Genomic DNA, 72,089 nt, shown 5'->3' with positions numbered 1-72,089 from the left:
GAAGATATGCTTGAGATTAACCTGTAATCCCAGCACTTTGGGAGGCCAAGATGGGTGGATCACCTGAGGTCAGGAGTTCAAGACCAGCCTGCCCAACATGGTGAAACCCCGTCTCTACTAAAAATACAAAAATTAGCCAGGCATGGTGGTGAATGCCTGTAATCCCAGCTACTCGGGAGGTCGAGGAGGGAGAATCACTTGAACTTGGGAGGTGGAGGTTGTAGTGAGCCGAGATCACGTCACTGCACTCCAGCCTGGGCAACAGAGCGAAAAAACAAATGAAAAAGTTAACCTAGTAGCAACATTAGAAAAATTGAAGAAGAGAATGGAGTTAGAATATTTAATAGTTTATTATAGTAATCTAGGGAGAAAGTTATGTATTTAAATCCTGAATTAAAGAGAAAATAATACACAGAAAAGGGAAAATATAGGAATATATCTACAAATATATGTATTTGTAGAGATAATATAAGTTTTACACATTTTGCCTAAAATAACAGTATCTTTGTGTGTGTACTTTTTATTATCTTTCATTCTATTTTTTGTTGTTTGGGGAGAGCTGAAATTTTACAAGATTATAAAACATCAGCTTTGACCACTGTAAGAGTGATTCGCTTCTTACTTATCAAGTTCGTCTATTATTGGAACAAAATAAGTAAGACAAATAAGAATCAGTTACCTTTACAATCTAAGAGTCCATATTACAAACACATGAAGTTTTCACAAGGATTTGAACAAAGACCCTGCCCTCATAAATTTTTGCCAAAAATATAATAAAGTGAATTATAAGAATTTGCCTAATGTAAATCTTTTTCTTGACTTTAACTGTTAAATTAATAATAGTTGATATCATATTGCCTATAAATTATATGACATAAACAGTAGATGTTCAGCAAGTCATTTCTATTTAAACCTAATTATGGGGGAAATAATATTATGATGACAACACTTCAATACTGTCTCTACCTACACTTAATAAGTTTCCTTGGTTTGCTTTGCATTTTTAGGTAGTGTCTATGTTATTTCTTCTTTTATAACTAGTTGGATAATAATATAATGCCTGTTGAAGGTAAATATTTAAGAGCAATTAGAAAGTTATTTGTCTGTTAGGAATTCTGACCCTTTTCCCCAGATCTGACACTAGAAAATATGCTTCACATTTCTAATTTCTGATGTTGAAATAGAAGTTGCAGAAATTGTAGAAGCTGGAGAAGTTGGAGAAATTGAAGAATTGAAATTCTCATCTGTATGTGTATTTCTATATGCACTATTGCCATTCTTTTAATGTATGTGCAGTATAAATGTACATGGAAAATATTTCTACTAAATTTTGCATGATATATTTGCAGGGGATACTGTAGGCATGTTTCCAGATGCCCTTGAATTCTGTATACTACTGTGCACTGTCACCTTAGCCAATGATTGATTAGTTACTGCTGGAGTAGAAAAACCCAGCTCCCTTGACTGAGATGGGAACAATTCTGAGGCACAATTTATAAAGCTCCCCTGTGGGATACACCTTTAATGACCCCACCTGGGAGTTCTCCGATATGGTACCCTCCTTAGCTTCTTTTTCTTCCTTGCCCAGCATCCCACAGTTCCTTGACACTCTTTCCTGGGAGCACTAAATAATCTCTTGTACATGAATCCTCTTCTTAGACCCTAATTTTGGGGAACTCAACCTAAGGCACTGTAATCTAAAAAACAAACGGGAACTAGTATAAAGCTTACTGAAAACACTTTGTCATTTTCTTCCAAGAGAACAAGCCATGGATATAACAATAGCAACTAGACCACTGGAGAAATACATGAATAGCCACAGATTCAATAAAGAACTCTAAAATGTACCTTTCCAAAATATTTTTACATCAAACTTAAGAAGAAATTTAATATTACGTTATTTACCCTTTCATAACAGTAATAGCTGCCATTTGTTGAATTATTAGCTATGATTGTCATTGTTCTTGTGTTTTTGCATCTTGTGCCATTTAGTCTTCACAACAACCCTATGACGGAGGAATTTTCTTTATTTTTCACACGAGTGGGGTGTAGCTCTGAGATCATACAGTTTAGCAAGTAGCTGAACCGGGATTTAAACCCAGGTATAATCTGGCATTAAAACTTATAATCTTTCTACTTTATCTCTGTGTTGTTCTTCTGTAAGAACATCCTGAAATACAGTAGGTGCCTATGTTCATTGACTTACTGTTGATTTTCCTCTGTCATTGACGGGAAACTATGAGGCAGTATTTATCCAATGACTTTCATCAAAGAACTTACCCTTTGCAAATACAGCCATAGTATTTCAATTACTTCAAAGGGTTAAGATAAGTTTTCTCAAATCTTGTATTTTAAGGACCCCAGTATTTGTCTGGTTTTGGTTATGTCATGAAGATGCCCATTAACGAAGTCATCAACAACTCGCTCGACCAGCTAGTGCAGAAAAAACAGCAATATACCATTAAAGCACCAAGCCTAGAAAGGGATATTGTACTCAATACCCTATGGTTCACATATAACTACTTAGATTGTTCAGATAATAACCCTGGCCAACTATTTTTCTGTGGTGGTCATTTCTGGCTTCTGAAGACTGATCAACTTATTACATTCCTATTACCAAATGCTATCAGGAAGCACATTCAGTTGTAATCTATCGTTTATCTGTAACAACTGTGAGAAAAATCAACAACATCCAAGCAAGGGTGGCACAAGAAGCTAGAGCCATTTTGCTCTTTGTGGTCAGACACAACAACATGTAATTCATCTCAGTCTTTGACACTGAAAGCAGTATAACTCAAATGGATGGCATTGTGCGTGGCTGGCCTTACAAAATAAAAATACCGGATATCTTCACATCCTGTAAGCACTTCCTTTAACCCTATGGAAGCAAATGCTTTTCATCCATGGAATAGTTCTACACTTAATGCATACATTGAGTGTTTTCTGTGTGTTTTACCTTAGTAACTATTTGGGTGATAAGACACAACTTGAGAATGAATGCTAATGAAGTTGAATGAAGGAAAGATTTGTTGAAGACAAGAAAGCTGAATGTTTCATCTGTATCTGTTGATTACTTTGGGAGCATCAGAGGTTATTAATTTCCAACTATTTCTATAAACATGAAAAGGAATTGGATGCCATTATGTGTTGAATTTTGTCCCCCAAAAATATGTTGAGGCCTAACCCCAAAAACTTACCAATGTGGCCTTATTTGGAAATAGGGTCTTTGCAGATGATCAAGGTAAGATACGATCATTAAAGCAGGCCCTAATCCAATATGATTATGCCCTTCTAAAGAGGAGAAATTTGCACACAGAGACAGACTGTACATGGCAGAATGCCATGAGAAGATGAAGGTAGAGACCAGGGTGATGCATCTGTAAGCCAAGGAACACCAAATAAGGAACACTAAATACTGACAGCAAACCCCCAGAAGTTAGGAAAGAGATATTGAACAGATTCTCCCACAGAGATCTCCAAAGGAAACAACCCTGCTGAAACTTTGATCTCAGACTTGTAGCCTCCAAAACTGTGAAACAATAAATTTCTGTTGTTAAGCCACCCAGATCTTGGTATTTTCTTATGCCTCCCCTGGGAAACTGATATAGATGTAAAACATAAAATTTAATTATTCTAATGCCTATGTACTCATCAGGATCTTGTCAATTGAAAGTGGCAGAAAACTAAGAAGCTTGACTTTTCCAGGGTTCTAAGTTAGTATTCTCTCCATTCTTTAGGCTGCTTCCTTCTGTATTGGCTCCATTCTCAGAAAGGTGTTTCACTGCACATGGCCAGATGACTGCCAGCACTTCCTGCTAGACATTCTGTCTTTTCAGCAATACCAACTTTTCCTCCCTAATTTTAACCAAAGTTCCAAGACTATGTCTCACTGACTTGTCTCCATTACTATGTGGTGTTTGGGAGACGACTAATCCAAGACTCTACATCCAGGGGTAAAATCAACATGGCCTGAACCACGTGGACTGAAAGAAGGAAAGACATGAATAGTTGCCAGGATAAAAATCAGTGTGTTACTTTCCAGAACCGGGAGGAATTGGGAATGGGTAGGAAAAAAGCAAAACTGAGCAATTGTCCATTACCTTATAACTCACCACTCCACTAGTTTAATATGAAACCACAGGAAATTCTTCTCTATTAAAAAGATAATGTGTCTGGGTCCAAATTTATTAATTACATTAATTTCCATTTCTTCTATCTCTACTCACATTATCTCACTACTGGACTCTCTTAATTGGTATTGCAGCTACATACTCTTCTCCAGATTAAGTTGTAGAAGGTAAATATTGTCAAGCCTGAAAGCCTGGCATTCTCATTAATACTGTTTAGTAGGTCTTCAGTCCAGCATGTAAGACCCTACTCACCATCTCAACTTCATTTTCTAACAATACTATATGCAAATCATCCATAGTGTAGTCAAGATGTCCTCATAGTTATGACACACACTGTGCAAATCTCTAACTTTCACCACTTTGATTGTCAAAACTATCTTTTCCTTTCTTTATTTTTCCAGACTTATTCTCACTTCAAGGCCCAGTGTACTTCCCAGCCTTCCCATAAGACTCCTCCTGAATGCCACTGGAATGGGTAATGGTCCTCTGAAATTCTAAGCCACTTATTGCCTTTACACTATTTGATCCTCAACCTATCCAACTATGTATCATTAAGTATGCCTTTATGTGTATATCTTATCTCTTCTAGTTTCAAAATTATCTCATTGCAGACTTATTATATAAACAGTTATTACCCCCAAAAAAATAGTTGGCAATAATGATCTCAACAATGGTTATCCATTTTTCAAGATAATTGTCTGAAATTTAAAGATACTTATAAGAAAGTGGTAATCTTTTTGTACCATGCTTATGAGATATATATGTCAGCATGATTATCTCAATGTATTAGAAGAGAATAGATTGAGGTAAATTAAATGGCTTCCTTAAAATTACCCCAATTGTTCAATGTAAGATGGTCATTCAAGAGATAGAGCCTAAATACAAACCCAGTTTTTCTAACTTCAAGCTCAGTACTTATTCATTCACCATTTACAATACATTATTGAGTGTTTAATATGAAGGATGCAAGGATGAAAATAGAGTCAATACCCTCAAGAAGCTCAAGATGTTATGTAAGTCACAAATACATAAGTAAATATCATAAATATGCTTCCAGTATACCACTCAATTTCTCTGACATATAAAGAGTTTTTATTAATCACAGTATGGATTAAATAATACACAGGGAAGTACTACGTATTTTGTCTTCCTGTATTACATAACCCTTAGTGCACACTCAAATTGAGTGAACATGGAACTACTCGAGAGAACAAAAGGTTTGGGTAATTCCCAGACAAAGACTTAACAGGCCTGCCTAGAATACTGAGATGCAATTCATTTAATCCATGAGGTGAGATGGATAGTGCTAGGAAAAATGTAAATTTGAAGAATTAACTTTTAAAACATTTAATTCAATACTTCTTAACACTTACACTAGAGACCTTAGTATATACATAGAAAGAGAGAATGCACCTTCTACTTCCAGCCAAAATTTTCTACCCTTGTAAGAGCTTAGGCGTAGCTTATCAACCTGAAAGAGCAATTATTTTTCTTGTACAAGTATGGTGTGTTATATAAGCAGGAAGTGCTTAATAGTTGTCATATTTTCCTACCTGCTTGCTGTACTGTACTCTGCTGAAAAGCAGAGAAAGTGTTCAAAAATAACTTATGTTTAAAGACTGCTTCCTATAACCAAATTTAATTCTTTTCTTGGCTCTTAGTGTATTTTTCAGTCTACATTGATATAAAGACTTCATCTCCTAGGCACTGAAAAAATCAGTATAGGAATGTTCGAATAGCAGTTAAAGTACTGCAGTTTTGTTGCTGACAATAGCACCAGTGTATTCCAGTGAACTATGTCTCATTCTCTGCAAATGAATGAACAGTATATAATTTAAAAAATTGTTCTCATTTATTAACTAGTCGGGGGAAACGCTGTACCACTTGTGCACATACCATCCTCTTCCATTAGTGAAAATTAAATGAAGGTTATACCCAGGGTTTGTAAGCGAGGATTGACAAAGCAGCTGGGAGAGATGAGGGAGTTTGTGCAATCGAGACTGAGAGACATTAGCTGATCAAATACTGGTTTCCTTCCCTTTGCATCATTCCCACCTTTGTTACTATTCTTTCAAGATGGTAACTAAGTTCTCACCAAACTCACTGAACTCACCTTATGCCTTTTTTTTTCCACTTTATCTACTATATGCTTATGAGAAAATCCACAAATCTAGCAAAATATCTTATAATATATACATGATTATACTTGGGTATGTGATGATCAAGATGGTGTTGTGTGTCTGGCTTTTTTCAGGACTCTTTCTCCTCTCTTTTAGCTCATCGTTTGAAAATAGTACTTAAGCATTACTTTTAAAATATATATTTTTATTTTATACTTTTATATTGTGCTTTTCCGTAGTTTTGGGAGAAAGGAATGAAAAAAAAAAAAAAAGCTAGTGCCACCAAAAAGGATAAAGATGGAGAAAGCCATAATCCTTCTCCTAATGGATATGCTGTAATCAACAGAAATGTTATGTGGAGCTAGTGTTTCTATTTCTTTACATTTATAGAAAGGTTCAAGACAACTGCTTTTTCATTATCAATTTTAAGTTGCAAACAAACAGATTACAAACTGTGGGGAGACCATTACCGTCTGGGAGAATTCACGTTTCTCATGTAGGGGTGAAATAAGAACTACATCCTGAGGTTTTTTGGAAAGAAGCCACTTGTCTTTCCCAGGGGTCTGGTGGGGTTTCCTGAGCTTTTTACTGGCAACACTCAAGTGTTGTTTATGGGACCATGCCAAGACGCCATGGGATTGAGATACTCTCATTTAGCTGGCAGGCGGGTCTGGCTCTCTCCTTGGTGCTGGCTGCTTCCAAGGAGCTTGCTTCTCTGGGCTTTGTTTTTAGCAAGACACAGAGAAAAGGGGTTATCCTGCAAAGTCCTTAATGGATTTACATCCCCAAATGAGCACTTGGCTTTGTTATCCCAAATTGACTCACCTCCCTATGAAGTTTTTCCAAATTGTCACTGCCTTATAACACCTACATTTTACTTTTTCCTTGGCACTTAGCAGGTTTTGTATGGCTTTGAAATTCATATTGTGGGGGGGCAGAGCAAGATGGCCGAATAGGAACAGCTCCAGTCTCCAACTCCCAGCGCGAGCGACACAGAAGACCGGTGATTTCTGCATTTTCAACTGAGGTACTGGGTTCATCTCACCAGGGAGTGCCCGACGATCAGTGCTGGTCAGCTGCTGCAGCCCGACCAGCGAGAGCTGAAGCAGGGCGAGGCATCGCCTCACCTGGGAAGCGCAAGGCGAAAGGGAATCCCTTTTCCTAGCCAGGGGAACTGAGACACACAACACCTGGAAAATCGGGTAACTCCCACCCCAATACTGCCCTTTAAGGAAACGGGCACACCAGGAGATTATATCCCACACCTGGCCGGGAGGGTCCCACGCCCACGGAGCCTCCCTCATTGCTAGCACAGCAGTCTGTGATCTACTGGCAAGGCAGCAGCCAGGCTGGGGGAGGGGCGCCCGCCATTGCTGAGGCTTAAGTAGGTAAACAAAGCTGCTGGGAAGCTCGAACTGGGTGGAGCTCACAGCAGCTCAAGGAAACCTGCCTGTCTCGGTAGACTCCACCTCTGGGGACAGGGCACAGCTAAACAACAACAAAAACAACAACAACAAAAAAGCAGCAGAAACCTCTGCAGACGCAAACGACTCTGTCTGACAGCTTTGAAGAGAGCAGTGGATCTCCCAACACGGAGGTTGAGATCTGAGAAGGGACAGACTCCCTGCTCAAGTGGGTCCCTGACCCCTGAGTAGCCTAACTGGGAGACATCCCCCACTAGGGGCAGTCTGACACCCCACACCTCACAGGGTGGAGTAAACCCCTGAGAGGAAGCTTCCAAAGCAAGAATCAGACAGGTACACTCGCTGTTCAGAAATATTCTATCTTCTGCAGCCTCTGCTGCTGATACCCAGGCAAACAGGGACTGGAGTGGACCTCAAGCAATCTCCAACAGACCTACAGCTGAGGGTCCTTACTGTTAGAAGGAAAACTATCAAAGAGGAAGGACACCTACACCAAAACCCCATCAGTACATCACCATCATCAAAGACCAGAGGCAGATAAAACCAAAAGATGGGGAAAAAGCAGGGCAGAAAAGATGGAAATTCAAAATAAGAGCACATCTCCCCCGGCAAAGGAGCGCAGCTCATCGCCAGCAACGGATCAAAGCTGGACGGAGAATGACTTTGACGAGATGAGAGAAGAAGGCTTCAGTCCATCAAACTTCTCAGAGCTAAAGGAGGAATTACGTACCCAGCGCAAAGAAACTAAAAATCTTGAAAAAAAAGTGGAAGAATTGATGGCTAGAGTAATTAATGCAGAGAAGGTCATAAATGAAATGAAAGAGATGAAAACCATGACACGAGAAATACATGACAAATGCACAAGCTTCAGTAACTGACTCGATCAACTGGAAGAAAGAGTATCAGCGATTGAGGATTAAATGAATGAAATGAAGCGAGAAGAGAAACCAAAAGAACAAAGAAGAAAAAGAAATGAACAAAGCCTGCAAGAAGTATGGGATTATGTAAAAAGACCAAATCTACGTCTGATTGGGGTGCCTGAAAGTGAGGGGTAAAATGGAACCAAGTTGGAAAACACTCTTCAGGATATCATCCAGGAGAACTTCCCCAACCTAGTAGGGCAGGCCAACATTCAAATCCAGGAAATATAGAGAACGCCACAAAGATACTCCTCGAGAAGAGCAACTCCAAGACACATAATTGCCAGATTCACCAAAGTTGAAATGAAGGAAAAAATCTTAAGGGCAGCCAGAGAGAAAGGTCAGGTTACCCACAAAGGGAAGCCCATCAGACTAACAGCAGATCTCTCGGCAGAAACTCTACAAGCCAGAAGAGAGTGGGGGCCAATATTCAACATTCTTAAAGAAAAGAATTTTAAACCCAGAATTTCATATCCAGCCAAACTAAGTTTCATAAGTGAAGGAGAAATAAAATCCATTTACAGATAAGCAAATGCTTAGAGATTTTGTCACCACTAGGCCTGCCTTACAAGAGACCCTGAAGGAAGCACTAAACATGAAAAGGAACAACCGGTACCAGCCATTGCAAAAACATGCCAAAATGTAAAGACCTTGAGGCTAGGAAGAAACTGCATCAACTAACGAGCAAAATAACCACTTAATATCATAATGGCAGGATTAAGTTCACACATAACAATATTAACCTTAAATGTAAATGGACTAAATGCTCCAATTAAAAGACACAGACTGGCAAATTGGATAAAGAGTCAAGACCCATCAGTCTGCTGTATTCAGGAGACCCATCTCACACGCAGAGACATACATAGGCTCAAAATAAAGGGATGGAGGAAGATTTACCAAGCAAATGGAGAACAAAAAAAAGCAGGGGTTGCAATACTAGTCTCTGATAAAACAGACTTTAAACCATCAAAGATCAAAAGAGACAAAGAAGGCCATTACATAATGGTAAAGGGATCAATTCAACAGGAAGAGCTAACTATCCTAAATATATATGCACCCAATACAGGAGCACCCAGATTCATAAAGCAAGTCCTTAGAGACTTACAAAGAGACTTAGACTCCCATACAATAATAATGGGAGACTTCAACACTCCACTGTCAACATTAGACAGATCAACGAGACAGAAAGTTAACAAGGATATCCAGGAATTGAACTCATCTCTGCAGCAAGCAGACCTAATAGACATCTATAGAACTCTCCACCCCAAATCAACAGAATATACATTCTTCTCAGCACCACATCGTACTTACTCCAAAATTGACCACGTAATTGGAAGTAAAGCACTCCTCAGCAAATGTACAAGAACAGAAATTATAACAAACTGTCTCTCAGACCACAGTGCAATCAAACTAGAACTCAGGACTAAGAAACTCAATCAAAACCGCTCAACTACATGGAAACTGAACAACCTGCTCCTGAATGACTACTGGGTACATAACGAAATGAAGGCAGAAATAAAGATGTTCTTTGAAACCAATGAGAACAAAGATACATCATACCAGAATCTCTGGGACACATTGAAAGCAGTGTGTAGAGGGAAATTTATAGCACTAAATGCCCACAAGAGAAAGCAGGAAAGATCTAAAATTGACACTCTAACATCGCAATTAAAAGAACTAGAGAAGCAAGAGCAAACATATTCGAAAGCTAGCAGAAGGCAAGAAATAACTAAGATCAGAGCAGAACTGAAGGAGATAGAGACACAAAAAACCCTCCAAAAAAATCAGTGAATCCAGGAGTTGGTTTTTTGAAAAGATCAACGAAATTGACAGACCACTAGCAAGACTAATAAAGAAGAAAAGAGAGAAGAATCAAATCGACGCAATTAAAAATGATAAAGGGGATATCACCACCGACCCCACAGAAATACAAACTACCATCAGAGAATACTATAAACACCTCTACGCAAATAAACTGGAAAATCTAGAAGAAATGGATAATTTCCTGGACACTTACACTCTTCCAAGACTAAACCAGGAAGAAGTTGAATCCCTGAATAGACCAATAGCAGGCTCTGAAATTGAGGCAATAATTAATAGCCTACCAACCAAAAAAAGTCCAGGACCAGATGGATTCACAGCTGAATTCTACCAGAGGTACAAGGAGGAGTTGGTACCATTCCTTCTGAAACTATTCCAATCAATAGAAAAAGAGGGAATCCTCCCTAACTCATTTTATGAGGCCAACATCATACTGATACCAAAGACTGGCAGAGACACAACAAAAAAAGAGAATTTTAGACCAATATCCCTGATGAACATCGATGCAAAAATCCTCAATAAAATACTGGCAAACCGGATTCAGCAACACATCAAAAAGCTTATCCACCATGATCAAGTGGGCTTCATCCCTGGGATGCAAGGCTGGTTCAACATTTGCAAATCAATAAACATAATCCAGCATATAAACAGAACCAAAGACAAGAACCACATGATTATCTCAATAGATGCAGAAAAGGCTTTTGACAAAATTCAACAGCCCTTCATGCTAAAAACGCTCAATAAATTCGGTATTGATGGAACGTACCTCAAAATAATAAGAGCTATTTATGACAAACCCACAGCCAATATCATACTGAATGGGCAAAAACTGGAAAAATTCCCTTTGAAAACTGGCACAAGACAGGGATGCCCTCTCTCACCACTCCTATTCAACATATTGTTGGAAGTTCTGGCTAGGGCAATTAGGCAAGAGAAAGAAATCAAGGGTATTCAGTTAGGAAAAGAAGAAGTCAAATTGTCCCTCTTTGCAGATGACATGATTGTATATTTAGAAAACCCCTTTGTCTCAGCCCAAAATCTCCTTAAGCTGATAAGCAACTTCAGCAAAGTCTCAGGATACAAAATTAATGTGCAAAAATCACAAGCATTCTTATACACCAGTAACAGACAAACACAGAGCCAAATCATGAATGAACTTCCATTCACAATTGCTTCAAAGAGAATAAAATACCTAGGAATCCAACTTACAAGGGATGTAAAGGACCTCTTCAAGGAGAACTACAAACCACTGCTCAGTGAAATAAAAGAGGACGCAAACAAATGGAAGAACATACCATGCTCATGGATAGGAAGAATCAATATCGTGAAAATGGCCTTACTGCCCAAGGTAATTTATAGATTCAATGCCATCCCCATCAAGCTACCAATGAGTTTCTTCACAGAATTGGAAAAAACTGCTTTAAAATTCATATGGAACCAAAAAAGAGCCCGCATCTCCAAGACAATCCTAAGTCAAAAGAACAAAGCTGGAGGCATCACGCTACCTGACTTCAAACTATACTACAAGGCTACAGTAACCAAAACAGCATGGTACTGGTACCAAAACAGAGATATAGACCAATGGAACAGAACAGAGTCCTCAGAAATAATACCACACATCTACAGCCATCTGATCTTTGACAAACCTGACAAAAACAAGAAATGGGGAAAGGATTCCCTATTTAATAAATGGTGCTGGGAAAATTGGCTAGCCATAAGTAGAAAGCTGAAACTGGATCCTTTCCTTACTCCTTATATGAAAATTAATTCAAGATGGATTCGAGACTTAAATGTTAGACCTAATACCATAAAAATCCTAGAGGAAAACCTAGGTAGTACCATTCAGGACATAGGCATGGGCAAAGACTTCATGTCTAAAACACCAAAAGCAACGGCAGCAAAAGCCAAAATTGACAAATGGGATCTCATTAAACTAAAGAGCTTCTGCACAGCAAAAGAAACTACCATCAGAGCGAACAGGCAACCTACAGAATGGGAGAAAATTTTTGCAATCTACTCATCTGACAAAGGGCTAATATCCAGAACCTACAAAGAACTCAAACAAATTTACAAGAAAAAAACAAACAACCCCATCAAAAAGTGGGCAAAGGATATGAACAGACATTTCTCAAAAGAAGACATTCATACAGCCAACAGACACATGAAAAAATGCTCATCATCACTGGCCATCAGAGAAATGCAAATCAAAACCACAATGAGATACCATCTCACACCAGTTAGAATGGCGATCATTAAAAAGTCAGGAAACAACAGGTGTTGGAGAGGATGTGGAGAAATAGAAACACTTTTACACTGTTGGTGGGATTGTAAACTAGTTCAACCATTATGGAAAACAGTATGGCGATTCCTCAAGGATCTAGAACTAGATGTACCATATGACCCAGCCATCCCATTACTGTGTATATACCCAAAATATTATAAATTATGCTGCTATAAAGATACATGCAGACTTATGTTTATTGCGGCACTATTCACAATAGCAAAGACTTGGAACCAACCCAAATGTCCATCAGTGACAGATTGGATTAAGAAAATGTGGCACATATACACCATGGAATACTATGCAGCCATAAAAAAGGATGAGTTTGTGTCCTTTGTAGGGACATGGATGCAGCTGGAAACCATCATTCTTAGCAAACTATCACAAGAACAGAAAACCAAACACCGCATGTTCTCACTCATAGGTGGGAACTGAACAATGAGATCACTTGGACTCAGGAAGGGGAACATCACACACCGGGGCCTATCATGGGGAGGGGGGAGGGGGGAGGGATTGCATTGGGAGTTATACCTGATGTAAATGACGAGTTGATGGGTGCTGACGAGTTGATGGGTGCAGCACAGCAACATGGCACAAGTATACATATGTAACAAACCTGCACGTTATGCACATGTACCCTAGAACTTAAAGTATAATAATAATAATAATAATAGAAGAAATTCATATTGTGATTTGGTTTCTACTGAGTCTATAAGCCACTTTAGAGCAAGCACCTGAAAATTCTCTTATCCCAACAGTGCCTAAGTTGTAATAAGTTCTTGAAAATATTGTTTGATGATAGGAGTGTTTTCCTGTCTTCTTCCCTGCAAGTGATGCATAGAGTTTTTAAATTATAAGATCCTGTCATATCTAGACAATGTTTAAGATAATAGATTTACATATGTGGCCCACAGTTGGCAAGTATATTATTTTTATATTTCTCTTCCTTTTCTAATAATTGCACAAAACCCCCTGTTGTTCTCTGCCTCTCTGTCTCCTCTCTCTGTCTCTTTCTCTCTCTCACACACACACACACATACACACACAAATGGATACAAGATCACAGTTTCACTCCCAAACACACTCCCGCCTTTCAATGGGATCCTAACATTAGAGGTCAAGAGCATAGAATCTGAAGCTAAACTGCCTCAGATCCTATACTAGCTCCCGTAATTAATACCTACATGACAGTGAAAAATGTCACATGAGTATGCGAGGCCGGGCACGGTGGCTCATGCCTGTAATCCCAGCACTTTGAGAGGCTGAGGCGGGTGGATCACCTGAGGTCAGGAGTTCGAGACCAGCCTGGCCAACATGATGACGCTCCATCTCTACTAAAGATACAAAAATTAGCAGGGCATGGTGGCAGGCACCTGTAATCCCAGCTCCTTGGTTGGCAGGAGTATTGCTTGAACCCGGAGGAGGAGGTTGCAGTGAGCAGAGATCACACCATTGCACTCCAGCCTGGACGACAAGAGTGAAACTCCATCTAAAAAACAGAAAAGAAAAGGAAAATGTCATGTCATGTGTATCTCTGTGCCTCAGTTTTTGATTGAGAAAATGAGGATAAAAATAGAAAGTAACCTCATATTTTGAGTTAATCACATAAAGCCTTTAAAAGAATGTCTGGCTCATAATTAGTATATTAATATTTTTCATTGTTACTACTTTGGGGAATGGTTTAGCAAAAGCGTTAGTCGTCTCAGCAGTCATCAGTTCAGACTTACAAAACATGCAATCTCAACTCATGAGGGAAGTGGCAGTGGTAGCAGAAGCAAGAACCTAACTAGAAAAGCTAGATCCTCTTCTTAATTGAGGGAGTCCAAATCACCAACCTTTACTTCTTTAATGGAAAAGATGTTGGCCAATAAAAAGCAACTAATTTAACTAAATAAGTGTCTTTGGGCTGCGAAGAGCTTTATAAATCCTTACGTTTTTGATGTATAACTTGCACAACCTAAATTTTATGTAACTTTGCACAATAACTCCTGAAATTTTATGTTTGGAAAATCTAAGGAGAGGATCTGATGTTCGATACATAAGAATAGAAATGAGTCACAGCAGGATAATGTTAAAAGAAAAGACAATTATTAGGTACAATAGCTTGGTTCTAAAATGATGTTTTCTGTAGCTTCATATTTGTACTATTTCTAGGTTACTCTCATAAAAGGCCTGCCGGTGAATAAAATAGGTCATCTATTGCTCCATATTTAAAATGATTTCAGAAGTGCATAAAGTGATGGCTAAAAGTGGAGTTCCAGACTTGAAGATCACAGCCAATTTTGTTTGTTTGTTTTGCTTTGTCACCCAGGCTGGCATGCAGTGGTGCAATCATAGCTCACTGCAATCTCAAACTCCTGGGCTCAGAAGATCCTCCTGCCTCAGCCTCCCAGGTAGCTCGGACTACAGGTGCACGCCACCATGGCTGGCTAAATTTTTTTTTTTATTTTAGTAGAGACAGGGTCTCCCTATGTTGCCCAGGCTGGTCTTGAACTCTGGTCTCAAGTGATCCTCCTGTCTCAGCCTCCCAAAGACCTGGGATTGCAGGTGTGAGCAACTGCAACTGGTCCAAAAGAGACTTTAGGGCTTAGCTTCAATGAAGCCAAGTGTTTGGCAGTGGTAACTCTGTCTTACTTGAAGGATCCCCAAAATATTGTCTATTAATGGGGAATTTTTTTTTTTTTACCTGAAACTGTGGAATAAGCCCTAAAGCATGGCTTCCAAGGTTATCTAATAACTGACACCTCTTATAAGTTGGTGAACCTGGTCTAGAGCATGCTCCACCATTTGTCCTGGCACGGATGTATACTGGACTACTTCAATTTTACATAAATAAGGGTAAACCTAGAAGTAGAAAGTTATGTTCACAATAAACTTTGCCTAGAAATCATTCCAGCTACTTATGCTACATTTTTTAAAAATCCCAAAACTTTGTGGCTTAAAGCAACATCAATCATTTATTTTGCTCATGAGTCTGCAATTAGGGCAGGACTTGGTAAGGTGGCTTATCTCTATGAGCACCAGCCGAAATGGCTTGATTGGGACTTAAGGATCCATTTCCAAAATGCACATGGTTGGCAAGTTGCAGTTGGCGGTTAGCTGGGAATTCAGCCAGGGCTGCAGACTGAGGGTTTTCCTCATAGCATTGAAAGCCAAGCTTCAAGAAGAAAGGTTTAAGCAGCTTGGTCAGAGGGTATACGGCTTCTTATGAGCTTGCCCTATTATATTGCATTAGTAACTAGGAAAGTCATTAAGACCAGCTCACATTCAAAGGGAGGGGAGTTAGGCTCTATCTTTACTATCCTGCAGAAGTTATCATGCCGAAATCTCTATGTATAAGTGAGGCTATTTATGATCTCTCTCTTATATACAGTAATGCATCCTTTATTGACAGGGATACACTCTGAGAAATGGACTATTAGGCAACTTTGTCGTTGGGCAAATATCATAGAGTGTATTTACACAAAACTAGATGGTATAGCCTAGTATACTTCTAGGCTATATGATATAGCCTGTTGTTTATAGACTGCAAACCTGTTCAGCATGTTTCTCTACTGAATTTTGTAGGCAATTGTAACACAATGGTATTTGTGTATCTAAACATAGCTACACAAAGCAAAGCAAAGGTACAATAAAAATATGGTTAAAAAGGATTACAAATGATACACCTGCATAGGGCAGCTCCACTATCATTTTATTGGACCACTGTCATGTATTTGGTCTATCACTGGTCAAAATGTTGCTATGCTATATATGACTATATCTTAATTGTGATTTTCTTATGTTTCTTTTAGGCAAGTGAATCTTGTTTGATATACCAAAGAGGTTCATTTTTCTGGTTCTTTTTCTGGTCAGTCTTTTTTTTTCTATTGACATTTAGTGATAACATCATCTGCATATTTTCACATATGTAAGAAATTGAAATGGCCCCTGAAGAAACTGGATCTCTTAATTTGTTTCTTGCACTTTAATTGTAGATTACAGTTATATTTCCTTAATGAGATTGTGAGCTCTTTGATACCAGGGACAATGCCTTGCTTCTCTTATCTCCAGCACCTATCAGAATATGTGGCACATCCGAGCGAATGCTATTATTTGAATGTAAGGAAACTAAAATGATGTTGTTAAGAAATATAGGATAAAACTCACCAGCTTCACACACACACAAAAATACCACACGTACCTGGCATCTTCAGGAAGATGAAGAGCACCTGAAAAGTTGTGCTCTACAAAGAAAGAAGAATCATCTCACTTAGCAGCCACTCCATTCTCCTCAGTATGTTGAAAATAGTATCACATTATAGGTGGTGTATGATATGAAAAGGCCAGGAATCCTGATAATCTGTTGGGTGAACAAAACCTATCAGCAGCATTTTGATGAAGGAAATGATATGCTAGCACAAGAGAGAACTGACTTGATCCGGCAGTGACTCAATTTATTTTCAAAGGAAGACTTTTTATCATGTGCATCAGAGCTTTAATCTTTTGCTTGTCACTTGATGATCTGCTCAGAAAACTTCAAATTTATGAATCAAAATGACCATAAGCTTTCTTGGGACTGTCTATTTTCCTGAAATGATCATTTAGTTCAATAAAGATGTATTTAATGCCATTTGATGTGCCAGAAACCATGTTCATGGTGCTGCCTGAAACACTGCCAATCTAATTATTCAGCTTTTTTCACTTAGTAATGTGCATTTATGTTTCTTAGATCTCTTTTCATGGCTTGATTATCTCATTTCTTTTTAGCACTGAATAATACTCCATTGTCTGCTTGTAGCAAGGTTTATTTATCCACTCAACTACTGAAAGACAACTTTGTTGCTTCCAAGTTTTTGGCAATTTTAAATAAAGCTGCTATAAATATTTGTATACAGAGTTTGGTGTAGACGTAAGTTCTCAACTCATTTGGGTAGATAACCAAAGATCACAATTGATGAATCATATGGTTAGTTCCATAAGACACTGTCAAACTTTTCCACAGTGACTATATCATTTTGCATTTCCATCAGCAGTGAAGGAGAGTTCCTGTTCCATCCTCGTTAGCATTTAATGTTGTCAAAGTTTGAAATTTTAATCATTCAAATAAGTGTGGAGTAGTGTCTCACTGTCATGTTAATATGCAATTCCCTAATGACATATGCTTTTGCACATCTTTTCATATGCTTACTTGCTATCTGGATTATCTTCTTTGTTTAGATGTCTATCAAGACCTTTGGCCCATTTTAAAAATTAGATTGTTCACTTTCTTAGTTTTGAGTTTTAAAAGTTCCTTTTTTATTTTGGCTAACAGTCTTTTATCAGATGTGTCTTTTGCAAATATTTTCTTTTAGTCCATGACTTTTCATACTTGCTTGTCTTTCCCAGGGCAGGGATTTTTAATTTTAATGAAGTCCCACTTATGAATTATTTCATTGATGAATAGTGTCTTTGGTGTTGTATCTAAACAGTCATTGTCATATTCAAGGTCACGTAGGTTTTCTCCCATGTTGTCTCCTAGGAATTTTACAGCTCTGATTTTACATTTTGGTTTATGAACTGTTTTGAGTTAATTTCTGTGAAGGGTGTGAGGTCTAGATTTATTGTTTTACATGTGGATGCCCAGTCATTTCAGTACCATTTGTTGAAAATACTATCTATTCCACTTTATTGCCTTTGTTCTTTTGTCAAAGATCAGTTGACTATATTTATGTGGGTCTATTTCCGGACTCTCTATTCTGTGCCATTGATCTACTTGTCTGTTCTTTTGCCAATATCACACTCTCTTGATTGCCGTAGTTTTATATTATTGGAGCTGTGTATTGTCAGCCCTCTGATTTTATTATTCTTCAATATTGAGTTGGCTATTCTGGGGCAGTATTTCCACATAAATTTTAGAATCAGATTGTTGATATCTACAAAATTACTTTCCTAGATTTTGATTGAGATTATGTTGTATTTATATATCAAGTTGGGAAGAACTGGTATCTTGACAATACTGGGTCTTCCTATCTATGAACATGGAATATCTTTCCTTTTAGTTCTTTGATATTTTTAATGAACTTTTAGTTTTACAAGCCTTATACATATTTAATTAGGTTTATATCTAAGTGTTTTATTTTGGAGATATTACTATAAATGTTAATGTGTTTTTAATTTCAAATTCTACCTATTCATTGCTGGTATATAAGAAAAAAATTGACTTTAACCTTGTATACTGAAATGTTGCTAAAATTGCTTATCAGTTCTAGGAGGGATTTTTCTTGTTGACTCTTTTGAATTTTCTATATACAATCATGTTATCTGCAAACAAAGACAGCTTGATTTCTTCCTTTTAAATTTTTAAAAATCTTGTCTCACTGCATTATCTAGGACGTACATTATGATGTTAAAAAGCAGTGGTGGGAGAGGATATCTTTGCCGTATTCCTGCTCTTGGAGAGAAAACTTCAAATTTTTCACCATTAAGTGTGTTAGCTGTAGGTTTCTTATAAATGTTGTTTTTACAAGTGGAGGCTATGCCCCTCTACTCCTAGTTTACTGAGAATTTTTAATCATAAATGGGTACTGGTGCTTGTGACGTGTTTGTTCTGCATCTATTTATATCTTCATATGATTTTGTTTTCTATTGTCTGTTAATATAATAATTATATTAATTGATTTTTGAAATGTTCAAATAGACTTACATTTATGCAATAAATCCCACTTGATCATGTTGTATAATTCCTTTTTTTTTTACATTGTTGGATTTGATTTGCTTATAATTTGTTGAGAATTTTTGCAGCTATGTTCATGAGAGGTGTTGGTCTATAGTTTTCTTTTGTTGTGATGTAGTCGTTTGAGTTTGATATAGGGGAGTGCTGAGCTCATAGAATGAGATAGGAAGTCTTTCCTTGCTTATATCTTCTGAAAGAGATTTTAGAGAATTGGTTTAATTTCTTCCTTGAATATTTGGTAGTTTTCACCAGTGAACCCATCTTGGTGCTTGCATTTTGGAAGATAGTTAACTGTTGATTAAATTCCTTTAACAAATATATTCAGGTCTATTTAGATTGTCTATTTATTCTTGTGTGAGTTTTGGCAAGTTGTATCTTTCAAAAACTTGATCCATTTCACCTAGATTATCAAATTTGTGGGCATGGGCTTTGTTCATAATATGCCTTTATTATCCTTTTAATGTCCGTAGGATCTGTATGTCTCCTCTTTCATTTCTGATATTATTAATTTGTGTCTTCTCGTTTTTTTCCTTAGTTATTCTGGCTATAAATTTGCTAATTTCATTGATCTTTTCAAAGAAGCAGCTATTAGTCTTACTGATTTTCTGTATTAATTTCCTGTTTTACATTTTATTGATTTGTGCTCTAATTTTTAAAATTATTTCTTTCTTCTGCTTACTTTGAATTTAATTTGCTTCTCTTTTTCTAGTTTTCCTAAGGTGAAAGTTTAGATTATTAATTTTAGAACTTTCTTTAATGTATGCATTTCATGCTATAAATTTTCCTGTAAGCACTGCTTTTCCCACATTCCACAAATACTGATAATTTGTGTTTTCATTTATTTTTACTTTCCCCTGAGATTTCTTTTATGACCCACATGTTACTTAGAAGTCTGTTGTTTAATCTTCAAGAATTTTGGAATTTTCCAACTATCTTTCTATTATCGAATTGTAATTTAACTTTACTGTGGTCTGAGAGCAGATATTGTAGGTTTTCTATTCTTTTACATTTGTTAAAGCATGTTTTATGACCCAGAAAATTGTCTGTCTTGGTAAATGTTCCCTATGAGTTTGAGAAGAATGTGTGTTCTACTGTTGTTTGATAATGTGGTCTATAGATGTCAATTATATCAGTTGGTTGTTAGTACTTTTGAGTTCAACTATGTCCTTAATGATTCCTTTGCCAGCCAGATAGGGTTTTTTGTTTGTTTGTTTTGAGACGGAGTCTCGCTCTGTTGCCCAGGCTGGAGTACAGTGGTGCAATCTCAGCTCACTGAAACCTCTGCCTCCCAGGTTCAAGCGATTCTCCCACCTCAGCCTCCCGAGTAGTTGGGACTACAGGTGTGTGCCACTACACCCGGCTAATTTTTTGTATTTTTTTTTAATAGAGTCAGGGTTTCACCGTGTTAGCCAGGATGGTCTAGATCTCCTGACCTTGTGATCTGCCCTCCTCGGCCTCCCCCAGATAGGGGTCTTAAAGTCTCCAACTATAATAATGGATTAATCTATTTCTCCATGCAGTTCTCACATTTTTTTGTCTCATATATGTTGATGCTGTATGTTAGGCACCTACACGTTAAGGATTGTTTTATCTTCTTGAAGTATTGACCCCTTTAGCCTTATATAATGGCTTTTTTATCCTTGATAACTTTCCATGAAGTTAGTTTTCTAAAGTTAATAGTTAATATAGCTATGACTTTATTTTTATTAGTATTATCATTATATATATATCCTTTTACCTTTAATCTATATGTATCTTTATATTTAAAGTGGATTTCTTATAGACAACATACAGTTGGGTCTTGTTTGTTTGGTTTTTTTTTTTTTAATCTACTCTGACAATCTCTGTCATTTAATTGGCTTATTCAGGCCTTTGTTGTTTAAAGAGATTATTGATATAGTTGGACTAATATCAACCATATTTGTTACTGTTTTCTATTTGTTGCCCTTGTTCTTTTCTCCTATATTTGTCATTTACACTTTTTCTGACTTTTGCTTTTTTTTTTTTTTTTTCCCCAGAGAGGGCCTCACTCTCTCGCCTAGACTGGAGTACAGTGGCATGATCACAGCTCACTGCAGTCTTGAACTCCTGGGCTCAAGTGATCCTTCCACTTCAGCCTCCCAAGTAGCTGGGACTACAGGCGTACACCACCACACCTGGCTAAGTTTTTAAATTTTTTGTAGAGACAGGTTCTCTGTTGGTTTCCCAGGCTCTTCTGTTATTTTAATTGAACATTTCATATGATTTTATTTTCTCTTCTTTCTTAGTATATAAATTGTCCCCTTTTAAAAAACTTTTTAGTGACTTCCCTATCACATTTATAACTAATACATGTCCAGTTTCAAATAACACTATACTACTTCATGAGTTGTTCAAGTAACCTATAATAATAAAATATTCTACATTTATCACTCTTATCTCTTGTATCTTTGCTGGTATTTATTTCACTTGAATATATATGTTATATATTACATACATGTTTGCATGCATAATCAAATACAGTGTTATATTTGAAGCAAACTGTTTTCTGTTAGATTAGTTAAGAAAAATAAAAGTTTTCATTTATTTTCACTTATTCATTCTTTGGTGATCTTCCTTTCTTCACATAGATACAAGTTTCTGACATATCATTTTCCTTCTCTTTGAATAAGTCTGTTTAATATTTCTTCCAAGGCAGCTCTACTGGCAAAAAATTCCCTCAATCTTTGTCTGACATAATCCTTATTTCTCTTTCACTTTTAAAGAGTAATTTTTCAGAGTACCTAACTTTAGGTTGGTAGTTTTCTCTCTCACCACGTTAAATGTTGCATTGCATTCTCTTCTTACTTGCATGGTTTCTGCATAGTCAGATATAATTCTTATCTTTGTTTCTCTTTAGTTAAGGTATTTTTCTCCCTGACTTCTTTCAGGTTTTTTTTTTAAATTTATCTTTGATTTTTCTAAAGCTTGAATATAATAAGTCTAGGTGGTTGAGGTTTTTTGCTCTTTGGATTTTGTTTTGTTTTTTGTTTGTTTGATTTATCCTGCTTTGTGTTCTCTGAGTTTCCTGCATCTGTGTTTGGTGCCTGACATTAAACTGGGGAAAGTCTCAGTCATTATTCCTTCAAATATTGTTTCCGTTCCTTTCTCGTTTTCTCTCATTACATCATTTGTAGTTGTTCCACAGTTCCTGTTTCCATTCATGTTCCATTCAGCTCATATTCTGTTCTTGTTTTTTCACTTTGCCTTTCAGTTTTGGAGGTTTCTATTGTCATATCCTTTAGCTCAGAGATTCTTCCCTCAGCCATGTCCAATATACTAATGAGCCCATCAAAGGCATTCTTCATCTTGTTACATTTTTATTCTATCTCTAGCATTTTGTTTTCTTTTTGTAATTTCAACTTTTATTTTAGATACAAGGAATATGTGTATAGGCGATCCTTTCTTAGAATTTCCATCTCTCTGCTGACATTATCTATGTGTTCTTGCATGTTGTCTACTTTTTCCATTAAAGCCCTTAGCATATTTAATCATAGCTTTTCTAAAAAATATCCTGGTCCAATAATTCCTATATGACTGCCATATCTGACTCAGATTCTGATGCTTTTTCAGTTTCTTCTATGTGTTTATAATGCGTTATAATCTTTTGCCAAAGGTGGGCACGAAGTACTGGTTAAAAGGAACTGCAGCAAATGGCCTTTAGTAATTTAGTGGTAAGATGTCAGGGAAGGAGACGCAATCTATAGTCCTAAGATTCGGTCTCAGCTTTTTTGTGGAGCCTGTACCCCTTCTCAGTCTTCATCTTGCTTCAGGTGGGACATGCCTAGTGGGGGCTGGCTGGAAGTTGGATTTCCCTGCCCTATGTTAGGCTCTGATAAAATAGTTTCTCCTGAGGACAGGGCTTGTTAAGAAGAACAGGATGCTCTGATGTATTTCAAAGTGGTTTCTTTTCTACTCCCCATGCCAGAAGCACAAGGGAATTTTTCTCTGCTCTTCACTGTGAGGACCTGATAGAGCTCCTGGAAATACAACTCACAAAGTTTCTCTCTCTCTCTCTCTCTCTCTCTCTCTCACACACACACACACACACACACACACACACAGTCTCTAGTGTTTTTATCTCTTAGATTTGTCTACACGGAGCCTCCAGGGTAATTTTTCAATTACACTTCAGGTTTTCCTATCCCAGCTTTGGTTCCTGTGGAAGATTCTACTCATGGCCTTCTGCTGTGGAAAGTTGTGATTCTCTGCAGCCACCTTTCTGTTTCTTCCATTTTAAGGGTAACAGTTCACCCTGTGTCCTCACTTCCCTGACAGATCTAAGACGAGTTGTTAATTTTTCAGTTTGTTCAGCTTTCTGCTTCTTGTTAGGACGAGGTTGTGACTCCTAAGCTCCTCACAGCCTGAACTACAAGCCAGAAGTCCTGATTCATTACATCTATAATGACAAATATCTGAATTCCAACAAAAGAACCAGGCACTTAGATACTTTGACAGCAATAGCTATTGAAATACAAGTTTTAAGTAAATTCTGGTCTTTGAATACCATCGGTTTAATAAATGTTTGAAGGATATATTGGGAAGAATTTAGGCAACCTTTTCACCTGGAGAATACATGAATATCTTACAAAGGTAGACATTCAATTAGAAGAGACAGAAAAAAAAATAAAATAAAAAGAAAAAAAAAGAAAATTGTGACTTCTGTACCGACTGATGCCAACACCATCATTTCTTTTATTTCATAAAGCTAATGTTTGAGTCTTTCCCCATGGTTTTCATCTCTATGAAAAAAGTACTATTGATACCTTAACTCTAACATGAAGAATATGTACATGGATGCTTGTACTTCTAACCACCGGGAACAGAATGTGTTATCTTTTAGGGAAAAGCTGTTTTATTGTTGCAGTCGTTGTGACTGGTATTGAATCCTTGGGAGCAGGCAGCATGTGGCACAGCTTGACCTTTCAGATCAGGCAGATTAAGAACATTATATTTTCCACCCAGTCAATGCAGGGCCTATGGTTAATGATTACTTAGAGCCTAAATCCCACAGCTGATTTTCTGTCATTTGGAAATGATCAGAGCCCATGTCCAGCAAAATCTGGCAGTGACATTTTTGGCAAGCTCTTTCAACAGCAGATGCTTTCAGGAAAGACAGAGGGCAAATGGGGATGTGGGGAGGAAAATCCAATATTTCATGTAAAATTTATTTTGCGTCTAGTTCAATCATGCACCTTCATTCTTTCAAAGTGATGTGTTGATACTGGTGACTTTTAGCATGGTAATAAATTACATGTCATTATTAGGATAAAATGGCATTGTCTGCTTGCTTATTCTAATTTCATAACTGCACATTCTCTTTCTATTGAAAAATAGCATTCATTGTGAGAAGAACACTAAAATAACTTCAACACTTCAAGCAACAACTTTTTCATTAACATTCATCATAATAAGTTTCATACGTCACTAAAAAGAGAAACCTGAAAGGCCTATCTTTATTAATATAGAGAAGAGAAGTGAGAGAAGTAGAATCAAGGTGAGGAGTCATATAAACAAAATAAAGTGAATTTCCTTCCAATAGCAGTGTCTGGTAAATATTCCCTCCCACTGTTCATTGTTTTTGTTCTTATTCTGGCTTCCCCCCCCCCCTTATCCTTCTTTAAATTCAAACTGTAAATTCTGGTATAGAGTAGACAGCACTGTATGTCTACTAGACAAAGGGCCTGGGCTGAGTTGGGGTTGACTAATGTTTCTAGCCTGCAAGATTTTCCTTATGGCTCTCATTAGGCACTACACCTTGTGCCACAAAAAGCCAAAAATAGGCCTTGGTGACTATGTTTCCCTATATGTAGAGTGTGATCCAAAAATGCAATGCATACAAGTAGATCTCTGATCAAAACTGCAAAAGAGCCAGAGTTAACTTTTGGTCCTGCTAATGCTATTTTTCTGAACTTTGCCTTTGTATTTTTCATTCAATCACACAGGGCCCTGATAGTGGCCTATTTACAGCTATACAAATCTACTATTTTCACCTGACAACACTCTTAACAAGTACTCCATTCTCCAAAACTAAATATCTGCCACTCATCCAACTCATCGACAGTCTAAATTCTGATTATTCTGAGTTCTGTTATTGTCAACAATATGTTTATTATATTCTATGATTATACTCCTATACATCAGACTATGAATGACTGATAGATAAAACTTTCTTAAAGTATCCACATGTAAGAGAAGTACCTATTGATCCTTTTGTAGTTCATAAACAGGATGATTGGGTTTTCACATTTATTGTGAGATGTGCTTTCCTCCAACCTTGTTATGATGTTGATCCATCTGATGTGAACTTAGGGGAAAAAAGAAGTATCTATTGGCATAAATTATTATTGATCAATAAAATTGCTAAATTGGAAGATAAATAGTACACGGATCAAACACTTGATAATTCTTCTCTTTCGCCTGCTATATGTGATATAAGCAGCTGTATTAAAGTTGCCTAAAAATGTGAAAATAGACAGTAGAAGGCAATAGAAACTTCCATAATTGACATGCGGCTTCCCTCAGGTCCAAGGGAACTGCTTCACTTGTCATCTCCCAGTAAGTGGGAAGAGAAGGAAAATACATAGATTATTTGACTCTCATCACACTGACCAGACATAGTAACATGGCCACACAAATTACAAAGGAGGCTGGGAAATATACTTTCTAGCTAAAAAAACATATTACTAAATGAAACTGCCACATTTTAAAAGAGTATGACCATTACATTATCAAAGAATAGGAGAGTGGTTAGTGTTAGACAAAGGCACTGGCACACTAACTGGTAAAATGAATAGAGAATTTGGTCCAGAAGACAGTACCATAAGGTGGATTTGATGTTGCTTAAACAGTAGTACCTGTGAAGCTCTGATTCATATATTGATTGCAACCTTCCATGGTTATTTCTTGAAGTAAGCCCAAGAAAGGCTTTACTTGGGTACTACCTCATGTACCACAAAAAGCAAAGATAGAAAATATGTTCCCATCAATTTTGTGGATGACACAAGTGTGAGCAGGGAAGGGCCTTCACAAGATAAGAGAAGTGAAATTACAGAAAATCTGGGCAGATTAAAATCGTAAGCTGAAATTTAAATATATTAAATGGAAAGTGACTTTAAGCTCAAAAGTACTGTGCAAGTATAAAATGACTTAGCAGCTCACATACTAAGGATATAGATTCCCTTAAGAATAAATCCAATAAGCATTAGCACTGAGGCATAGCTCTCCCAAGAGCTAAATCCATTTAAATAAGGCAAGTCATCCTTCTACTAAATGTTGCATCTCACCACGTCTGTGTGGTTGTCATTGGGATAAATGCCACATTTGAAGGGGTCTGCAACAATATGGAGTACATAAATATAAGGGCAGTTATTTCATATGTGAAATGATTGAAAGAACTATAAATATTTTCCTTGAGGAAGACAAGGCTTATAAGGGACAATGAATGATAAAAATCTTCACATATTTGAAGAATTGTCAACAGAGTGTAAAGCCCTCTAGGGCCAAACTGGGACAATTGGGTTATACAGAGATAGATTTTAAACTTAGTATAGAGATGCCATTTCCAACAATTAGACTATTTTAAAAATGGTTTGTCGTTGAAAGGAGGAAAGTCTCTAATCTGTATTATTTCATGATCTCCAAGGTTTCTTCCACCTCAGAGATTCTATACAATCATTATGCATTTGTGAACAAAGTGTTTCCCTCAGCTTCTCATATGCATAAACTCACAGGCATGTATACAAACATGCATAAGAACAATCCATTAGGAATGAGATAAATAGTACTGATATGATTGCCTAGTGGGGTGTACTGTCCAACTACTCCCAGCACCAATCTTTCACCTTTGCCATGACTTTGTCTTCTCTTAGGGTTTGGTTAAAACATAACTATGGCTGTTGAAATGTATGTGTCTAGCACAACACAGAATACACAAGGCCCCTAGATAAAGGAGACTTTTCCATTTATGGGGCTTTAGGGTTTTTTTAAACCATTTAGAATGCTTAAACAGCTGACATATTTGTGTAGTATCAAGGAGTAGGTGGTATGCAGCTTTGAAAACTAAACTATCCAGTGCAAGTCACTAGGAAGCCAGAATGCATTTTTTTTCACTTCAATTTCAACATTATAGATATGATCACATGGTGCTTATTTCATCACTGGGCTGTAAAGATATAAGCACATCCTTGAAATCAGATGACTTGCGTTTAAGTCATTGTCATGGGACAATTTTAGTCCTGTGAATTTTGGTAAATCACTTTGACTCTTTTGTCCTTGATTTCTTCATTTTAAAATGAGAATAATGACTGTCTTATAGTATTATCCTAGATGTCAAATGATATAACCATGCAAAACATTTTATAAGTTATATACAAGTAAAATATTATTAATATTATTCCTGGAAATGGTTTCAAAGACTAAATTTTCTCTTATTCTAAAATTTCTTATTTATCTCTGTGGATTATCTGTATCCTCTTTTCAATTTCAGTCTGGCTTTTCTCAGCCACCTGTCATACATCTGGGCCAGTTTCTGGATTTCCACATTTGCTCCTCCATCCATTTTCATCAATTACTATTTTCTCAAATTAAAATTTGTTTATAAAAGATGAAAGATAAGTGGCTGTGAAATCGCATATAAGCAGAAGTCAAAATAAAATTACTCTTTAAATTAATAGAAAGCATTGGACAAACCCAAATAACAGAAAGTTAGCTAGAGCGCAAAAATTCAGAATGGTTTGGAGGATTCAGAAGATTATAAACTGCTTAATATTTAGAAGAGCTGGCAATCCGCCAGTAGGGAAGAAATTGTTCACCACAATGCCCTGTATATCTTTACTGTTGTCACCTCTTCATCTAATGTAGTTCCGGAAACTTTTGTGTAGGATATCAGATAATCACTTCTACCTTCTGGGGAGTATGTCTGTCCCTGGGACAGAAGCAGATGGAAATGTGGAAATCTGAGGTAAAGAGAGTTGAGCAATTACTTCTTACCAATGGCAGCAGTGACCACTGTAGTGACTAAGATGCCCATGACAAGAGGCAGTAAGAGCCCACGAAGTAGAGGTGTAAGAGGGACTAAGTTTTATCTCAGTAGGAAGTGGGAACCGTTCCTGGCACAGAGAAAGATAACAAGGAGAAAGATGCTCACTCCGTCCCACCTGAGGTTCAAGTTTAGTCGGCTGAAATGAAAGGTCCACACCACCTTGAGGATGGTGAATGACCTTGCCAGACTGCTATAAAGAAGAGGAGGTAATTGAATGAACTAATTAGCATTCTAGGCATCTTGTCTTTAAAATGAGAACTGTGATGGGTAAAATTTTGAACATAAATTGCAGGCCCAGGAGAACAGCTATTTACAAAAAAACTCTCTTTTTATATACCTGTTGGCCATTTGTATGTCTTCTTTGGAAAAATGTCTATTCAGGTTCATTGTTCATTTTTGAATTGGACTATTTGTTTTTTGCTTGGGTTGAGGGTTTCTTGTTTGTTTTTTGCTATTGAGTTGTATAAATTCCTTACATATTTTGGATACTATATACTTTTTTAGTTTTTAGTTATACTTTAGTGTAACTGAAAAAAAGTAAAATAAAAATAAAAAGCTAAAAGAGACTCTATTCTTCTCTAAGGATTATTTTAGTTCTCTACGATTTAGAAAGGAAAACTGAAAACTGCTATCCACAGTTGCTTACCTTAAAGCATCATCTCACTCTTCTTGAGGTCAAGTGAAGATTTGGTGCTTAGAACTCATTACAAATATAAATTGTGTACTACAGTGGACAATCCTGTAAATCAGTATATTCTGCATCTAAGATGCAAAGAGGGCCACAGTCAAATGATCTGCCTGCCTCGGCATCCCAAAATGCAAAAAAAAAAAAAAAAAAAAAAAAAAATAGCTGACCTGGTGGCACACGCCTGTAATCCCAGCTACTGGGGAGGCTGAGGCAGGAGAATTGCTTGAACCCGGGAGATGGAGGTCACAGTGAGCCGAGATCATGCTACTGCACTCCAGCCTGGGTGACAGTGTGAGACTTCATCTCAAAAACAACAACAACAACTACAGATTTTTCTGATATTAGCCTCAAAAACTATAGTTGACACATTAACAAAATTTGCCTTCCCTGAACTCAAAGGGAAATGCTGGGGTGATATTACATCTCTCATTTTTATGGACAGCACTTTATAATATTTCTCAGAACAGAAATTCAGAAACATCTTAAGCCCCTCTTTATTGACTCCTCTAGTCCAAGTTAATTATTTCAGCCTCTATGTTCCTGTCTTGTCCATATGCTAATTATAGCACTTATCACACTGAATTTAATAAAAAGTAAGTAAGCATGTAGTTTGTACATTATAGATGGTTTTTCATACAGAGTGTAAGGGAATTCCATTTCACTGAATGTGATCTCCATTTAAATATCACCTTTATCATTCATTTCTTCCTTATTCAATGAATTGTGCCAAATACTGTTTGGGCTCACAGGAGATATTTGAGGCGTTAACATCAAAACGCATCTTTGCAATTCAAAAGGATACACACTGTTTCAATAAGTCAATTTTAAATTATGTGAGAATCAAAAGGATCATGAAGAGAAAGTAGTAGTAGTATGTGAGATGAATCTGATGGAAAATCAGGATTTTGCATGTAACGTGGAGGTATTATAGACACACTGGACTAAAAATACACCATTTCCCATTTACCCACTAGGCTTCGCATTTCTCAGAGCCAAAAATAATGTCTACATAGTGTGTTCATTTGCTAGGGCTACTGCAACAAGGTACTACAAATTGGGTGGCTTAAAACAAAAGACATTTATTGTCTCACAGTTCTTGAGGCTAGCAGTCCAAACTGAAGGTTTTGGCCAGGCCATGTATTCTATGAAGAATCTAGAGAAAGATTTTCACTGCTTCTTCCAGCTTCCGGCAGCCAAGGCTCGCTGCAGCATAATTCCAATTTCTGTCCCCATCTTCACATGGCTGTCCTCCCTGTGGATGAGGTGATGTCTCTACATCGTCTTCTTTCTATGAGTATCTCTGTGTCTTCACGTGGCATTCTCCTCTCTCTGTGCGTCTATGTCCACATTTCCCTTTGCTTATGAGGACACCATTCCTATTGGATAAGGGCTTACCCTAATGATTTCATCTTAACTTGATTACATCTGTAAAAACTCTATTTCCAAATAAGGTCACATTCACAGATACTCACAATTAAGACTCCAACATATCTTTTTGGGGGATACAGTTTAACCCAAACATTCATAATTATAACCCCAATATTTATCAGAGAATATACAAAATTCTAGGCATTCAATACATGTTAGCTAAATTTTTAAATGTTCATTTTTACATCCTACTATAATCCTTGCACTATCATTTAAAATTGTATAAATTGTTCTTGATTCAGGAAAATTGAGAAATAAATGATTACCATCATCTGAGAAATATTCAACCTACTTGAAAGTTGTTGTCATCCTTAGCCAGGTCTTTCTCCAATTAAATTATTCAAATACATTTATCTTCTACATAAATCCTATTTTATAGTTCTTCAATCATCTTTTTTCCCACTCACTGTATCCTAAGATGGAACTTGCAATTTATCCTTTCAGAAATAAATTTTGGGTTACCTCAGACCTCTAAAATGTTTATATGCACAATATCACTTTTCCTAAACTCCTGTTTCCTTTGTAATTTATTTTCTCCATGTAGTTCTCATGAAGACAGTGAAGCCTTTATAATAACTTTGGATTTAAATTTAATATTTTTTTCATGTGGAATTGTCAAAAATATGGCCTGAAAGTTTTTCTATGAACTTGCCAACTTTTTGTCCTTTTTACTTTAAAATAAGAAAAGAGTCACATTGAAAACTGCAGAAGTTAAACTGGCATGTTTCACCTAGTACCCCCCAGGTAACTTCAGCTGTGTTTTAGTAAATGCCGTGACTCACAGTGCTCTCTCTCGGTTCAGAGCTCTTCGGTACCTATGGGTCTTATTTCACATCAGAAGCAGCTGGATTTCACACCTACATTTGTCACCCTTCTAGATCCTTCCTTCTGAGCTTATTAACACCATCCAGCAGCTACCTTGAAGATATGCTGCCAGGAAAAATAAATGTTTTCTGCAAGGAGCAAAAAGGTTTTCTATTCCCATATGTCAGCACTTCAGTTCAGGCCCATTGCCAATAACTAATAGCATTTAAACAATAGTTCATTCAGGTGAGAGTTACGAAAATGCTCCTCTTCTGAGATGATTCACCAGATATTGTTACTCAAAAGTGAGAGGAAAATTGGTTGATTTTTGCATCTAAAAACTACTGAAGCACACTGAAAATGAAGCTACAGATCAGGTTCCCAGTCCATGCGTCACACTCAACTTGCTATTTGACAATGAATTTTCACATGACTTTTCAACGTCTCCCTTTTCTCATATGTAAAATTAAGAGAATACCATATTTTTACCTATTCATTGTGAGGTTGAAGAGATATTATGTGGAAAATCACTCTACAATTAGAAGGCACTGAGCATATTTTGGGCGTATTTCAGATGTTATTCATATTCCAACTTAGAAGTTTAAAGAATTAAAATCTATAACTCAAGAAAGGTGACTAAAGAGAATCATTGGTGATTAATGATTATGCACCTGATTTCTTATTCCATTGTTGCATTTTGGGAAATTAGCTATTTATGTTCTAATCAAGTGTTGACTTTCAACTTAGAATATAATATGAAAACTTCATTTTTTTTCTAATAAACCTCAATTTTCTGATAAATGTTAGAGTACATTGCAGGAGGGAGACAACTATTTGCAAGTAAGTTGAGCTCAGGCTCACAGAAAGTCACATACCCAATCTCCTGTGCAGAGAGGTTAATAAACTGAGTAAGATATCCACTCCTGGGTTGAATCTTAAATCTGTTGCCATCTAGAAATAAAAACGTAACCTTGTATATAGAATCCAAACACATGTGACCCATAATAGGAGAAGTAGAGTTATGATCATAAAATAAACTATGATCATAATAAAGGAAAGAAGAGATGACTGTAACTCTGAGTCTTTGCTGAGTACCAAATCAGCGACATATTTATCTATAAAATTTAAATATAGATGTACATAAATACATAATCACTACCCCATCTTTAAGGTCAAACTTTAATGCTATCTTCAACATGAAGCCTTTACCAAGCCCTGAGTCAACAGGACTAGCATTCTTATTGAATCATAAACGTGTTCTACATATCTTATTTCTCTTACAAACTCAGAATTTGCTTCCACAAATCAATTCAATAAATATCCAAGGTCTGTATTGTGTTTATATGTGTATACCCCAGTGTGTCCGCTATAGTCTCTTGTCACAAATAAACATTTATTGAATTTTTTGGATTGAGAAGTCATAACGACAAAACAATAAATCATTGATACTGACTACAACCATCTGATATTATTTGATTGCAGAATGATAAATCTCATATATTAGATGTGAAGGGTTTTTTTTTAAGCATTTGAAAATACATTTTGAAAGAGATGTTAAAATAAGTGAACAGCCGGTGGAGTTTTTGAGTAGAGGGCTGATGTTCTCTATGCATGAATTCAGCTTCAGATAAATACACTTAATTGTCTGACGGAAAATGTCACCATAAAATATTACAACTCAGAGAGAATACAGAAGTTCAAACTATTGAGAGATCTGTGTGATGAGTACCCTTGAAAAGGTTAAGGCTCTCAAAAAGCTATTTGAAATTGTCATTAGTAATAGTATTCTGGAGGGAGAAATGTAATTGTGTGATATTTTGAGGTGATAAGTTGTCTTATCAGGGGTCTGTTAGGGCAAAGGCAGAGTTCATAAGAAAAATGCACTTCTGATTTATGTCCCTAAACTTTGCAGGATTTGTTCTGGCATTTAAACAAATATTAAACTACATGGCTATGGACAGGAGCCGTTTGCTCTTTGGTGATAACCTTGCTGCTTCTTCTACTTCTCCATGCGATATAAAGAAGGTCATTTTCTAGAATAAAACTCATTCCCCTGTGCATGCTTCATCACACAGATTGCTGACAGTTGGGGGTCTCTGCTCTCCACCATGGGACACAGAACCCTGTTTTTGACACTGTGAATTGGTTCTGGTCAATAGAAGATACAGAATACTTAGATCATGTTGTTGAGCTCAGTTAGCTAGGTTTGCTTTTTGGATGTGTGATGTATAAGGGAATGCACTTCCCAGATCCTCAATAAAATACTTGTCCCAGCTATTGAGAGTGCTCTCAGCACCCAGCCTGCATGTATTTGCCTTTCAGAAGCCGCTTAAGCTTCAGAGAACCACCTTGGTCAAGCTCACACCCTTCAGAGCAGGGATTCATATTAACTGATAGACTGAAGCAAGATTATAAAGGCCAGACCATTTCAGCCTCATTTAGGAAAATTGTGATAACTCATGTTATCTCTGGAGTTCCCTGTGGGGTTAGCAGAAGTTGTTGTTGGGACTGTTTTGCACCTTGACTTCTCCCTTGGCCCAATGCTGTTTCTTTAGCCTGCCTTCTACAAGTATTGATTACAGGAAACTTCGTAATATACATCCTGAACATTGAACTTCATGATAAAATTGGCTTTGGAGAACCTATGTGCAATAGGGTGAAACAGACAAACTTGCAGTTTTCTTAAGTGCACAGCAAGGATTCAGAGGACATAATAATCCTGGAATGCTAGAGAGAATTCTGGGCAGTATAAATAGTTTATAGGAATGTCCTCAGCCGGACAGAGCATGGCATGGGTGAAGCTAGGAAAGGTAAGCTTGTCAAAGTGAGAGTGGCACAAAAAGAAGCAGAAGAAACAGGTGACTTTGAAGTTACAAAGACCACAACTGACAGTAGATGATCCCTGGCAGTAGGAGGGTGTGACTACCGCTAAGAATATTGAATGATAGCAAGAGAAAAGTGAATTTCATCTGGTAATCAAAGAAAAATTATTGAAGTTTAAAAAAAAAACCCATGAGAATTGTGTTTTAGGAAACTGAAGGAGTCAGTACATAAAGTGAATTTGAGAGGGAGGAAAGATGGAGAAGCCAAAGATGATATTAGAAAGTTGTTAGAACAATCTTGCCATGATGAAAGCCAAAATGTAAACTTTATTTTTTTTTTCTTTTTTTTTAAATTAATTTATTAATATTATACTTTAAGTTGTAGGGTACATGTGCATAACGTGCAGGTTTGTTACATATGTATACTTGTGCCATGTTGCTGTGCTGCACCCATCAACTCGTCATTTACATCAGGTATAACTCCCAATGCAATCCCTCCCCCCTCCCCCCTCCCCATGATAGGCCCCTGTGTGTGATGTTCCCCTTCCTGAGTCCAAGTGATCTCATTGTTCAGTTCCCACCTATGAGTGAGAACATGCGGTGTTTGGTTTTCTGTTCTTGTGATAGATTGCTAAGAATGATGGTTTCCAGCTGCATCCATGTCCCTACAAAGGACACAAACTCATCCTTTTTGATGGCTGCATAGTATTCCATGGTGTATATGTGCCACATTTTCTTAATCCAGTCTGTCACTGATGGACATTTGGGTTGATTCCAAGTCTTTGCTATTGTGAATAGTGCTGCAATAAACATACGTGTGCATGTGTCTTTATAGCAGCATAATTTATAATCCTTTGGGTATATACCCAGTAATGGGATGGCTGGGTCATATGGTACATCTAGTTCTAGATCCTTGAGGAATCGCCATACTGTTTTCCATAATGGTTGAACTAGTTTACAATCCCACCAACAGTGTAAAAGTGTTCCTATTTCTCCACATCCTCTCCAACATCTGTTGTTTCCTGACTTTTTAATGATCGCCATTCTAACTGGTGTGAGATGGTATCTCATTGTGGTTTTGATTTGCATTTCTCTGATGGCCAGTGATGATGAGCATTTTTTCATGTGTCTGTTGGCTATATGAATGTCTAGAGATATAGACCAATGGAACAGAACAGAGTCCTCAGAAATAATACCACACATCTACAGCCATCTGATCTTTGACAAACCTGAGAGAAACAAGAAATGGGGAAAGGATTCCCTATTTAATAAATGGTGCTGGGAAAATTGGCTAGCCATAAGTAGAAAGCTGAAACTGGATCCTTTCCTTACTCCTTATACGAAAATTAATTCAAGATGGATTAGAGACTTAAATGTTAGACCTAATACCATAAAAATCCTAGAGGAAAACCTAGGTAGTACCATTCAGGACATAGGCATGGGCAAAGACTTCATATCTAAAACACCAAAAGCAACAGCAGCAAAAGCCAAAATTGACAAATGGGATCTAATTAAACTAAAGAGATTCTGCACAGCAAAAGAAACTACCATCAGAGTGAACAGGCAACCTACAGAATGGGAGAAAATTTTTGCAATCTACTCATCTGACAAAGGGCTAATATCCAGAACCTACAGAGAACTCAAACAAATTTACAAGAAAAAAACAAACAAGCCCATCAAAAAGTGGGCAAAGGATATGAACAGACATTTCTCAAAATGTAAACTTTAAAATTGCATGTATATGCGTGTATGTATGTATAGAGACAGAAACAGAGAAAATTTGAAAGAGGAAATGGCAGTAAGAATTGATTATAAGAGGTGCTATATGGGAATTACATTTAGCAGCAATCCTTTTAAAATCTTCTCTAAATGCCAACAACCATATAATGAATATCATTTATTGAACACTGAAATAAACTAAGAATTTTACCAGGAAACTTTAGATATATTTCATTATTTTAATATTCCCTTTGACATAGCTATTTCTTTTTATAGTTTGTAAATAAAAAGACTAAATTTAGAAATGCTCGAGAACCCAGTCCAACGTTATGCAGTTAATAAATGTCAGAATTGGAATTTGAACACAGGCCTATTTAAATTAATTTTCAGTACTTTTAACCACTGTACTACCACAGATCTAAAATATAAAAAATATAAATATTTTTATTTTAAAAAGTTTCCTTTTATGAGTAAGTAATGTGAGGTAAAAACTGCAGATCATGCATGCATGATTACTTACTGTTGCCAACATATTTTTGAACTAGTCTAAGTCTAAGCCATTACATCACATGAATACAGGAGTCCAAGGGGAATACATGATCTAAAACTAAACCTGCCCGGCAAATACAAGTTACCTCTTCTTCTACTGGCATAATCTGTTAACATATCTGGGCATATTTATTCATAAATGTGTCTTTATATTTAGGATATTTAGGTAGGAGCAGAAATTCTTTGTCCTCTACTTCAGCAGTTGGATTCTTCAGAGACTCATCAGTCTCTTCACTTTGAAGTTTCATGTCACTGGAAGAAAGCACCGCATGTTCCCAAAATGCTTTGTATTATTTTCGCTGGTATCTAGTCCCCAGTGGAAAAGCAATCTTGTAGCAGCTCAAGGGTGAAAATGGACAATACATTTGCAATCTGGAACCTGGAACTGACCTTGGGCCAGTAACAGAGCTGCATAATCATTATAATAAAGATTTGCCAAAAAGGACTTATAGAACAGTATTCATATTACATTATCATTTGTATTGTAAGTCCCCAATTATGTCTCAAAGGAGATACCAAGTCATATCTTCAAATATTACCTCATTCAGAATGACAGTGGTATTTAGACAACAGAGTGATCTGTTGAATGATGAAAAGGCTACTTACATTTGTTGGGCAGCTGTGTCCCAACAAGCCTATTCAAGCCTTTATATATTCATATTAATTTTATAATCTGGCCTTAAGTTTATAAAAGGGACCTATTTACAAATTTCTTAAGCTCAGTTGATTGTGTATTTATGTATTCCATATATTTTGCTTTTATAGAAGAGGTTAATGACAAATCCAGAACCTCTTTGTAACATCTGTAAAAGGACACTATCAAAATGTAGAAGAGTTCTATAGGGTCAGCATGGATTCATAAGAAGACTTCTTGGTCACCTCCCATGGAAGTGCAGCTGCCTTGTCAGGTAATAACGTGTGTCTTAGTACACTCTCTTTGTTTTCAATCTCTTAAGCCCCAAAATCAACTTGAGGCCACAGACAGAACTAGTATTCAAGGCAACATCACACACAAGTAATTCATTAATGTACTGCAGGAAATCACAAGTAGTGGAAGGGTAGTCGAAGGGTAGTCCTGCAAAGAATTATGGAACCGTGTTCACTCCTGTGACTATCACCACGATACTCTTCAGATAACACGCTTCCAATTGTTGAAAATAAAAATGTGATAGTCAATAAGTCTCAACATTCTGAAAGGTGTCATTGTGATGACAGGTCAATTGCATGGAATAATCATTTCAAGTAGAAAATCAAGCAGGTTAGCAATAATTGCATTTTGTAATACACACATGCAGTATACCCTCACACACCCAAGAAAAATGAGATTCCCCAAGGAAGCGTTAAGCTTGTGTTTGGGTTTCTTTAGTTCATGAGATGGATATACGTTGTTTGAGAAGTCACTATCGGTGATCTTGAAGAAGCATATAAATAACTAATATATGCTCATTAGGAACTTCCGGAAATCTTTAAATTGTCCTTTGATGAACATACATGATCAGAATGTAGCTAGCACCTTATTACTCAGCTTTCAGCTTTAATATCACTCCTTCAGATATCATGCCTTCAGAAGGCCTCCCAGACTTGACCACCCAGTCTAAACTAACTCTTTCTCTCTCTTCAACACATTACTGTGCTTTTAAAAATTGTCAATAACTCATGCCTGTAATCCTAGCATTTGGGGGGGCTGAGGTGGGTGGATCACGAGGTCAGGAGATTGAGACCATCCTGGCTAACACGGTGAAACCCCGTCTCTACTAAAAACACACACACAAAAAGTTAGCCGGGCGTAGTCCCAGTTACTCGGGAGGCTGAGGCAGGAGAATGGCGTGAACCCGGAAGGTGGAGCTTGCAGTGAGCTGAGATTGCGCCACTGCACTCCAGCCTGGGCAACAGAGCGAAGCTCCGTCTGAAAAAAAAAAAAAAATCAATAATATATCACTGCTTGACTTTTTTTTCTGTTTACTTATGTAATTATTTTCTCTCTTTTCCAGCTAGAATTTCAGCTCTGTGAAAGTACAATTCTCTTTATTTTGTTCACCATTGTACACTTAATATCTTGATTTCCATGTAACAGAGTATCTTCATATAAATGTATGGAAAAATATTTTTAAATTACATCAAGTCTGGATGATGTTTCTACTAACGTTTATTAAGGGCATATAATGTTCCCGACTCTTAGAACAAATAATTATACCATTTACTCTTCATAACCATTCTGTGAGGTGAGCATTAACATAGATTCTACAGATGACAAACCTAAGGTTCAGAACTTACTGGAGTTTGTTTTCTTTATACTCCAATGTGCCAGGTGGTACATTTCCACCCAATCTATCACATGATTACACAATTGTTTTTGTTTCTAGTGTTTGCTATATTTGGGGCTACCCATCCAAACTGTACTTTAAGCTCCTTAATGATAGGGATAGTATTTTCTATTGCTTTTGTCTTCATAGCAGTATTCATGATAGTTGTGGGCATGTAGATGTTAAGAAATAAAATGGTTTAAGTGGTTACGTAGGAAGATGGAAAATGCATCCCCATAACTGGGAGTGGAACGTGACCCTTCACACAGGTCACAGAATCTCTCCTCATATCCTCCAGGGAATGGATCTCTAAGAACTGAGGATCAACTCACATATCTAATCTGACTTAAAGCTAATAGGGCATCATGAAATTCTCTATTCATTGATATTCCTTGAAGGGAGAAAAGTATGTATGGTTGCACTGTATCCCTACCTCTACATTTGTATAGAATTCACTAATTGTTCATATTCCATGCCTGTCCTTGTTCCTGCTCCCACTGATCTCAAAATCTGAAATAAACATGCAGCTTCTCTCAAAAAGACTAGTGCAGGAGCTCTCCTGGAAGCAACACTTTGGTTATGTTTCTTAGGGTTTTTTGTTTGTTTTGAGATAGAGTCCCACTCTGTCACCCAGGCTGGAGTGCAGTGGCACAAACACAGCTCACTGCAGCCTTGACCTCCCAGGCTCAAGCGGTTCGCCTGCCTCCACCTTCCCAGTAGCTAGGACTATAGATGCATGCTACCATGGCTGGCTAATTTTCCTTATTTTTTGTTGAGATGGAATCTTGCCATGTTGCCCAGGATGGTTTCAAACACTTGGGCTCAAGTGATCCTCATGCCTTGACTACACAAAGTGCTGGAATTGCAGACATGAGCCACCATGTCCAGCCTTAACCAAGGCTTACAAATACAGAAGCCTTGTTCTTGGTCAGTAGCATGAAAAATATTACTAATTTTAAACCTGTGTTGATGATTCTGGCTTCTTTCCAGGAAACAAGACAGAGAACAATGAAGTCTCCACTTCTTTCTAAATCTAAGACAGTGTAGCACACAAGGCATGGGCATAACTATGATGTTAATAAAAAATAGTTACCATTTACTCAGTGTTGGAAATGTGTCAGGCACTTTAGGGCATTGACCTATTAATACTCCCAAGTATTTTCATGTCTACATTTACACAGAGAGGCTGAGTAACTTGTGTAATGTCATATAGTCAGTTAATGGCTGATGCAAAATTTTGGCAGAGATACTGTAATTGTAATGCCTAAAAATCAAGATATGAGCAAGTTCTCCTGGGTGCATCTTCCACCTCCAAAATAAATTCAGAATATGTAGATCCTATGAATGCAATAAATGTCTTCCCATTTAAATTTGGTCTACATGTGCTTTCCAGCAAATTATGATGAATTAAACATGCTATTGCATGCACTTTTGGCAAGCTTCAAAAGGGAGGTAATGAGGAACAGTTGTCATTTCCAGTTGTATAATTCTAGCACATAGTGACATTTAAATAACATGACTGATAAAATAGGTGTTAGAGCTTGAATAATACTGTCCTTTAAGATTCCTAAATTAATAATGTAGGCTCATTATTTTAGGTGATTCTATTGTCATATATAGCCATGATATATTCCACTTCCATTACATCTGGTATAAGATATGTATAAGCTACTGAAAATATGCTTTATCTCCACGAAGTAGTTATATGTTCAATATAATTAATGCATTTCTACTGACTTAGGATTCCTAACCAGGAGAAATTTCTTCCTTCTTGTTTTCTAAAATAGAGCTCTCATTAGCCAGAGGAAATAAACTAGAGGAAACACAGTTATTAAATTACCTAGTTTAGTAACGATACTTTCCTTGAACACCACCTTTGTAACAGACAATTTTTTCCTTACTTATAATTCATTATTCTTTCCTAGTATTTCTAGCTTAATTTTCTTTTTGCCCTTTAATAAGACAATTTTGTCAATTCCAGATGTGATTATTAAAAGATTACATTGTATTTTTTCTAAAGATTTTTGAATGCATTACAAAAATGAGAAAGACTTAATTCAAAGGAGTGAAATAGATTCTCTTGGCACAAAAACATGGCACTTGTATACAAATTGTTCATTTGAATCACAAAACCCATAAATATAGGCTGAGTAACATATTTGCACACCAATGAAAATATAACCTGAAACGATATTATCATATTTCAGTTGCTTTATTTAGAACACCATTTTTTAAATTAGCTATAAAATATCACACGTAAATTTTCTGTATGTAATAAAATGTATGTATTTGTAATCACGGGACCATATTTAATAGATTCCTTACTTGGAAAAGCAAATTAAGCAAAATCCATTATTTATTTTTCTAGTGAAAGAATAGGAAAATCTGGCAAGGGAGTGAGCTGTCAAATATGTAACTCATTTTAAATTACTATTGGGTTTTCCTTTGTTTACATGACAATAGTAGTCTCCCTCTACAATAGTACAAAATGTTTTTCCCATTTTCAGAAATCCTATTTGAGACCTAGCACTAGCTCCAAAACTACAGTGTGCCCTGCCATGCAACTAAATCTATATCTTCCAGTTTACAGACAAAGGGAATGAATTATGCTGTTAAAATCCATACTTTCGGAGCAGATTCTTTTAGAATAATTTTCTGGTGTATGTACATAAGTGTTCAGCATGTGCTTAATATTTATCTTTTATGGGTTCATTACTTTATTTATATATCAAGCACAGCACATTCATCAAGAAAGCAAAGCAATGTGGCAAATGGGCCATTTATCATTTGGATCTGACGAATTATTAAATCTTATCAATTTGTCCAGTTTTAACTTATCTAGGAATATAGGAAAGCCTGATTTTAGAGACATGTTTTTAATGCATTTATTTTCCATACAGAAATTGTATCATTTGGTGTTAAAGAAAAGAGATTTTTATTTTAGAAAGGCATAATTTCTAGCTTAAAAATTACCAGAGGAGGTTTTGCACAGTTTGTGTTTATAAACTCGTATTATTGGAGTGTTGATAGAAATAAACAGATCAATTGATTAATCTACTACTTAAAACATAAAGTGCATGATGCCAGATCACCTTAAAAGGATTTGGTATTCTCTTAGAAAAATTTATGCACAACTTTCAATTAATGTTACATTATTTTGTATATTCTGACATTTTATTTTCTATTGCTCCCCAGGAATTTAATGAGGGCAGGTTTTTCCTCTCTCCATAGACCTCAAGGCCTTCAAAACTAAGGAATCCATCTCTTCACTCCCAAGGTATTTAATTCTGTGCTCTTAACACAGTAGGAAATACATTCTTGTTAATAAGGTAAATCTGTATGAATAGACCTTTGACAACTGATAAGATATTCTCTCATTCATGAAGAGTTCAAGCATTTTCAAGAAATAGTTTCCATTCAATATATTCAATATGTTTGTAAAAATCTGTCATTTAGGTTTTCAAGGACTATGCATATGATAATTTGAATATGGTCTTCAAATTTGTATTAAGGTAACAATATTGGTGTAACTATTTTGGAAAAAATAAATTGTAACTGATGCGAATTCCAAAGATTGGTGGAGTGCACCTATGTGCCAGGGACAGTACTAGATACGAAAGCAGCTTACAGTGTAACGGTGGGGACACAATTCCAAAATCAAATTATTCCAATATATTACAGTGTTTCGGCCAAGTTTTCTCCAAAAATTATAGACTTGGGTGAAGGTCTGAATATTAGCAATTTATATGGGAATATGACCTCAGGAAGTAGAAGTATAGAATGGGGAAAGTAAACATGCTGGGATTATCCAATGAGCCTTACAAAGCACATTTCACAACTCAGCCCCAACAGTCAAAGAGGAGAAGCATTTATCTGTTAGTTCCAGTCACACATAGGTCAAGGGTGACTCCCCTGGCATTAATTTCAGAAAAATTCAGGTTGCATGTGCACGAGTGCTGGCAGGTTCTCACAGTCATCCCATATTAAGGCAACTCAGAAGCCGGGGCAGAAAATGGGCAATGAATGAGAGGTAAGAATCGCTGGCATGCCGGGCGCGGTGGCTCAAGCCTGTAATCCCAGCACTTTGGGAGGCCGAGGTGGGCGGAGATCGAGACCATCCTGGCTAACACGGTGAAACTCCGTCTCTACTAAAAATACAAAAAAAAAACAAACAAACAAACAAACAAAAAAAACTAGCCGGGCGAGGTGGCGGGTGCCTGTAGTCCCAGCTACTCGGGAGGTTGAGGCAGGAGAATGGCGTGAACCCGGGAGGCGGAGCTTGCAGTGAGCTGAGATCCGGCCACTGCACTCCAGCCTGGGCAGCAGAGCAAGACTCTGCCTCAAAAAAAAAAAAAAAAAAAAAAAAGAATCACTGGCCTACAGTGAGGTACTGTCCAGTTGCACATGCATGACTCCAGATAAACATTTCTTGGGTTCTCTCAATCCTGTTGGAACATGGTCTGAATGACAAGGTGGAGCGAGAGAATATTGAACTGTCCCATACATGAGGTAAATGTTAAGATGAAAGATAGTGTCAAAGCAGAGAGGAGGAACCTTTTTAGGCAAACCTTGGCTTTAGGGAAGACTTCTGAGATAATATTATGCCTAGGTTAAAAATAAAATAAAATGTAAAGTGATATTAGATGCTAAGCATGGAACTGGACCCTAAGGATTGGGGTTAAGAATATATGGCTTTAAGTGCCCTAAGCTACAAATTCAGAACCACCGGCTACCTCTCCATGGGACTTACTGAAATGAGAGTCATTTCACAATACCAACATCACTCCACCCTTTGTCCACATAAAAGGAATGTGTTATTTCTTGATAAAATGTGGTGTTAATGAAGGGAGGTCGTTTACTCCTTTAAAATCCCTGTAGAAGAGCAGTACTTTCATCTTCCAAACTAAGAGAAAAAAGGGCCCAAAAGAGTCACTTGGTAGGATATGTTTGGGGGCAGAGTATCTGAAAAGAGAATTAGGAGGGATTTCATGGTGGGCACTTCTAGAAGTGAAATCCCACAAGATACTCTGGCTCCCAAATGGAACTGTCCTTTTGAATTAAGCGTCCTCATTGTGTCTGATTTTCCTACTGCCTCAGCAATGCTTTTCAAAAGACTTAAAACACAAATCATGAGGAACAATGGCTATGTACATTAAATATAACATCATTTATTTCACCTTCTTAAATACTTCTGTCAGTCCTGACAGAGACCCCAATTAGTTTGGAGATTCTCATTTATTTTCTTTTGGGCATTTGGCTACAATACAATAAAAATAGCAAAATTTAATATATTTTTAAAGATCCCACTTGCTCGAAGTATAGATGCTGAAGCCAAAATTGAATATGACTGGATTTTTCTATAAACTAGTTGACCTGTTTCTTCCCGAAATAATCACAATGCAACCACACTAACGATGACAAATCATTCAGACTGGAGATTTACTGAACATCCCAGTTCATGTTCGGTGACTGCTCGTGTTTATGGTTTTATGTAGATCTGGCTTATTCGTTAGATATTATAAATTACCAACTATTTCAGATATTTTTAAATAAAATTCTTGAGTAAGAATAATGGTAGATGAATTATAACTTAAAATATTTTCTAATTCTGAGAACTGGAAGTAGAAAATGAGGAAAAGTACAAAGTGGGTGAAATTAACATAGTTTATTGAATGTGAAGATTAATTTGAAAACACTTAAGTTCAGAATATGCTGGTATCCCTCAAATTAGGGGGTGGGATGTATATCCAAGCTGGAAACAAGATGGGTGGTCTTCCAATTGACATTTCTTGATGAAACTTCTTCATGAATTTTCATAGCCATGTGACTGGTCCTCAGAATAGAACCAGTGCTCGAGGAACAGAAAGTAGAAAGGATGACTGAGAAGGAATATCTAAATACACGTCTAACTTTGCCCTTTGGAGAATAGAAAGAAACGCTCTTGAAGATCAGTCTATAAGGTTTAAAAATGAGTTTTCAAGAAAAGGGTAAGTAGAACCTCTCTAATTTCTATAAAGGGTAAATAGCAAATGGCAATGAGTGTCTTATTTGTTTCATCATATGTTTAACACAAACTAAAGTGAACCAACCATGATGGAGGGTAGGAAAAAAAAAACAACAAAGTTTTCTTAAAGTTTCCAGACCCAATGCCAACATTAAAACAACAATATTAAGTATATATAAATGGAGGCAGTTTGGCCCAGGCAGGCTGGCAAATATAATATTTAAGTGAAAAAGGCACCAAAATGCTTCCTCTTCTATTAAAAACCCAAAGAATTTTAATTTAAACTTAATTACAGTTTTAAATAAAACATTATACATTAATTATCCAGTCTCCAAGGACATGCAAAATAATGTCCTTTTGCAGGAAGTTGGTTGAGCACTGACTAGTTGCCTACTGCCAAACTAAAGAATTTTTAAAGGGACCTGTATGCAAAGGTTTAAAAAGTTAAAAGAAATAATATATACATGTATGAATAATTAGCATAACTCCAATAATAATTCTCTGTGAAACCATAACTCATAATGAAAGAGAATCACATTGCAAACCACAAAGTATTCTTTTAAAGATGAAAAAATGTATTATCATTTTACACAAATGTTCACTTTTTTCCTGTTATAAGGGAAGTAACTTCAAGAAAATATTCAAGTTTAGAGATTCATGTCTTTATAACTCACAAATTTTTTCTAATTTATTCTAAAATATATTTGTGTATTCAAAAGAACAAATAATGAATCTACAAATTAAATACTTATATAAATGATGACTAATGTTATCTAAATTAATGTATAGGCTAAATGCAGGAATATCTGACATGTGAAATGTGTCATTTATATTCATTGCCTTCAAATTTTACATGTACATAATACAAGTAATTGAACTCAAAACACAGGAAATAATCATTCTTAAAGGTCTAATATCGATTATGAGCCTAGACCTTGGCCAGTCTTCAACAAATGAGAAACTTTAATCAAAGACCATTTGCAAAAGTTGCAGACCACCATTAGCTGTTTGAATAGAAACCAAAGCAAAGCTTCCACTGGGAGAGTTTCATGTGGCCTGAAATTCTTGCTCTTAGGAAAGTAATGGAGTTGCAGTCTTATCTTCATTTTCCAATAGTAGTTTGCATATTATGATGTGAACATCATTTTGAAATATAAATGGTTATATGCAAATGGAAAATTACATTTGAATTAAACATTTGTTAAAACAAAATATATTTTGTTTTTCAGATTGTTATTCCTATTTCTCATTATCATCCTGCTTCTCTCCCTATGGCAGCCATTCTAAAATGTTTGATTCATAACTTTTTGTTGTACATATTCTTATAAGATACGTATTGTGGTTTGGTGTTTATGTACATATTTGACATTGATAAAAGTATTTTCTTTTGCTTCTTTGTTTTAACACAACATTTTCAAGATATATCCATTTTTCTGTGTTACATTTAGACTGAGGTAACTCGTGTCTAAGATGGCTACCAGTGATCTACACTGCTTGGTAATCATGTCTGTATGTGATTGCCTCCCACAATGAGTCAGAGTTGGCCCTGTGTATGGCAAATAGGATGCAGTAGATACGATGTTGTGTGACTTCTGAGGCTAGGTCAAAAAAGGTAACAAGGCTTCTGTCTGACTATTTCTCTCTTAGGACTTGGAGTCAAGGAAATATGTTGGGAGAAATCCAGCCACAGAGAGAAGCCACATGTAGGCATTCTAGTTGACAGCCACAGACAAGGTCTTAGCCAAGAGCCAATTTCAAATGCCAAAGATGTGAATCAGTCTTCAGATAACTCTAGTTCCTAGCCTTTGAGTAGCCCCAGCTGAGGCCAAGTGTAATGAGATGTGCTATCTCCACCAAATTTCAGACCTGTGAGTGTGTCAGTTTGGAAGCTGTGAGAAGCAAGCGATAAGAGATTTGTCGTGGAAAATGCTTGTGAAGTATAGAGTACAGGATCATAAGGAGGAGGGAGGAACCTTCAGACTACTATGCAGGTATGACACTTTTGAAAAGAGACAAGGAAGAAATGAGGATGGCGTAAGAGCTTCAGACTACATAGCATTTTGGAAAAAATCTTGGTCAGGTTGGTAGGGAGCCCCTAAGCAAAGGGGCCTGTAGAAGCGTCAATCATTAGGCAAAAGTGACCTGACACTAGTTCTCTTGCAGTGTTCAGTCATTGGCTGTGAGGAACCCTGGGAGAGGGCAGCCTTGGAAAGAACACCACAGTTGATTGGATGGTACGGCAGCTGGGGGATATCAGTCATCTATGCTCTGTACTAACTCTCTTCATGGCTGCCACAGTCTACTCTTTCAATGCATGAATCTCCTTCTCCATGCATCTTTAAGATTCAGGTACTTCATACTTCTCATGGACTTCACCTCCTAGGGGCCTTCCTTCTTAAAATGTTCTCTTCTATTGGCTCTGATAGTGCTAGACATCATTTATTTTCCCCCAGCCATTCCCTGGTTTCCTGGATTGACTCATTTTTCTCTGAATAAGTTTTTAAATAAGGGATCTCCTCAGGAACTTTCTATAGGTCTTCCTCTTAAAGATGGAGACAAGCGAGACAAATTACAGCCCTCATCAATGCAGTTGTTCTCAGGACCATAACTGAAATTCACTATCTTCCTCCTCCATTATCTATTATATCTATTCATCTTTCATCTTTACACGTCTTTTTTTTTTTTTTTTTTTTTTTGAGATGGAATCTCTCTCTATCACCAGTCTGGAGTGCAATGGCATGATCTCTGCTCACTGTAACCTCCACCTCCCAGGTTCAAGTGATTCTCCTGCCTAAGCCTCCCAAGCAGCTGGGATTACAGGCATGCGCCAACACGCCCAGCCCTCTTTTCTTTGTAAATTACCCAATCTGCCATAATGCAGCAGAAAATGGACCAAGACAAGGTTTTTCCTAATTATCTGATATAAACCTACATGATGGCATTCATCTCCAAAGACATTCATTTCATCAATATTGAAATTTTGCTTTGCACAATAACCACACTCATCAATAATTTTCTGCAATTCACTAAGGGAGACCACTTCAGTCTCAGTATCAGTGGCAGCTGATTCATGCATGACCTTCAAACTACATGGTCTTGCATGATTTTCAAATGTTCTGAGGCAGCTCAGACCTGCTCAACCTGAGGTCTTATCTTGAATCATCTCTCTCCTACATTGCTTTTTTATTCAGATCTTTGAAGATGTTTGACGCCTTCTGCTGTATCAACATGGTTCTCCATGGCATTTCACAATGAATGATGTTTTCAATATACTTTGTGTTCTTGTAGTGTGGAAAAGCATTCTGGTACCAACAACACTTTTCATATTTCTTTACATTTTTTAAAAATTTCTCACTTATGGAAAGTCATTGCATGCCTGGTAAATGAAGACAAGAACATAGTCAAGGAAATATCTTTTATGAGTTCTCCTTTTTCAATTCAAGTTGATACTTGTACTTTTTCTTCCAATGAATGGGGTTTTTTCTGGACCTTTAAGTAAACCTAATCTCTTAAACCCACATTTTCATTTAACAATGTAAAGAAGACAATGAATAATGCACAATAATTTTAAACAACCATCTTATTAGGAGAAGAGCTAAGATATGACTGAAACACAATCTACATCCTCTCAATCAGACTCTTAAGCAACTTATAAGTTTTTACTGATACATTAAACTATGTTTTCAATACAGATAATGAATGTGGGAGAAATATCACAAACAGTTATAAAAACATGAGGTTAAGATTTTGGATACTTATATACAAACCTATATTTGTAATATTATATGATTTGCTGATGACTCATTCACATGAGAAGAGTACATGTTTTTATTTAGATCTTTAAGCAAGTGTGAGTGGGATATGGCTTTCAAGAAGATTTGAATTTCTAGAGTGTGGGTAGAACAATGCTTTCAAAACCAGAAAGAAAATACAATTTACACTTAAAAAATGAGACAAGTGGAACAAAGAAAGATTGATCTGAAAAATAAAAAGTTCAAATGAGCATCCTGTCATAAAAGCAAACAGAAGTGAGATTATATAACAAATCATGCCAAAAATCTGAGAAAATGTCTAATTTTATTTTCTCATGAAAAGTTGGGACAGCCCTTAATTATCCTAAATCTTCACAAGCAGTGTAATTTTTACTCCAAATAAGTTTTACATTCTTGGTATCTCTTGAAAATAACAAGATAAATGATTTAGTTATACTTTGTTAGTAAATAATATTTTCATATAGCACATCAAATAATGACTTCAGAAGGATGCCAAAAAGGAAGCAAATAGTTGTTTTTAGATTCCTGTTAATAATTTGAAACCTGAAGTCTACACTACCTAATAAGAATGTATCACCACCTTGTGGAAATTTCTTCAAACTACAGACACACGATCCCAAGATCCAGATCAGAAGAGATGAGCAGATCAAGCTATTTAATTTCCATTTACTTTAGTTTGACTGTTATTCCTTGTAGCTCACAACCAAATCTTAGTCTTTGAAACTAGCCTCTAACTTTAACTCTAGACTTATATTTTCAACTGTTTGGTTAACTTTCTCACCTGATGCTTTGTTGCCACTTAAAATGCCATAACTTCTACACCAAATTCTTCCTAATAGTTCTATTTAAATTAGTGGGCATTCATATAGTGTTCAGTCACCTAGGCTAAAATTTTTGATCTTCTTTGATTTATTTTCCCATGAAGGTCCACTTCGCCTTAAAATTAATCACCAAGTTCTGTTAGCTCTCATTCCTTTCTTTCCCACTTATCCTCTCTATTTTATTGCTACTAACAAGACTAGATTATGCCTTTTAATTGCATATCTAGGCTATTACAACAGTCTTATAACCTGTACTTCCAGCATCTCCTCTTCCATCATTGCCACTGTTCTCTTGTGTGAATCTAACAAATTTTGTTTAGCTTAAATTTGCTTTAGGCTTTATGGCCTCCAAAATTCTTATCGGTTTCTATACGTTTCTTGCCTTTCCTTTCACCAGTACGCTAATTATCTGATGCTCCAACCATACTCTACTGACTATGCCCAAATATGTTCTGATGGCTTTTCACTTCTGCTCTTAAGGTCATACCCCCTCTCTCTGGTATGCTCTTCCATTATATCTGGATGCCAAAATTCTTGGGAAGAGTGTTTGAACATTCTTGCAGTGAAATATCATGAACTTAAAGACCTTTGATTTGAAAAGCGGTACTTAATCTGAAAAGATATTTCAATCTAGTTGTTACAGATACACACATGGTGTAATGGCTGTTTATTTGACAAAGTGGGGAGCTAAATCCATATTGGTAATGAATGACATTTAAAAATGTTGCAATCATGTGATTCTTGAATGCAGAAATCGGGTCTTTCCCAAGAATTAGGATAAGTTCTTTGTGAAGATTTTCCTTACATACCCAAACAGATGAGATAGATCATTTCTCTTTACTCTCATAGAAACTTTGAATTACACTGATGTGAGTTATTCTTATATCTACTTCAAGAGTATAAGCACTGTATAGAATATAGCTTTCTTTTATCTAAATTGCTATGATATAAAAGCTGTGAATTCTCTCCTCACAGATACTAACGAAACATAACTGTGTATCCACACTTAGTTCAATTCTCAACCAAACCTAAAGAGTAGGAAATGGTGTCTGTTCATCATCACCCCTCCTTCCTACAAGACTTGTCTTTATCCTATAAAACTGAAAGGAGGGCATGACATGTGAAGGAAGAAAGTGTACCCTAACATATGTTAATTCTTTTTTTTTTTTTTTTTTTTGAGACAAAGTCTGGCTCTGTCGCCCAGGCTGGAGTGCAGTGGCGCGATCTTGGCTCACTGCAACCTCTGCCTCCCGGGTTCACACCATTCTCCTGCCTCAGCCTCCAGAGTAGCTGAGACTACAGGCTCCCGCCACCACGCCCGGCTAATTTTTTGTATTTTTAGTAGAAACGGAGTTTCACCGTGTTTGCCAGGATCGTCTCGATCTCCTGACCTCATGGTCCGCCCGCCTCGGCCTCCCAAAGTGCTGAGATTACAGGCGTGAGCCACCGCACCCGGCTGACATATGTTAATTCTGACTCATTTAGTTTGCTATATACTTTTGTTCCTTCTGTGTAAAATCCTGAATATTTTACTTACAGTTTAGCAGGCATTTTGATCTTCTAGTTTTATTTACTAGCCCAAATCTCCTTATTGATCGAACTTGTACTTTAATAAAATTAATCTTATCATATTCCAAAGAATAATGCAGCCGTGCGTGGTGGCTTGTGCCTGTAATCCCAGCACTTTGGGAGGACGAGGCGGGCGGATCACAAGGTCAGGAGATCGAGACCATCCTGGCTAACACAGTGAAACCCCGTCTCTACTAAAAAATACAAAAAATTAGCCGGGCATGGTGGCGGGTGCCTGTAGTCCTAGCTACTTGGGAGGCTGAGGTAGGAGAATGGCGTGAACCCGGGAGGTGGAGCTTGCAGTGAGCCGAGATCGTGCCGCTGCACTCCAGCCTGGGCAACAGACTAAGACTCCATCTCCAAAAAAAGAACAATGCATATAATTTTAGTTTTCAATAAATGAGTTCTTTGTACTAAGACAGCATAGAATGAATTGGTCATTGGTTAGTGGTTCCAGGTGACAACTAGAATTGAGCATATGTTTAGAATCACATCAGGTCATTACTGCAACAGGACTTTTTCAAGAGATTTGCTGAGATTGGAATGAAGCAAGATAAGTAACCTTTTAAGCAAGATACACTAGAAACAGATCAGACGAGCATATTCACAAGATCAAACAAAGGAGGGAGTCTTTAGTCAAGTGTTTAAGCTGCACCAGGGAGTGTTCCCTGTGTACATGATTATCAACATTCAGGAAATGAATGGTCAATTCTTTTACAACTGGTGACCAGGAACTTGTCAAACGAACCTAATTCTCAAAAATAGTCTGTCAGATAGCATAGGTCTCTGGCCTGTTTAGTCAGCTCCCAATCCTCAATGGAAGCGATTCCATTCTCATCTATCTAAAACGTATTAGGATACATAATGCAGGTTAATTGGGAGCTCAGGTGAAAGGGCTAAAAAGAATCACCTTACCTAAGGTTATGCTCCCCTTCCCAGAGCAGCCCAAACCCAATGACTCATTGACTCTGCGTTATAAATGTCAAGCTCTCTTTTCTCAACTCTGGAAAATTCTGAAGAGCCATTAATCCATTTATGCTGGAGGTTGCAAACATTTTTGTGTGAAAAATCAGACCCTGGAAATGACCTTGAGCAGTAGGATGTAAATAATTCCCACAAGCTTAGTGTTCCATTATTGGAACTTCAATAAATGGGTTTAAAACTTCAAGCCCCTCCTGGGGTCACCTAAGGCCCTATTGTGACTATAGCCAATTCAGCTCAATCCTGCTTCATTTCTTCCTCCCAAAAGTGTTGATCCTGAGAACATCCACCACCATAGAAAGTACAGTGAACAACCAGACACATAGAATTATTCAGCCAGCTGATATGAGTCAACATCTGTCATCAACCATGACAGTGCTGGTACAATGACTGCACAAATGGAATAGCCAGAGAGGTAGGAATGGTTGCTAAGCAGGGACTAAGCAAGGTGGCTTCACATTCACCAATGCTAATAACCATTACTGCTGCAAAATTCCAACCTGCTGACAAAGACCAATACTAAGTATCTAATATGGCACTGCCCCTTGAGGAAACAAGCTGGCCACTTGGTGACAAGTCTATTACATTTGATCCTTTTTATCCCAGGAAGGGGCAGTGATTTATTTTGTCAGTAACTGACACATATTCTAATTGTGGGTGTGACATTCTTATCCACAGAGCCTCAACTAGCCACCGCTCTCCAGGGACTTACAAAATGTTTGATAGGCTGGCACATCATCTCCTATAACTTTGCATCAGACCTATGGGCCCACTTTATAGCAAAGCTGGTGTGATAGCTTTGCTATGACCATAAAATCTACTGACCCTATCACCACAGTAGCTGATATCCCCACAGAGCATTTAATGGCCTCTTACAGGTACAGCTGAGGTGTTAGCTTAGGGATGATGCCCTCCAAAGACAGGTGTTATGTTTCAGGACACATATACACACTAAATCAATTACTATTAAATAGTGCAAAAATCCCAATAGATAGAATACACAGGTCTGGAATCAAATGCTAGAAGCAGGAGTAGTCCTGCTTACCATCATTCTCAGTGACTCACTTGAGAAATTCGCATTTCCTGGCTCTGTAATCCTGTCACCGGGGAACACAGAAAGAGTCTCGTTGCACTTTAAGTTACAACTCTTGCCTGGACACTATGTATTCCTTGTACCAAGGTACCAACAAACAAAAAGAAAAATTTTCAGCCTGGAGGGAGCAATTAACTCAGATCATCAAGAGGAGGTAGGGCTGCTGTTACACAATGGGGGCAAGAAGTAATATGTCTGGCACTCAGTGGTCAGCTGGAGTATTTCTTGGCACCCCCTTGTCCAATGTCAATGGCAAATGGACAAATGCAGTATCTTCAAAAGAGCATGGTAACCAGCAGTGTGGACCCCCCTGAGGTGAGGATATTGGTCACCCAACTAAATAACCATCTAGACTAGCAGGGTTGCTAACTGAACATGAGGCACTCTAAAATAGATAGTAGGGAAGGGAGATGCTGTTTCAATGGCAGCCCTGAGACCAGCTGCGTCAGCAAAGGCTGTGGATCCTCCACTAAACTTTCTCTTATTGGTTTTCCTGAAGAAAAGAGGCCCCTAGAGTTCACAATGAAGAAACCAATTAGCCACATATATAAAGCAAGTGGAGTCAACTAGCTCAAGGGTTGGATTGTCAGAGATGCTGTGATGTCCTGCCCAAATTCTCCTTTCAGGACTGAGAAAATGATCTCCAGCTTCTGAGAAGTTTGTTGAAGGCTTTCAGACGGGTGCTCAGCCCTTTTTAGAATTACCACTGGCTGAAGAGAACTGCCTTACCTCTCACAGAAGCCCAAATCCAATGCCTAGTAAACATGGGGCTGTAAAGGCTAGAACCCCTCTTCAAAATTTGGGAAAACCTAAAAGGGCCATCCCAGCTTAGAGCTACCAAGAGGTTGGCTGAGGCCTTTGTTGCATTTGTATCAACAAAGACATGGCCCAAATTCTCTCCCTGTCCAATCCTGCCTCCTTTCCTTTCCAAAGGACACTCTAATGAAATGCCTTCATATTAATCTTCCATTTCAATGTCTGCTTCAGAGGGGACTCAAACTGTGACATCTCTGGTTTACTTTCAAATAGTTCCCCTGTCAAGTTCTGCTGTGGCTGGGGAGCAGGACCACTGGTGTGAGATTCTGCTGGGACCTCAGAGAGCCTGCATCCCAGGATGCTGGGTGGCCTTGTGGCCTCCTCCACCTCACCTCCATGGCAGCGGTAGAAGTTTGTGACAGTTGGGAACCTCTGGGCTGTTGAAGTCACCTTGTGTGTTCCAAGTTTCCAAGCAACAGAAAGTCATTCCTTCTTTTATAATGGTGCTTAAGTTCCAGCAGATACCACATAAGGGGTTTGCCATTGGATACCCCTGGGGAACATTTCTGTAAACACCATCGACACATCCGCCTTTTGTATACATCTTGGGTAATGAGAGGTGGCTTTTGCGGCCAGTATTAGGTTGGAAGTTCATACCTAAGAACTGTAATAATACCTCAATGTTTGAGTAGCATGTTTTGTATACAAATATATTGTTAATCTCTGTTATGTAGTGTGCTAATTCTTACACTGCCTGTATACCTTAGTATGACGCTAATACATAACTAAATTTGATACTTACATTTTTGTATGAAAATGAGTTGTGAAAGTTTTGAGTAGATATTACTTTATCGCTTTTTGAACTAAGAAATTTTGGTAAAGAAATTTACTCTCTCTCTCTCTCTCTCTCTCTCTCTCTCTCTCTATATATATATATATATATATATATATATATATATATGCCTTTTTCTTAGCCTGTTTCTTCCTGTTAATGTGCTTGCTTGTGTTTGGTGCGTAGAACTGGATAAATGAAAAGTTCTGTGTTTAAGTTCTTCAAAATGTATATATTTAGTGCTGCATCTTTCAGCTCTTTGAAATACCTCATGTTTATAAAAATAAATAGCAATTAAATTATGCAACTAAAAAACTGTGACATCTACTAACAGCGAATTAATACAATATTTCTTTGGATAATATAAGCCCTTATTTACAACTAAAAGAGACACAGTCTTCATAGTCTGTGAAAGAAATTCATATTATATTATGTGTACTTAGTTATATCCTCAATGTGCTTAATTGATAGAAAAGTGTAAGTTCCCGGAATCAATTATCATTTTTTTTCCAATAGGAATGTAGGTATGCCTCTTTTAATTTTTTATTTTAATTTTTTATTTTTAATTGTGGGTACATAATAATTGTACACAGTTATGAGACATATGTGAGTTTTTGATAGAGGGATACGATGTGTAATGATCAAATCAGGGTATTGTGATATCCATCACCTCAGGCCTTTATCATTTCTTTGTGTTAAGAACATTCCAATTTTACTCCTTTAGTTACTTTTAAATATGCAATAAATTATTGTTAACTATAGTCACCCTACTGTGTCACTAACACTAGGTCTTATTCACTCTATCTGACTGTATGTTTGCACCATTAACCATCACCACTCCCTCCCCTCTATGCTTCTCTCCCACTGTGCTTCCCAGCCTCTAGCATCTATCATTGCACTCCCTATCTTCATAGTTCAATTTTGTATATGAACCCATTAAGCACGTATTTAAAAAGTTATATGCTTTGGAGAACATCCTTAAATGTTTGGAAAATCTCTTTACTATCAAAGAGAATGAAAATTATAAATCCTTAATACACATACACCATAATTGTAGCCAAAGATTACATCATTTATATAATTTAATTTTTAACCGAAGCATCCCAGATGTTTCAGTTTCAGGAGGATCATTAGTCAAATAGAGTAAACTCTATCTGTCATGATCAGGAAAAGGAATGCGTTAGCTAATCGTATTCTCCTTAATAGATATTCCAAACTCACCATGTTTGAATTAACAACTTTCAAATAATTAGAACACATCAATATACATTTAACATCCAATGACTATAAAAATAATCTAATAGCTTTTTTATGATTCATAAATAGTTTTAGGATCTTATTACATCAGAGGTTTATCAATGCAGAAGTTGTAATTTAGACTTACAGGAACAACTGCTTAGGAAGGCTTCTGATTGATCTGCTGCGATATCCCAGAATAATTATTATACTGTTATAATATTTTTGAACTACATGTTTTTGATACAAAGACCACTGGAGATGTTCAGGCTATACCTTAATTGTGTCCCACAATCAAAAAGGAATAGATCAAGTGTTTGCTTAGCTTCCAAGTAGTAAACTAGTTGGTCAGGATGTGTACTTAAGAAATAACTAGGGGAAAAGAAATGAATAGTAGTAGTAAACAAATGTAAAAATGTAATAGGCCAGTGTTGAGTGTCATGTGTATCTGGCTACTGGCTCCATAGAAACCACCTGCAATGTGAAGCTCCTTCATTAGCATCTTTGCTCACAAAAGAAGACAAGGTTACTCTGATGTATTTCTTCTGAACAACTACAACTCACTTTGCGAATATACCTGACATGCACTCGGTATCATTTCAGTGCTCACCCTACCTTGTTGTCAAGGAAACAGACATCAGCAGCACTTAGAAAGTGGTAAGAAACCTGTAAAAGAACAGATGTATACTGTATATTGTGATGGGTGAGAGTCCCTTTCTCTGAGGGACAACTTGATGAGATTCCAATGTTAATGAATCACACCCAAACTCTCTGCAAAGGATGAAATCAGAGAATGATAGATAAGATGCTATAAACAATGCTTAGTGATGGCAGGATGACAACAAGGGTGAGCTGGCCTTACATTTACAGATAGGTTTATTAACTGATATACCCATTATACACAACATAAAGTATGCTATGTTCACATAGTGAAAATTGTAAAACTGGCTTAATTCAGTTAGTCATTGTTTTGAAAAAATTAGTAACTAAAATCAAGTATACAAGCAATTGACTACATGCGACTAATTTATTTCAAGCTATAAATTCATTTGCTTGGGGGATATGTTTTTGTTCAAGTCAATATATTGGAGTGATTAAGGGCTCAGGTTCTAAAGTCAATTTTCCTTTTAATCAAATTGCAACTACTTCCAAAGGGAGAAAAAAAGATGCACGTTCAAAGTAGTTAAACTGGAAATAATTTAAGGAAGGAATTATTCGCAGAGGTGTTGGGAAGATTGAGAAAAACAACAAGGGATAGTGAAGAAACATGAGGCTAGCAAAAATGGGAAGCCATTGGATGGGGGCAGTGGCTCACGCCTGTAATCCCAGCACTTTGGGAGGTCGAGGCGGGCAGATCACCTGAGGTCAGGGCAGCCTGGCCAACATGGCAAAACCCCGTCTCTACCAAAAATACAAAAATTAGCCAGGCATGGTGGTGGGCGCCTGTACTGTAATCCCAGCTACTTGCGAGGTTGAGGCAGGAGAACTGCTTGAACTCGGGAGGTGGAAGTTGCAGTAAGCCAGTATTGAGCCACTGCACTCCAGCCTGGGTGACAAGAGCAAAACTCTATCTCAAAAAAAAAAAAAAAAGGAAGCCATTATGACCCACCAAGAACTCAAGAAATGGTGTTACCAGAATGTGGTAGAAGTGGAATGGGCACCAGTAAGAGCTATGGTTGTACAGGGAAGCAGACCCTCCCTAGCAAGGCAGGAAAGGAACAGGAAGTGGCAGTAGGATAGGGGAAAATCACTCCTTTTCTTTCTTCTTTCACCATTAAGACCCTGTTAATATGTCCCATTGGCTAAAGCCAAACAGAAGCCAGGGGAAAAGAGAATGTGGTTGAGACAGTGTGAATAGTTCAGCCTCTCACAGCAGGGCAGAGAAGGGTGGAAAGTTGATCTAGGGAAAACAAATAGAAAATGGTAACATATCCACGCATTACACATTAGTTACACTACCTGAAGCATATTACTTAACTTATGCTTCTGCCTCAACATCTTTAAAATACTGCTGTCCAGGCACAGTGGCTCATTCCTGTAATCCCAGTGTTTTGGGAGGCCAAGACAGAAGAATCACTTGAGGCTAGGAGTTCGATACCAGCCTGCACAACATATGAGACCCGCCCCCCATCTCTACAAAAAATTAAAAAAAAAAAAATAGCCCGGCACAGTGGTGTGAACTTTTAGTTCCAGCTACTCTGAAGGCTGAGGTGGCAGGATTACTTCAGCCCAGGAGTTTGAGGTTGCAGTGAGCTATGATCACGTCACTACACTCCAGCTGGATGACAGAGCAAGATTTTGTCTCTAAATAATAATAATAATAGTAATAAATAAAATAAATTATTGCTAATAGTATCTAATTTTTATTGATATTGTAGAAATGGCATATGAAAGTGGGTAGAAAATCATAATAACTCAATAAAACCTAGCTGTTACAATTTTTCCAAGTCAGTTTATGAAAAATCTTAAAGTATTCTTGCCATGAGATGTGGAGAGGGTAACTTGGAAAGTGGCAACTTTAGAAAGCATTCGAACATAAAGGACTAAATCTATACAACAGTTAAAATTCAATGGAACACTGGGTCAATAATTTTTGCATCCTTCAGAAAAGAAAATACTTTTCAAATTATAAAAAGCAATTCCTTCTTAACTGTAAAATGTATAACAGTCTTTAGTTTTACTCTCCCTATAGCAGAGATGTCAACTTCTTTCATAGGCATAGCTAGTTGGGATCTGTGGTCTGTACACAGAAAATTCGCTTCCTAAAGATGTTCACCTGCCAATCCTCAAAACCTGTGAATATATTACCATGCATTGCAATGTATGGGATTAAGTTAAGAATCTTAAAATGAAGAGATTACCCAGGTGGGCTCAACGAATCAGAAGGGTCCTTATGAGAGGAAGCAGGAGAGTCAGAGTGAAAGAGGATGTGACAATGGAAGCAGAAGTTGAAGTGATTGGAGGAAGGAGTCAAAAGTGAAGCAAAGTATGTAGCCTCTAGAATTTGGAAAAGACAAATAAATCAATTCTCCCCTGAGCTTCCATAAGGAAGGCATCCCTGCTAATCTGTTTTCTTCTTTTTTCTTTTTCTTTCTTTTTTTTAGATAGACTCTCCTCTGTCACCCAGGCTGGAGTGTATGGTGTGATCTCAGCTCACTGAAACCTCTGCCTCCTGGGTTCAAGTGATTCTCCTGCCTCAGCCTCTTGAGTAGCTGGGATTACAGGCATGAGCCACCACATCCAGCTAATTTTTGTATTTTTAGTAGAGATATGGTTTTACCATCTTGGCCAGGCCAAGATTCCTGACCTCACATGATCAGCCCGCCTCGGCCTCCCAAAGTGCTGGGATTACAGGCATGAGCCACTGCTAACACAGCCTCCTGCCAACCTCTTGAATATAGGACTTCTGATCTCCAGGACTGTATAATAAACTTGTGTTGATATTAGCCTCTAAACTTGTGATAATTTGTTACCACAAAAATAAAAAACTAACACTAATTGTTTTTCTCTGATTAAGCAGATCCACTTCCATCATCCTCTGACTTGGTCTGTGCCACAGGAGGCTGACCTCTGGCTTCTAGCTGAGATCAATGAATAGAAGGTACTGGCAGGCAATGGAAAGGCTGGAAGAAAGACGCCATGGTATTTATCCTTTTGTTACCTTTAGATCACTGCAGTTTTGGTAGTGATACTGTTTCCCTACAGCCACCACTCATAACACCATCCTCTCTCCTCCAGCTTTCAGGATCCTAGGCCAGGACTCAGAATTCCCCACTGTTGCTAGTCTCGTGTGCTTCCCTAGCCCTGTTGGGGTATATATAGAATATATTACATATTATATGTAATATAATACATAATTCCTTCATTAATAGTCCTCTATTAAACCTTTGGAGTGTGCTGTCTCTTTGATGCCAGTCCACTGATTCAACATAAAATATATTTTTCATAACTATTCATTTAAAACTCAATAAGTTGAGTCTTGAAATTCTCCTAAGGTACTCTGAAAGAATACAAAGCTTAAGGAAGTTTACGACAGCACAATGGTTCATCAGTAATTCAATTTTTAATTTTTTCATCTTTCAAACTGAGTTATAACATAGCTGCCCTTTGGCTGGGTGAGGTGTCTCATGCCTGTAATCTCAGCACTTTGGGAGGCCGAGGTGGGCGAATCCCTTGAGTCCAGGAGTTTGAGACGAGCCTGGGGAACATGGAGAAACTCTGTCTCTACAAAAAATACAAAAATTAGCTAGGCATGGTGGCACATGCCTGTAGTCCCGGTTGCTTCGAAGGCTGAGGCAGGAGGATCATTTGAGCTCAGGATGTGGAGGTTGCAGTGAGTCAAGACTGTGCCATTGCACTCCAGTCTGGGTGACAGAAGAAAACCCTGTCTCCAAAAATAAAAATAAAATAAAGTAAAATAAACCATAGCTGCCCCCACTTCAGAAAAATTGAATCTTACCATTTAAAAAAATTATGATTGTTCATATTTACATATACAAATAACATCTATAAAAGAGTTACAAAAATGTTTTCAAAGAGCAAAAAATATGTTTTAGGTACTTTTTTTTTATTAATTAGCAAAGGTATAAAGAAGAATAGAGACACTTTATGAAGTTACACAATTTACCGCAATATAAATGGATCAGATAATGGTCAGATAAATGGATCATTACAGAAAGGTAAATAGAATATGATTTTTCAAATGTATGTGCCTATCAGTTGCACATTTAATTTGTGTGCAGTCTATCAAAACTATTACCATAGTTGCTTTTTAAAATTATATCAATTCAATGCCAACTATCTGGATTGATCAAAAATATTTAGTCAGCCAGGTAAATAATATAATTTTTAAAATGTATGTTCCCATCAGCTGCACATTTATTTTGTGTGCAGTCTATCAAAACTCTTACTATAATTGCTTTTAAAAGTTATATCAATGCAATGCAACTATCTGGGTTGATCAAAAATATTTAGTCAGCTGGGCATGGTTGCTCATTCCTGTAATCCCAGTACTTTGGGAAGCCAAGGTGGGAGGATCACTTGAGGCTAGGAATGTTAGAGACCAGCCTGAGCATCACAGCGAGACCCTGTCTCTACAAAAAAAGTTTTTAAACATTAGCTAGGCATGGTGGTGTGCACCTGTAATCCTAGCTACTCAGGAGGCTGAGGTGGGAGGATTGCTCAAGCTCAGGAGTTCAAAGCTGAAGTGAGTTATGACTGCACCACTGCACTCCAGCCTGGATGACAGAATGAGACCTTGTTGCTTAAAAAGAAAAGTCTATTTTCTAGAGATTTTGCTCTCATACGAAAATAAATATTGAAAATGACTGTCACTTTACATCCAGCTCTTTTGAAATTGGTTGATCTGTATATAGACAGACCAACCTAATTACGCCCTGAAAGAACTGGGTCAAAGTTGCCAATAGAAGGAAATATATTTTATTATGTATTTAAATCACAAACATCTACACTTCATTGAATTAGATAAGTTAGGTAAAGTAATAATAAATCATAATCCTTAAAACTATTCACCAGTCCCTCAAATTGGTTGAATAACTGTATTTCATACAAATCATGGAGTTATCTCTCCATCTCTCAAATATCAAACCCTAAAGGTTAACTTCTGCTCTAAGGCATATGGTGAAAGACTACAGAAAATACAGCCAAAGTGGGCTTGAGACTTTTCACACGAATTAAAATTGTCTTAGGTTACCATTTTGCTATAGCTTCTACCTCAACTCTGAACTCCACTCGCCTCTTCCTACCTTATTCATGAATGAATATCACAAAAGATAACAGGATTTGTGGATGACTAAATACACATTATTGCTCCTGGAAATGCTACAGAGGCTTACATATAGAGACACCATAGAGTCAGTTCTACATTCTCACTGAAATGAAGGTACAAGAACAGGCTTTACTCTCTAGATAAGGCATATTTTTTAAATGCCTTGAGTCAAAGTATTGTGACAATATAAAGTCAATTAAATATGCACATTAGGATTATAATTTTAGCACTTGCATTTACCTATAAAATAGGTTCCTATCTCTACAGGTATATTAAGAGCAGAAAAGATTTATACCCATATTGTCTACATTAATCGTTTGTTTAAACTACCCTGAGCTGCTTTCCTTAGATTTATTGGTGGTACTCGTTAGTAAAATATTACATAACATGCTCGAAGTGACAAATAAGCATGAATGCTTGCCTTTCTAAGGTCAATTTAACATTTTACACAATATTATAATACATAATTTGTGCTTAGCAAAGAAACTAAAGATAGGTTTCTAATTAAAATATATGATAATTGATGTCTTTGATATGAGGTTTAACTCCATTTTAACTTGATGTGTATTTTATTATAATGTGTGTGGAGTCTACATTAAAATTTTGTCATATAATATTATGCATTACACCATGGCTGATACTTATACACGTACAACATTAGTGATTATGTGTTCACATTAGTATTTATTTGCATATTATACATAATATGATATAATATTTTATATTATTTTCCTAGGATCACTGAGAAAATAGTAAATATATATATTTCTACAGAGCTAGAATAAATCATCAGCAAGTCATTAACAATTAAATCTCTAGTGTATTTCCCCTTCTTAAGTCTTCTGCCATTTGAACAGGAATTGACTATCACTACCACCAGTAATAGTAACAAGAGTGAAATCATAGTAATAATGTTATCACTACTATTGTAACTATACTGCTTACAGAACTAAGCTGCTTTGTATTTACAAATTATTTTCACATCAATTATCTTATTTTTGCAGATCAACCATGTATATTGAAATATAATATTTAATGGTAGAGGAACTTATTGCAGTAGTAGAAAAAGAAAATTTGCTTTGTTTATGTCTCATCTGTATTGCCACTAAGACTTATATTAACCTTCTTTAGGAGTAGACTTTCCATTTCTGCCTTTGTGAAATCTGCTTCTTTATTGCTTCTTTATGAAGCAATTACCTGCAAAATGCTTTTTCTGGTTTGGTGCTGGAAAACCAACCAAACTTTAAATGACATGGGGCTGCCTCAACCCACCAGAGACATTACCTGAGAGTAATAAATGCACTTCAACAGCCTGGTCTGTTAGATGTTGGGAACAAGCCTTAAATAGACAAATCAGGGCTGGGAGGGAGAACTTGCCCACCACCCCCCTCCCCCACCACCAACTTTTTGGGCCCTTGAGCTCTATTGGAACCAGCAGGGGCATCCAAATTCTCCTCAGAGTTTAGAGACTGTCAAGATGCCTCAGCGGGGTCCTCATGCATCCTGGTCACAGTACCTGACTGAGCAATAGAGGACATATTAAGAAGAGGAGGATGCTAAAAATCAACTTGCTTCTTCATTCTGCCTTCTCGAGAGTCATTCCTTTCCTTTCAATTTGCCATGTGAACTGGACATGAAGCAGTATTCCAGTTTACAGACTGTGGAAGGCAAGAGGATAGAACACCTGTCAAGAACAAAGACTGGAAGACGGAACGGTGAATTTGGTTCCCTTTTGTCTGCTAAGCTGATCAACAGTAATTTGTTACTAATGTCAAGCAAGGACTAGATGTAAACTGCATGTTCTGTGGCATCTTTCCAGGAGTTACAGAGGGGAAATAAGGTGCAGTAGCATGATTATATTACACCTTTTTGAACCATATTACATGGAAAATTTTGTGAGAGATTTCATCCTTTGGATACTGGAATTCCATACAGAGATAACTTTCATTTTCTGAATTTTCTTCCCAAGAAATTACAAGTTATCTTAACTAATGTAGACAAGCAGCCTATATTCCCTTTCAGATAACTCTAATTACTGTATAGACAAGATTTATAACACTTGCTTGAAAGACTAGATACGTGAGATACATACATTTTCCAGTGGGAACTTCAGAATAAGTTTGGAAGGGGCCTCTTTCTAGCTGCTGGACTGGAATATCTCTTGCTCCAATTTTAGAGAGAAAATCATTATAGACAATGTATTTTGGACCAAGAACGTTTAGAATACTAGATAAGAAAAGAATTTCTCTGTAAATGTTAGAGGAGAGTGGAACTGTTCTTCATTTTGTTTCTGCTGGAAGTATTTATTTGCCCACCCAAAAAGATTCCAAAAGTATAGCTTACTGAGATTATTTTTAAAAGGTAAATATTTAGAAGAACACAACGTACTCAACATATTTTTAGAAAATGTTGATATTAGCAGCAGCAGCTAGTTGTTTATTTTATACAATTTTGAAACAAAGACTAATCAAGATAAATTCTACAAACTCTAACTTGATACTGATTCAGAATGTGAGAGTTGATGCTTTCTCTTTAAAAAGTATATATATTATGTATGTTATATACATTTTCTAGACATAGTTATGCTGTCTCTTTAAAAGTATATTTATATAAAATACATAGAAAACGTGTATTTCATATATGTATATGTGTGTACATTTTTGCATATATGAAATACATGTCCTATGTTGATAGGAGAATATATATATAGCTCCCACTAACAAAGGACATTTTTTGCACAACATTGAAATGTACCTTAAAAAGTCTGGAATTATCAACCACAGTATGACCCTATATAATATGAATTGTATATGTAATGGACAATTTATAATTCTTCCATCCCCAATGCAGTGCAATATATCATATAATTTGTATCTTTCTTTTTTTCTCATCAGAGATGTTGTTTGGGACAAAAATAAAAACAGCCCCTGACATATGGGAACTGGTCTGACACTTACAGCTGGGTCTCAGCATTATCAGGAGTAGGCCTGGCTATCGTAGCCAGGGCTTGATGTTCTCCTCTTGGACCAGACATTCTCAGGGAATATCAGCATGAGACGACGTAACTCTGTGACTGTGAAGAAGTGATACAAAAAAATAGATGATTCATGATTTTGTCTAAGCACAAGAAATAAACAAGGTCACTGTAGAAACCACAGAAATACCAAACATCTTGCTCTCCTGGCTAATTTAAGTGATTGCTTCTGCTTTATCAATTACAGTTTTATTTTCCTTCTAGTCTTTCCTCCTTATGGAAAAGATTTATTAAGGTGCTCAATAATAGAATTATCTCCATTTCCTGATAGCATCCAACCCAAAGTGAGCAAACCCCCATTTCCTTGAACTCTCCCCAAATCACCCAAACAAAGCACAAATTCTCTAAATCCTAATACCCTCTTACTCAGACACTCACAATACCCCATGACATTTAGTCTCTCCTGTGGCAATGAACAAGGAACCCAGTTTGTTCAAGTGCAGGTGAATTCCTGGTGGTCTTTGGCTGGGAGTCATTAACATATGTTAAAACTTTACCAGAATATTATGTATTGTATGATTTGATTTATAGTACATAGAGATGTGTAAAGGTTTATGAATATACAATTATGTATGTTATTATATATAATATATACCTATTTGTATTGTAAGTCCACACTTTTTGTCCTTTTTGGGCTAGGATAATAAAAAAATGGCTAACAGTGCCTACCCTGAGGGAGTAAAGACATATTGGCATATTTGAAGAAGAGACTTCACTTTTGAATCTACTTTTTGAAATTTATTGTTATTTTTTGAGACAGGGTCTCACTCTGTTACTGAGGCTAAAGTGCAGTGGCGCAACCATAGCTCACTGCAGACTCAACCTCCCAGGCTCAAGTGATCCTCCCACCTCAGCCTCTCGAGGAGCTGGGACTACAGGCATATGCCACCACACCCTGCTAACTTTTTTAAGTTATTTTTTTAAGATATAGATGGTCTCACTATGTTGCCCTGGTTGGTCTCAAATTCCTGGGCTCAAGCAATCCTCCTACCTCATCCTCCCAAAGTGCTGGGATTACAGGTGTGAGCTACCACACCTGGTCTCAATTTCTTTCTTTCTTTTCTTTTTTTTTTTTTAGACAGAGTCTCACTCTGTTGCCCAGGCTCCCAGGCTGGATGGAGTGCAGTGGCAAGATCTCGGCTCACTGCAGCCATCGCCTCCCCTGTTCAAGTGATTCTCCTGCCTCAGCTTCTCAAGTAGCTGGGACCACAGGTGCCCACCACCATGCCCCGGCTAATTTTTTATTTTTAGTAGAGACAGGGTTTCACTATGTTGGTCAGACTGGTCTCAAACTCCTGACCTCAAATGATCCGCCTGCCTCAGCCTCCCGAAGTGCTAGGATTACAGGCGTGAGCCACTGCTCCCAGACTGAAATCAGTTTGTTTGTTTTTTTTTTTTTGACTCAATTATTCCTTTACGTTCCCAGAATAAAGGAAATAATTTGTAAAATTAAGGGAAATAATTGAGTATATCTTACTCTATTATTTTCCTTACATTTCCAGAGCTTGTAACAGGAATTGTTTGGCTGCAGGTATTAGAGATGTGCCTATCTACTTTGGTAAAGGAAAGGAAGGGCTTATCATCTTAATGTGCAGGAAGTCCACAGGTAAAGAACTGTGATAGGCAGAAGTCAAAGATGGCCTCCAACAGCCTCACTTCCTGTTTATACATATGTCATTTGAGTGTGGACAGGACCTGTGAATATGATAGGATGTCACTCTCATGATTAGGTTACCTTGTATGGCAAAAGTGAAAGGATTTTGCAGACGTAATTAAGGTCCCAAATCAGTTGATTTGGAGTAAATAAAAAGGGAGATTATCCTGGGTTAACAGACTTCATCAAGTGAAATCCCTTAAAAGAGGAGAAAAATTCCTGAAGAAAGAAAGATTCTACTGTTGGCCCTAAAGATGCTAATAGCCATGTTATAAACTATGGAGATCAAGGTCCTAAACTAGTTGTTGACAAGTAGTCTCTGACCAACAGTCAACAAGAAAACAAAATGGTGACCTCGGTCATACAACTGCAAAAAAAAGAAAAAAAAAAGAATTCTTTCAACAATCTGAGTAATTTCGGAAGCTGATTCTTTGCCTAGTCAAGCCTCCAGATGAGAATGATGCCTGGTTAACACCTTGATGATAGTTTTGTTAGACCTTGGGCAAAGGCACTGGTCAAGCCATGCTCAGACTTCTGACCCAAAGAAACTGAGATAATAAATGGATGTTGTTTTAAGCTGCTAAAGTTGAAGTAACTTGTTATACAGCAATATATAATTCCACAGTCCAGAGACAATATGATGGTTCTTGAAAATAATCAGTGATCCAGGCAACACCCATTGCATTTGAATTCCATCCTCAGTGTCACCCCAAAGTGAAAAGAAAGTGATGGAATTCCAGCCACAATACTCGGGTTCTAGTCAAGAAGAAGGGAAAGAAAAAAACGTCAGAGAAGTTTGTGCCAGTTGTCTGTCCCTCTTGTAAATAGTTTTCCCCGAAGACTCACATGACAACCTGTATTTATAAGCCCCGCTCCTAGCTGTAAGAGAGGCTAGAAAACAGAGTATTTTAGCTGGGAATATAGCCAATAGGTAAACAAACACAAATATCAGGATTATATTAGAAAGGAAGAATGAAGTCAAGGGAACAAGGACATTTTTTATACAAATAGCAATCTCTTCCTCAGAGAGGAAAAAAATAGGAAAAATTTTCCTCACATCAATCTTTTAATGCCATTTTTTTTGTTTTAAAAGTTTCTGATAAGAGAAAATTTGCAAAGCAGAATGCTTCTAGCAAACACAGAAATATATTACAAGACATGTCAGCTGCGTGCTTCTGATCAGAGTATAAAGAAAGGATTCTAGTCAATACTAATGCTCTTAATCTAGCTCCATCTCTTCTGCCCCTAAATGCTTCATACCCATCCCTCTCCTTAATGAAGTTATTTGCTCCTTCACTGGGTGCATGTCCTGCCCTGTGGAAGGACTCACAAATATGATCCACAAAGCAACTGACTGATCTTTTCCCTGATCAGTTATGTTTAAACCCCAAATCCAAAACACGGAAAGAAATCTTGTATTTAAACACATTACAATTAAGTCATTTCCCTTCTCCCTTCCCTCTGCCTCACAGAAAAGTCTGTGGTTGATTGATTTACTATAGAGCCAATATGACTACTTGAAAATCAGATACTGAAGTCAGCTCATAGCAAATTAAGTTTATGAGAAAAAAGGACTGGGATATGGACATACTGGAGCCTCATTCACAAGGGTCAGAAAGAGAAGGTGGCGAAACTGTCTGGAAAGCCTTGGGACGCAGCCAAGTGTCAGAGGGAGTGCCCAACGGGTATGAAGAGCTCGGATATGGATCAGGCTGACTCCAGGGTCTCATGGGCCAAGAGAAAAGGGTACCCAGGAAACGGTGTGTTTGTTCAGGTAAGCATTAGGGTGAACCAGTAGTTGATGTCTGAGGAATTTCAGTCAAAGGCAGCAGGAGCCCAACTATCTGGCTGGGGGACCATTTGATAATTCACCAAAAATTTGTAGAGACAATAGTTTACAGTAATGGTTCAGATATGGACTCTCTCCTCAAAATTTTTTTTTTTTTTTTTGAGTCTTGGAAGATGGTGGTAAACCCTATATGTAAACAAATTATAAAGTGATGTGTCGAAAAAAATAATACTCACAGAGTGCTAGGAATTATAGAATTAATTTGACCTTGGGAAAAGTAAAATATAGAGATGTTTTCTGGAAAGCCTATCTTGGGATCCTAAATAGCAGTATTACAAGATAGGAAAGTGCTTAAAATTGTAGTATTAGGCAATAGAAAATTCAGATTGGTGTTCCCGAGTAACCACCGACCAAACACCAATTAGGCTGAGCTAAACTCCTTTTTTTCTCCCTTCAAGTACCTTATGTTTCATAAATGCAATGCTGCGTATTTGCCCTTTCCCCAAAACTTTATTGTAAAAATTGTGTAATAATACTAATAACAATAACAAAGAATAGGACAACACAATGCAGTTTCTTTTCTATTTTAATAGCTTTATTGAGGTATAAATGATATACAATGAACAGCTCATATTTAAAATATAATTTGGTAAGTTTTACCATAGCATACCCCCATTAAGCTATCACCACAATCAAAATAAGGAATATAAATAAGGAATATGTCTATCACTTCCAAAAATTTCCTCCAGCCCCTTTTTAATCTCTGCCCTTTACCTACTCCATCCCACAGCCACCACTGATCTGATTTCTTTCACTATCAGTTTGTCAAACATTAGTTTGTATATCCTAGAGTTTTACATAAGTGGAATTATAGTGTCCATTTTTGTTCCGGATTCTTTTACTCAGCATATTGAGACTCACCCATGTTAAAGTATGCATCAATTGTTCTTTCCTTTTAATTGCTGAATAGTATTCCATTGTGTATCACTTACTTTTAGGCCTATCATCTTTGTTTCCTTTTCAACTCCTTTCCTTCTTTTTTCTTATTATTGACATGCTTATTATAGAAATCTTCATAATGGTACAAATGGGTAACAAAGCAGGAAAAATCAATTATAGAAAGCTTTGGCATTAGAATTAAAAACCAACCAACAAAACTAAACTAAACTGAAAACTAAAGAGTCTTTATTATTGTCAAAGTAGTAAATCTTTCTTAGAGTTATTTGAGATGCTTTGACAGACACAGAGGGGCTACTATTTCAGTCTGGGTGGCCTTGCCTAGAGCCCTCTAAACTGCACAATTTAGTGGCGCCTATTCAGTCTTACAAAGACTGTCATGTAACATGTTTTGCTTATACAAATGATCTCAATGAGGGGAGATTATGAAATGAGGTAAAATGTTAAATCTAGAAAGATAAGAGGAATACATTAAAAGTAAGGTCCTGGAAAGCCACAGGCTAATAGCTACCAATATTTTAAAAATGGTATTACCCCAAAGTGAATGTCATGAGAACTGAGGGAGAATGCAATTTTGATCACATGTGTTATCAGGAGTATTTCACTGTTGAAACACAAATTATTTTTTTAACAGTAAGAAATCCTTAGGTGTTCTCCGTCTGCCGTGGGAAACACTTAGCAGCTTCTGCTTTTAGCCTAGCAAAGATCAACCCGACCTTGGCCAACCAGCTTGTATTTTGAAGAGTGTATTTTGTGAAACCTGTGAGTAGAGAAGGATTCATGCTTGGTAGAATTTGTTGTCTCTTTTGCTCAGTATCTTACCATGATTAATCCCCAATCCATCTTTCTCTGCTGCTGCTGTTGCTGCTGTCAGACTCATATTTCTTTTCCATAACAGACGCTGTTCAAACGTTGCTGGATTCTGGCTGGGTGTGACCTTTTATGGGGCACTGCTGCCTCCTATCAGGCTTTTATGGGCATGTTGGTTTATGCACATGTGCATTCTGACCTTGTGACCTCCAGAATAGATTCTAAGAGAACAACTGTATCTGATTTTTCTGACATTTTGGGCACCCAAACTCTTCCCAAGTGCATAGGTGCAATGAATACTCCCTTGTGGTTTGGGTTTACATTCTTCTCACATCAGAAGAACTCATCTAGGAGAATGTGAAGCCAGGTCAGAACTGCTAACATAACAACAGTGTTGCTGGCAGCCATTCAAGTTGTTTTGCATAAATTTGAGCATGAGGCAGTGTTTTCACAACATCTTTCCCTTTTTATTGTGGTTTAAGTAAGCAGTGCAAATATTTGAATTACATTTTCTGATATAACCAAGTCTGCAGAAAGGACAATGGCTAACAAAACTCTGGAAAACTTTGAAACCATTTTTTAAAATTCCTTCTCAGACCTGGTCTTTTTTCCTTTCTGAATCCTGAATCTTATTGTTAGATAAACCTAGTTATATTAAAAAGAGAAATCCGTATTATGATATTTCTAGTACTTTTAGTTTGTATTTTCTGTACTGACAGTATACCGATAGTGAGTTTACAAAGGTGAACAGTCTAGTATGACTAAAGATGCGACAAAAGTTTTTCAAATTATTGCCAAATACGCTGCTTTTCTACCATTAAAAAAAAAAAAAACCCTCAACTCAGATTTTAAAGTTTTAAATGCCAAGTTAAAATAATTATGAATCTACTGTTCCCTAGTTCCATCCACTACCTGTTTTGGATCTGGGTTTTGCCCTTAAATACCTATTCTATCAGAATGAACTGGGTTACCATGCCCCATCTCTTTATGTTCCTCTTGACATTTACTCCATGTTTTCTTTTTCTAAATAAGCTTTTCCTTTCCGTTTTCAAAATTGAATACTTTTCTCATCTTAGCCAAGCACCTATTTTCACTCTTTCTTCTGATGGTTGATAAAGTCACCCACACTCAATTCTTTCTCCAATACTATATTCAAAAGTGTAATTGTTTCCATCCACTTACATTTTCCTCTGCTCTGAGAGCTCTACTAATGTTTCTTCCTCACTGATGGCCTAACCCAAAAGAAAATGCTTGCCCTCACATGGCATATCCAAAGTTACATCAGATCTGCTATGGCTCAGGTATAGAACAACAAAGAGACATATCACATGACATTAGGGACAACTACACTAACACTTCAGAATTGGAAGAAACACATCGTCAAGACCTAAAAGATATGACTTATACTTTTTCATACATTACATGACAATCCAAAGTCAGTGAAACTACACAGAGTGTTTCTCACTGTCACCAATGGTTTGTGCAGCTTATAACACGGAGAGTATAGAGTAAATCCAAAGACTGGGCCAAGAAGATAAAATAGCACATTGTACTACGTTCTGAAGTGAGACATAAAATAATTTAGGTACTGATATTTAAGTGAAAGGCAGAAGGATTCTATTTATGGGTAACGACATAGTTTCTGATTTAGCATTACTGTTCAAGATGCAGGGATCTTCCTGGGCTAGTACATGTATCTGGAAAGAGGAGGGAGATTCTTAAAATATAGCATAGCATCAATTTAGCAACATTCAAGTGATAGCACACATCATATGATAGTTCAATGTGTTTATAACTAGAGTGCAGTCATTTTAGAGTCAGAGTTCAGTCACTCTCCAATAATAGAGTGATAGCTACATATTTGTTACACATATATGAATCCTATTATTACTATATTTTGGTAATAGGTCCTTAAATAGACATTACAGAAAGTAAAGCAATTTGTTATACTTGCTTTTACTTTACATTTTTTATAAATTAGGAGTTGATGAAATTATCTACTCATATTAATTTCAATATATTAATATTTGCATTTAAAGATCAGCACAACATTGTTAAGCAACAAAAGTTAAATCGTAGTTATTCTTTACACATTGTCTAGGACTGATTCAGGTTTTATTTCCTGCTGAAATGGTGTGACTCAAGATTTCAGAAAAATAAGTGGTAAAACACACACTGAAATGCACAACTTTAAAATGTGCATTTTGTGCACACACAGTTACAAAAAC

At 37.0% G+C, this 72,089-nt stretch overlaps 1 long non-coding RNA gene and 1 pseudogene across 7 annotated transcripts; both read left to right on the top strand.

The window, feature by feature from the left end:
* The first annotated feature begins 25,615 nt into the window (after positions 1-25,615).
* Positions 25,616-25,711, top strand: LOC112423207 (small nucleolar RNA U13; annotated as a pseudogene).
* A 28,536-nt stretch (positions 25,712-54,247) lies between these two features.
* LOC105499350 (uncharacterized) lies at positions 54,248-64,773 on the top strand. Of its 7 annotated transcripts, none has more exons than XR_011624299.1 (5): positions 54,248-54,403; positions 56,297-56,486; positions 59,347-59,471; positions 63,212-63,457; positions 64,512-64,773. It is a non-coding gene; the product is annotated as an uncharacterized lncRNA (long non-coding RNA). The 7 variants fall into 7 exon arrangements; XR_011624303.1 differs by having other exon boundaries at positions 54,249-54,380; positions 63,257-63,457; XR_011624304.1 differs by having other exon boundaries at positions 54,249-54,403; positions 56,433-56,486; positions 63,257-63,457.
* Positions 64,774-72,089: the final 7,316 nt, after the last annotated feature.

The sequence above is a fragment of the Macaca nemestrina genome, chromosome 6 (assembly GCF_043159975.1).
Source record: "Macaca nemestrina isolate mMacNem1 chromosome 6, mMacNem.hap1, whole genome shotgun sequence".
NCBI lineage: Eukaryota > Metazoa > Chordata > Mammalia > Primates > Cercopithecidae > Macaca > Macaca nemestrina.
The sequence above is the reverse complement of the archived record's forward strand: the minus strand, read 5'-3'. Positions and strand labels throughout refer to the sequence as shown.